The sequence below is a fragment of the Ipomoea nil genome, unplaced genomic scaffold (genome assembly GCF_001879475.1).
Source record: "Ipomoea nil cultivar Tokyo-kokei standard unplaced genomic scaffold, Asagao_1.1 scaffold0268, whole genome shotgun sequence".
NCBI classification, from domain to species: domain Eukaryota; kingdom Viridiplantae; phylum Streptophyta; class Magnoliopsida; order Solanales; family Convolvulaceae; genus Ipomoea; species Ipomoea nil.
This window is the reverse complement of record NW_017616696.1, coordinates 2,894,764-2,966,852: the sequence shown is the minus strand read 5'-3', so window position 1 is coordinate 2,966,852 and position 72,089 is coordinate 2,894,764. Positions and strand designations below refer to the sequence as shown.

Here is a 72,089-nt window from a genome sequence, read left to right as displayed (position 1 = left end):
TGCAAATATAAAAAATCTTAATCGATCGTGGAACTGAGTTCGTGAACAGCGTGATACAATCGTTTTGTAATGCATAAGGAATTTCTCATCAACTATCTGCCGCGCGAACACCGCAACAAAACGGTGTTGCCAAAAGAAGAAATCAGACGGTTAAAGAAGCCGCACGAGTGATTATAAGTGCAGCCGGTCTCCCGAAAAGATATTGGGCGGAAGCTATAAATACTGCTTGCTACACTCAAAATCGAAGCATGATCCACAAGCACTATAGCAAGACGCCATATGAGCCATGGAAAGGGAGAAAACCAAATATTGGTTATTTTTATATTTTTGGATGCAAATGTTTATTCATATTAATGATAAATTGCATCTAAAAGCTTTTGATGAGCGTGTAGATGAAGGAATTTTTCTAGGATATTCGACTACCAGTAAGGCATTCAGAGTTCTGAATAAAAGAACAATGGTGCATGGTTGAATAATCCATACACCTATTTGATGAAAAGTCACCTAAAAAATATTGATGCTTTGGATGAAAATGACGAGGATGTTGTGAAAAATGATAACAAGTGTCATATTTATTTTTGTGATACTGATGATACGTGTGAAGATGATATTTTGCAGGGAATGGATGAGATGGAAATTAATTCTCTAGAAAATCTCATCCCTCATCCAATAAGAAATGAACATATAATTAATTCCAATTCAATGGATGAAGTCAGGGATGCAGTTGGAGCTGAAATTGCAAATCAACCCAGGGATGCAATTACAGGAGAAGTTGGAGATCAATTTTAAGGTGAATTAAATGGAGAAATTCGAACCAATACTACCAGCTCACAACCAATGGATCCACCCAGTACCGTGCACCCATTTGAACCAGATTTGAGATGACTCAAAAATCATCCTCCAGAATGAAGTATTGGAAATAAGATCATCATCTACCATGGAAGCATTGTTCACATGTTATCTATCTCAAGTTGAACCAAAGGAAGTAGATAAAGCTTTAAGTGATCCAAGTTGGATTGACGCCATGCAAGAGGAGCTCGATCAATTCAAGCGGAATGACGTTTGAGAACTTGTTCCAAGACCAACGAATCACAATGTTGTAGGAACTAAATGGGTCTTTCGGAACAAAGCAAACGAAGACGGCGTGATTGTTAGGAATAAAGCAAGGCTCGTTGCAAAGGGATATTCTCAAGAAGAAGGAATAGATTTTGATGAAACCTTTACACCCGTAGCAAGACTCGAAGCAATAAGGATTTTCCTAGCCTACGCCACACAAAAAGATTTTATCGTTTACCAAATGGACATGAAAAGCGCATTCTTGAACGGACTACTCGTCGAAGAAGTTTATGTCGAACAACCTACTGGTTTTGAGGTAAAAGGCGAAGGTGATAAAGTCTACAAACTTAAAAAGGCATTGTATGGGTTAAAACAAGCAACTAGAGCTTGGTATGATACCTTGTCAATGTTCTTGATAAGCTGTGGATGCACCAAAGGCCAAGTCAACAAAACTCTATTTAGAATTCAAGTTGGTGAACATATTCTATTAGTGCAAATCTATGTTGATGATATTATTTTTGGAAGCACTAACAATTCTCTGTGTGAGAAGTTTTCAAAGCTTATGCAGAATAAGTTCGAAATGAGCATGATGGGTGAATTAAATTACTTCTTGGGCTTACAAGTCAAGCAATTGAAAGAATGAATATTCATCAATCAAGCAAAGTACACCCGCGACTTGATAAAGAAGTTTGACCTTGATGGAAAATCATCAATCAAAATTCCAATGAAATCCTTGCCAAATTAAAAGGACGTCAATCATGCCTGCTCAGAATCCAACTGTCGATTAAAACCTTGAGCCAAATCCTAGCAATTGTTGTACTTGCGAAAATGGTTTAAAAGTCTATTCACCCCACCCCCCCCCCCCCTAGACTTTTACCATACTTTTTTTGGGACCAATTGTGTACGCCTAAATCCTTTGGAGGTTTGGGTTTCAAGGATCTTTGTGCGTTTAATTTGGCAATGTTGGGTAAGCAGGGTTTGCGGTTTCTCACGAAACCCCATTCGTTAGCTGCTCGTGTATACAAGGCAAGGTACTTTCCTAAATCCTCTTTTATTGATGCTACGGTTGGTAATAATCCCAGATTTTGCTGTAGGAGTATTATGGCTGCCCATAGCTTGATTTGTGGTGGAGTGAGACGTATGATCAGGGATGGCGCATCAACTTTGGTCTGGGGACAACCCTGGCTTTTAGATGGTTCTAACCCTATGATACATACGGTTATGCCCCAATATTTGGAAGGAGCCAAAGTCTCATGCTTGATAGACCCGAACACACATTCTTGGGATCTAGATATTCTTAGGGATATTTTCTCCCCTATTGATGTGAGTCGCATTGTGCGGGTACCTGTGTGCCTATCATACGAAGATTCGTGGTATTGGTCTAGGGATATGAATGGTTGTTATTCTATAAAGAGTGGTTACAGGAGCGTTATAGGTGAAGTGGATGTACCAACTAACAGTTTTGATAAATGGAACTCATTGTAGAAAATTAAAGCCCCCCCCCCCCCCCCCCTAAGTCGAAGACCTTCTTATGGAGAGCTATTAGTGGTATTCTCCCCACCACCACTAGCCTCCTTATAAGGAGAGTAGAAGTGAGCCCCTCATGCCCAATGTGTGCCTCTTTTCATGAGGATGTTATGCATGCATTTGTGGAATGTGAATTTGCATTGCGAGTTTGGCATGAGTCTCATCTCCTTATTGATTGTGTGGTTGTGAGTTCTTTTCCTATGTGGTTCCAGAATGCTATGAGTGTGTTAACACCTTCCGTTCTTGTCAAAGTAGTTGCAGTCTTGTATCACATCTGGAATGCGAGAAACGGTGCTGTTTGGAATGCATACATGCAGCGTCCAGTGCAAGGCTGGAGGAGTGCCAACGCTGCTCTTATCGCCTGTGAGGCTGTTGCTGGACGCCATCTCTTGGAACCGGCTTCGATACTGCAATAGCAGCACTAGGGGGGACTACGGCCATTTCAACAGCAGGCTTCCTCGGATGCTCCATGTTGTTACTTCGACGCGGGGTTTTCACTGACAGCAGGAACGGCGTCGTATGGGATGGTGTTGCTCTCGGCACATGGCGTGTTTTTTGCAGCAGCAAATGGTTTCTTTCCATCCTATGCAAATGCTTTCACGGTAGATTTTTAGCTTGCAAGGAAGCCCTCTCGTGGCTAATGGATCGTGGAGTCACATCGGCAGTATTATACACTGATTGTTCGGAGCTTCATCGATATGTTACTACCTCTATTGCCAAGCCAAGATCGTATGTTAGAGTGGTGATCGAAGAATGTTTACATGCTATGTCTCTTTTCACTTCTTGATATTTGCATTTAATTTCTAGACAATTTAATTTGATTGCTCATACTTTAGCATCGAAAGCCTCTACTCAGGCTTGTTCTATGTACTGGGACTCTGTCACTCATAACTTTGTTTCAGCTCTTTTGCAGTAATACAATCTGGTTGCTTTTGCTTTCAAAATACACACACACACACACACACACACACACACACACACACACACACACACACATATATATATATATATATATATATATATATATATATATATATATATATATATATATATATATATATATATATATATATATATATATATATTGAGAGAGAGAGAGAGAGAGAGAGAGAGAGTTAGTTAGTTAGATTTAAAGATTTCATACTTAACATGCATGTAATTGGTCATCTGTATTGCATTTAAGAGAGACTTTTTTTTTTTTTAATATTTCTGTTGCGAAAGTTAAATTTATTTGTTTTCTCAATAATCCATATTAGGACTCTATGTATTTGAGCCAGTTTATAACTCTTTATTCCAGTCATTCTGTGACTCTTCCTTGTATATATTCCATTGTATGTACTCTTTGTAATTATCTCATTCAATACAATTCATTCAGTTTTCATCTAGTATCAGTTAGCTAGGATTTTTGTCTTTTGAAACTTTTTCAAAAAAAAAAAAAAAAAAAAAAAAAAAAAGACTCTAGCCAGTGCTGTTCGTCGACCGTCGTAGAGTCGTGAAGGTAGTGTTGTTCGTCGTGGAGCACCTACATCATCAGCAAAGGATCAAAGCTCTTTCTTGGGAGTTTCACAATTTAAGTGAACATAGTTCTTATTCACTGTAATTGAAGTGTTCACGTGCTGCAAATCCAAAGCGAAAAAAAAAAAGGTTATGTTTAGTGTCAAATTTGTGATGGTTTCATTCACAACATCACGGAAATCACGGGCCACAAATTTTGGACTTGATCACGCAAATGTTGCAGCGTGGTAAACGTGGCTTTAATGTTTAGTGTCAAATTTGTGATGGTTTCATTCACACGGGAGCTAATTGTTTTCGACGCTATGATGAACATTGTCAAATTTGTAATGGTTTCGGTCACACTGGAGCCAATTGTTTTCGACGCTATGATGAACAGTGTCAAATTTGTAAAGGTTTCGGTCACACGAGAGCCAATTATTTTCCGCGTTATTCAGGGGCTCCGGGTTCTTAGGCTATTTTAGTGTTTCAGGATGGTTTGGGTGCTAAAACCTCGTCAAATTTTCATACTTGGGTTCCGGACACTGGAGCCACAAATCATGCAACTCCAGACATAGCTGCCCTTTCTGCATCGGAGAAGTACACTGGTAATGACACTTTACCTGTCGGTGATGGTATGGGCCTGTCTATTAGTTATGTTGGTCATGCTACTTTTCATACCTCTTCTAAGTCTTTTACGATTTTGATATATTGCATGTTCCTGGTCTGTCTACCTCTTTATTATCTGTTCAACGTTTTGCTACTGATAACAATGTGTTTTTTTAGTTTCACCCATATTTTTTCCTTGTGAAAGATATTACCACCAAGGAAATCTTCCTACGGTGCAGTAGTTCAGGTGGTCTATACACTTTGCATGTTCCATGTTCGTCTCCCTCTGCGTTCCTCTCCGCTCGTGCTTCCGCTTCAATTTGGCATAACCGTCTAGGTCATCCTCATCAGCTTGTCCTAAGTCAAATTCTTCCGTCATGTTCGATTAGTGGTTCTAGTCGTAGTATTCGTTGCAATTCTAATTTATGTTTAGCATGTCAATTGGGTAAATTTGCACGTTTCCCTTTGGCATGTGTTGAGTCTAGTACTTCGGACATTCTTGATTTGATATACACCGATATTTGGGGACCAGCTCCGTTGCTATCTTCTCACGGTTGTCATTATTTTGTCATCTTTGTTGATGATTATTCTCGTTACACTTGGTACTTTCCTATGAAGTAGAAATCTGATCTTTATGCCATATTTAATCAATTTCATGCTTTGGTTGAGCGTTCATTTAATCGTAAAATCAAGTCCATTCAGTCTGATCTAGGAGCTGAATATAAGAAATTAGATTCCTCATATGTGCAACTAGGCATTAATCATAGACAGTCATTTGTATATACTCATGAACAAAATGGACGTGTTGAACAGAAACACAGGCACATTGTTGAAACTGGTCGGGCTCACTCTTATGGCTCATGCATCTATTCTGTATTGTTTTTGAGATTTTGCTTTTGAGGTTGCAGTTTATTTGATTCATAAAATGCCTTCTAGAGTCTTAAACAATTCCAGTCCTCATCATATGTTGCACAAGTTTCCTCCTTCCTATTCTTTTCTTCGTGTTTTTGGTTGTCTATCATCACGTAAGACCATACAATCGTCATAAAATGTCATACAAGTCTTCTCATTGTGTCTTCCTAGGTTATCATGAATCCTTTAGGGGGTATAGGTGCATGAACTTACAGACTAATAAGATTTACACATGCAGGCATGTCAGATTTGATGAAGAAGTATTTCCTTTTGCTACTAAATCTTCCTTGCAGGCTACACCACCTACTCAGACTGCTCTCTGGGCGGAATCTATTCTCCACCATGATGTCTGTAATGCTGTATCGGATTCCGTGCATCCAGATTCGACGCCAGAGCCCGTATTGTTGGACGAGCCCATGCAAGCTGATTCCGTGTAGCCTATGTCATCCTCGGCCGAATCTGTAAAGGCTGCACGGCGTCCGCGTGGCCGTCTGCGTGGCAAGTCGACAAGGCCAACCGTCCGCACCCACTCCATGGCGACACGTAATAAGTCTCAGGCTCCTCCTACGGCTTTGGCTGCTAAGGTTTGTCCTACGGAACCAACGTGTTACACTCAGACTGTTAAATATCCAAAGTGGCGTGAAGCTATAGACCAAGAATTTAATGCTCTACTACAGAATCAGACTTGGTCCCTAGTTCCTTCCACCACAGGTATGAATATTATTGGGTGTAAATGGGTGTTTCGCACGAAAAGGAAGGTTGATGGCATTATTGAGAGACATAAAGCCAAGTTAGTAGCAAAAGGTTTCAATCAGGTTCCAGGTCAGGATTTCTTTGATACATTCAGTCCAGTGGTGAAACTCACAACTGTAAGGCTTCTATTATCCTTAGCTTTATCATCTGGATGGGTTATCAGGCAACTAGATGTTCATAATGCTTTTTTAAATGGAAATTTGGATGAAACTGTTTATATGAAGCAACCCCTTGGTTATATTGATGCTAGCTTTCCACACCATGTCTGCTTATTAAAATGTTCCCTGTATAGATGAAGCTTGTTTTAATCGTTTACACACATTTTTAATATCCGTTGGTTTTCAAGCATCAAAGAATAATGTCTCCCTATTCTCTTTCTCTCAAGATTCTGCACTGGTTTATTTGTTGGTCTATGTGGATGATATTCTTGTAATGGGAAGTGATCAAGCCCTAATTACTCACTTACTCTCAAAATTGTATGCTACTTTCAAGATTAAGGATCTTGGTGAACCAAATTTTTTCCTTGGCATTGAAACTGTTAAATGTGATGATGGAATCCTATTGTCTCAACAGCGATATATGAATGATATTTTGAAACGTGCTGGAATGGCGGAATGCAACCTCTTTCTACTCCTATATCTGTTTCGAAAATTATTCCGTTTAGTGCAGACTTATATGATGATCCTACGCAGTACAAGAGCCTGGCTGGAGCACTACAATATCTCACTATTTTACGATCGGATTTATCCTTTGCGGTTAATCAGCTTTGTTAGCACATGCATGCTCCTACCACATTACATTGGGAGCAACTGAAACGTGTCTTGAGGTATTTTAAGGGAACAATTGGGATTGGGTTGCTTATACGGAAATCAATGTCAAAGGAAATTCATGCTTTTTCTGATTATGATTGGGCTGGTTGTCTTGAAGATCGTAAGTCCACTAGTGGTTTTGCTATTTTTTTAGGGACTAATCTTATATCTTGTGTCTGTAAGAGGCAAAGAATTGTTGCTAGGTATTCCACTGATGCAGAATACAAAGCCCTAGCAAATGTTTGTGCAGAGGTATTATGAATTATTTCGTTGCTACGTGAAATAAAGGTGCCAGGTATTTCTGTTCCAAAGCCATGGTGTGACAATCTAGGTGCTACCTATATCTGTGACAATCCAATCTTTCATGCACGCACCAAGCACGTAGAAATTGATTATCACTTTGTACGAGATAGAATGGCTTCTAGAGATATTCAAGTCAACTTCATCTCAACCAAAGATCAACTTGTAGATATATTTACTAAAGCTCTACCTGGCCCTAGATTTTTTTTTCCTTGGAGATAAGCTACAGGTTACTAGTATAAAATGTGCTTGAGGGGAAGTATTTAAATACACAATCGTAATATATGTATTTTTTAAAAGAAAAAAATTACCAACTGATCATCCTAGAATGACAGAAGAAGATCAGATTGGAAATTAGTTTGCCCGTTCTCACAATTCTACTAATTCTCATTATATATATATATATATATATATATATATATATATATATATATATATATATATATATGAATGATCATCGTATGAAAACAATGCCCAAGTAAAAAGTGCGTATTAATCTCATCCATTTATCTGTGTTGATCAATGGCTGAAATTTAAGGAAAAAAAATGCAATGATATTTTCATAATTATGGCGGTGCATTATATTTGAAAATGTTTAATAGTACATATATAAATAACTAACAATTTACCCACTACGAGGAGTTGGGGTTGGGTGGAGATCGAAGGTATAAAGATGGGTCAGGTGGTGAATGTAGTTATCCTGACACATTGCCATTCTTAATTTTTACGGAGGAAATTTTTGAGTTCTAAAATACTAAAGTAAACCTTATTATATCATCAAAATCTAATTTAGACTTTAGTTCTAACAATAATAAATGCGTAACTTAGTTATTTATTTGTACTTTTAATTGAAATGAAATATCTCATCCCCTATTCTTCAAATACTATACAAGGAATAAAAATCAACACCAAAACCTCTCTCATATGAGATTTAATTTCACCTAACTTTTGCAACTATAAAAGGCTTCTCTTACTCTAATCTCCTTAACAACATAGACTAATTAAGCTCTCCTCCCCCAAAAATCTGCCTAGCTACCTGCAGATGACATATATAGCTTCGTTCTAGTCAGACATTATGCATCAAATTGGATGGCCAGAAAAATCATTTTCCCACAATATTAATGCAGCAGATGATGATGAGTACATAGATATAGAAGTGAGTTATAGTGAGGAAGAAGATTTCATCATCATGGATTTTGGTAAGCATAACCCAGCTGAAGATAAGCTCAGACCGATGAAGAAATGTGTGGTTATCAGCAAGAGGCTACAGGCTTCCATGGCTTATCTCAGGTCACTCTTTAGAAAGTCTGCTTGTAAAGATTTATTGTCTTCTGCAAAGGCTCAAGAATACAGTCCAGAGACTGGTAAACAAGCTGGCAATAAGGGTTTCCACCTGAAGTCCATGGCAGTAGATGAACACAAGAAAGTTAACAAAAAGGGGATTGAGGCAAAAGTGATAAGTAGTGACAGGTCACTTTCATTCTCATCCGCAGAAACCAAATGGCGTCCGCCAAAAAGAAATTGTCTGCCCCCCTCTTCAAATTCCTCTTTTCCCGTTTCATTTAGCTCATCGGGTGATTTTGATGGGCATAAATTCCACAGCAGAAGCTACAGTAGTTTCACTTCAGACATTGAAGCTCCCATTGAGGCAGCAATTGCCCATTGCAGAAAGTCTCAGAAAAACATGGAATGAATTGAAGCTGGGCATGCATTTTGAATTGATTAGCTAAGTTCATCAAAACTACCTATGTTACCCCACTTGAGTTCGAATTTTACTTCCATATACTCATTAATTAGATGTAAATATAAATAAATAAATATAAATATAAATATATACTCCGTATATATCACTTATGGTTTCGTGATTATTAAGTCACTTTTAAATTTAGTCATCAGCAAGTGATTTTTTTTTTTTTTTTTTTTTTTACATTTGATGTAAGACTTTTATTTTTGTCACATTAATTTCGTCCTTCTAATAAAATTTTTCAAAGAAAACATTCAGGATGTGTTTCATTTTCAGATTGAAATCATACATTTCTACAATTCTAATATGAGCCAATACTGTTAAGCCCGGGAACCAAAAAAAACGTTAGTAATATTATTTCTTAAAATGAATGGTTCATATTATTTTGATTTTAATATTTTTTTAATGATTTTTTTTATTTACCCTCTATTATATTATTTTCTTCCCTTAAATAACCTAAATTCCGTGAGTATAAACTTTAGTAACGGTATATTCCGTTAACTATTTATTATTTTTAACTTACTCATTAGTTTCTATAAGAAAAGTCTTAGGTTCGAACCTCATCCCAATTAGAGTTGGCATAATTGTTAAACATAAACTACGAATATGTTAAAATATATTTAAAATATATATAATATAAAATTTAACATAAACTTTGTTCAAATAATTAGTCCGGCTAAATACATAACATTCAAAGTTAAGCATTAAAGATTATAAAACAAGAACTTTAAAAATCATTTGACTTTTATGCATTAAAAAAAAAAAAAAAAAAAAACAAATTTAGGTTATGTTTTTTTTTTTTTCCGTTTAATTAATCTTCTTTTGATTATTTCGATCAGAACAAAACTTAATATTTCAATTATACTTTTACATTATTGGTATGATTTAGGCCGGTCGTTATGATATTAATATTTTTTGTATGTATTTTTATAATGGTACAATTGTACATTACTTTACAAATATTATACTATTATTTTTTTTATCGGACAAAATTGTTCTGACATCATTGTTAAGGCATGCGCGACATAACTACAAAGTTGTTGATCATAAATACAATTACATCTGGACTCTAAAACGGTAGAACCATTTTCTAACGAATTGACAATGTTGACATCTCACTGGCTCCAATTGAACAAGTTTACATATCAGAATTTTATCAATGCATGAAAACTTCTAAAGAAATTTGTAAGTTAATTTGTACTATATCATTATAACAATATCTATTGTAACTATATATTTTGAATTATTTATTATCATCCTCTATTGACAGGAATTGTAACAATTGTCATTAACAAACTCTCAAAATAATTTGTCTCAACAATAAATGTAAATTTTTTTTTAAAAAAAAAAATCAATGATTTCATTACTGTAGATGAAAAGTATTTACGCCACTTTATTACTCTTATTAAATTATAAATAAAGTAGTAGCTACAACAAAAAATAATACATATGCATTTAATTAATTTAGAATTAGATGTCTATAATGACTTTATTTAAAAAAAAAATTATTCGTTATAAAAAATTTAAAAAGAGATATAATTTCATTAGTTATATTATCCTTATTTTCTACAATTCAAAGATTCATTACCTTCAAATTTATTAATTTATTATATTCACTACATCGTCCATTGTCTTCTTTTTACACTATCTTGTAATTAAATATCAAAGTTATAATACAAAATATGTTATATATATTTATTTACCAAGTATTTTATACAAATATAATAAATATTAATATTTTGTTCAATACTTTCACATGATAACCTATGACACGCATCTCACAACGCATGAAACATGTAGGGAAACCCGCATGGGCAGCTCAATTGGTCACAGAGGTGAAACTTTGGAAGAATGACCAGGGATCGAGTCTCACCAGCGACAGTGTGGGAACAACCTCTCAAAGTGAGGGAGGTTCCTTGTGCGCAGTGAGCACAGTCTAGCCTTTGTGGTTCATGTTCAGTTGAGTTACCATGATTTACAAAGGCTCTGTCGGGTTGGGGTTCAACCTTTTGGAAGAATGAAACATGTAGGGAAAAACTATCACATCCCATCATATACACAACTAGTAACCCAAGGACATGTACTAAAGATGAAGAAAATGACAATGCTACCAAAAGAGAATTAAGAAGAATTAGAGAAATTTAAATCAAAAGTAATATTTATTTAGACTATCGTTTTTAGCCTAAGTATTTAGACTAACGTTATTACAAAGTTGCAAACAGTTATTTTAGTGACAATAAAATCAATCTCTCATATATTATCTTGCATTTATATATATATATATATACTTTAAATTACCGATTTAAATAAACAAATTCAATATTATTTATTCACATATGCATGAACATCCCCGATATAATGTTGTATTGATATACTTTGAAATACTTCTTTAAAAATATTCATTGGGCATTATTTCATTCGCGCAAAGCGCGTAAAAGAACTAGTTTAACTCAAAAACACCAAAATAGTCAAACTATCAAACGGGCGGGCTTGGTCCGCATAGTCCGGCCTGCCATTGGTTCGTTTATTTTTTAGACCGGGTCGGCCCAGTCCAATTAAAGTTCGGACCGAACTTGACCCGGTCCAAAAATAAAAATTAAAGTTCGGTCCAGTTCATAGCCATAAAAATAAAAAATAAAAAATAATTTAAAAATTATAAATCGACTAATTTAAGTTATGTATATGGTATAAATTAGTTTTACAAGTTCACATATTTATTTTCAACTATTTAACTTAAGAATTATTACAAGAAAATAAAGAAACCAATAATCAATAATGCAATACCATTAATAAGAATAAGTTTACGAAATGCAACTACTAACTACCAAGTAATAAGGGTAATTTTTCCAATTTGAAGCAAATAAAATTTTACAATTTTAAAATATTTTAAGGTAGTAATTAATAATTAGTATGCTAGTTACATAGTTAACTAGCTAAATAGTAAATACGTAAGAATTTAATAGGCATATAACCAATATCACAGTTTCTAATGTGAAAATTTCATAAGCTATTACTTTATTAGAGTATATATGTACAATATAATTTTTTTAAAATATACGGGCCAACTGATCGAACCAATCTATGAGTCAAAAATCAAGTCTGACTCTGTCCATAATATAAAATGGGCTAGCCCTAGTCCGCCCATTGTAGCAAATAGACCGGACTAGGGACAGCCCAAACGGGGCGTGCCTAGATTGAACTTCGGACTTACACATCCGTTTGACACCTATATTTTAAGCTAAAATATGATGAAATTCAAATGGTTGTTACTTAAATTTGGTTAGAGTGACTAAGGGTCTGTTTGGAAACCCAAAAATGACTTTTTGAAAATGTTTTCCGGATTTTCAGTGTTTGGATGCAATAGAAAAATTCAGTCAACGAAAAATGTGTTTTCCGAACCAAAACGTGGTTTCCTCCGGTTTTCGGCGGAAACCATAAGTCTGGTTTTCGATAGAAATCAGTGGTTTTTTTTTTTAAGGTTTCCGGCGGAAACCAGTGATATTTTTTTTATTAAGGTTTCCACCGGAAATCATAGCTCTTGTTTCTACCAGAAACTACAGCTGTGCTCTGGTTTCAGGCGGAAACCAGTGATGTTTTTATTTATTTATTTATTTATTTATAATTTTTAATAAATAAAATTATATTAATATTATTAGAAATATTTTATGTTCTAAATAAAATAATTAAAATGTTTAATTATACAGTTCTACTCATTTTACAGAAAATTAACCAAACACACCAAAGACAGTTTTTTCAGAATACAACCAAACACTGGAAATGAAAATATTTTCTGAAAAATAACTCATTTTCCAGAAAATATTTTCCTGCTTTCTGATCTAAACGGACCCTAAATGTGGAATAAGTTGTGCATTAAATGTTACAAAAATAATATGTGAGTATCAAATATGAAAGTGACCTATTAACTATGAGACAAAAATGAACAATTTTTTAATTTTTTTTTGAAATACTCATGATTCTTTATCAAATGAACATATATAGTTCAATGTGAATAATAATAATAACAACAACAACAACAATTTATTATTATTATTATTATTATTATTATTATTATTATTATTATTATTATTATTATTATTATTATTATTATTATTATATTCTACCTGCCGTATGGATTGTTTTAGTATGTATTATATTAATCAAAGTAAAGTCGAGCTAGCTTTTCCTAAAATTTCTTTGTTTGCCAATGCCTTTTCCCCACTTGTGATTGGTTAACCTATCTCTCTTACCCAAAAAAAAAAATAATAAAAAAAATAAAAAATAAAAAAATAAAAAAGGTTCAATGTATATTTGAGTTTAATTTGATATGACAAGCCTAATTCCCTTTGATTAAATCACTATTTGTCTGGCATAAGTTTGAATGTAAAAATAAAAAATAAAAATAACAACAAATATAACATTATATAATCATAAAATTTGAAATATAAATATAAATTAAATTAAATTCTACATGTAGCAATATTAAATATGAAATTTTTAACAATACTAAAAAGTATATTACTATTTACAAAAATATTTTATATTTATAGTATGTAGTAAACGCATTTTTTTCAATATTTTAATGTTTCCTTTTATATGTCTGTATATAATCATCACGATGAGCTCATAATGAGTTAAGCCAAAAAAAAAAAAAAAAAAAAAAAAAAAGTTTAGGATGAAAACATTGGCCCTGTTTGGTAAAATGGCTGTTAGCTGATTGTGTTAATTAGAGGATATAAATAGTTGATAACATTAGTTAATTGTAGAAAAGTGTTTGGTAAATTAGCTGTTAGCTGATAGCTGTTTGGTATAATTTTTTTTCTCAAAAAGTTAATTGAAAAAGTTGTTTGGAGTAACTTTTTTAATTTTAACCTTTTGGAGTTGCAAAAAGCTAATTAACCAAACATTTATATTGATATTTTAACTAAATCAAACAATTAATAATTGTCAAATAAGTCAAAATTGGCCTATAGACCAAGTTTTTACCAAACTGGGCCATTATGTTTATGGATACATGATGCATCCTAAAGTTGACACACCAATTGTACTAAAAAGGGGTAACCATGTCAGTGAAGCATGATTATCATACTAGACTAGAAGATTAAGAGTTCGATTCTTGATAACACTTTCTTTAGTTGAACCCGTCGCATAGAGTATTCCCAGTACGCTTTATCTCTTATATATAATTTGTAGGTTACTATATAAGAGTGTGATTTACATAGTACTATACACATCATTGAGTCTACGAATTTTACTGTCAATATATATGTTTTATGAAAAGTTTTGATTTAAGGAAAATGTTACTTCTACTCCAACTTTTACTTCCTCCCTCAAAATTTGTATGTAGACATATTCTTTGGAACTCACGTGGTGAAGATAACTTATCATTCTTTGTTACATCAGTAAGTAAAAGTGACCGAATAGAAATAGAAAGTATATGTAGTAGAACTTTTTGATTAATGTTGAAGAAAAAAAAAAAAGTGGGCCACCAACATTATTGATTTTCCTTTTTGGTTCACTAAATCATGATATGCGCCTATGTGGTGTAAGTTTTAATCCCTAAAATAGACTTATTAGTTACCAAATAATAAAGAAGCAAACGGGGGGGGGGGGGGGGGGGGGGGTGGTGGGCTCTTCCCAGAAAAGGAAAGGCCAAGTATGGAGGAGGGCTTGAATGGCCTGAGGCATACCAAAATAGAGATTCGACGTGTGCAGAGTGGACAAATAAATCTGGTTAGATGGATATGCAGTAGTTATATTGTGCACCAGGGTCCCCTAATAAGGTGGACCCTAGTCCAAAAAGATTTTATTAGGGGGACCCAGTACAAAGATTTTACTTTATTATTTTTTTTTTCTCTTTTTCATTTTTTATATAAATAAAATTAATGTACCAAAAATATAGAGAAAATGGTTAAATATGTTATACAACTATATAACAAAATGCAATTAGACTATAAAAAAAAAAAAAAAATCAACTAAACCCACAAACTTGGTAAAATGGTACAATTAATGTTTTTAATAAGTAATTAAAAGGTAACCAGTTAATTTTGCTCGTATGATGTCCATTTTGGCGTCTTCCAAATGGCCTTTGTTTGTTTCTCTTTTTTTTTTTTCTTCTTTTTAATATAATCATTTTGATTTGTCTTTTTTTTTTTTTAATAATTTAAAGAAAATAATAATATATGTGACATTTTACGTGACAGATGATTTCGTGGTAAAAAATTATTACAAGTCAAAATATGTTATTTGCATCATTTTAACAAGTTTAAGGATTGAATTGATATATAATCAGAGGGCCTATTTCACCCTTTCAAAAACATATATATCATTAAGAAACTCGAAATGATATTTTTTAAATGATACTAATATTAATATCTTTTTAAATAAACCTATAGGTATATAAAGTTATTACTTTAGGTAATAAAATTATGAATGTAAATATATAAGGAATAAGGTTCAAATTGGCCACTGAACGTAACCTGAAAGTGCAATTAGGCCACTGAACACTCCAAAAATGTGCAATTTCACCTGATAGCAGGTTAGCCTCAATTTTAGCAGGTTATCTGCTTACGTGGCAGCTGAGTTGGCATTTTTAATAAATTTTAATTAATTTTTAATAAAATTTAATAATAACTTTTTATTAAAAAAAAATTTTAAAAAAATAAAAACGACTTTATTTTATTTTTTTATTTAATTTTTTCTAATTTTTTATAAAATTTATTATTAAAATTAATTATTAAAAATTATTTAAAAATTATTAAAAATGCCAACTAAGCTGCCACGTAAGCAGGTAACCTGCTATCCGGTAAAATTGCATACGTTTGGAGAGTTCAGTGGCCTAATTGCACATTTTTTGAGTGTTCAATGGCCTAATTGCACTTTTTTTTCGTTCAGTGGCCTAATTGCATTTTCAGGTTACGTTCAATGGCCAATTTGAACCTTATTCCAATATATAATACAATATTATATGTACATAAATTTACAACAATATATATATATATATATATATATATATATATATATATATATATATATATATATATATATATATATAATCGCGTTCAGGTGTGAACTGTCCGTCCAAGAGAGAATTGAGAATCATCCAGCGCGCGTCACGTGTCCAGATCAACGAATCAAATGTAATTTTAAAAAAACGAGCGGTAGCATTTTCGTAAATATATGACTCGAACATTGGTGCATGTAAATGTATTATAAGTGCAAGTAGTTGGTGCACATTTGCAAATAAAAAATGCAGGTAAAATCACTTACAAGTGCACCTACTTTCACCTACAAGTGCATGTAATTTTGCCTTGTTAACATTCATGCACCTAGGTACAACTACTTATAATTATAGGTGCACATAGTTATAACGTCAGATGCACTTAGTTTTGATGCTCAGTATAAATTTTACTTACACCTGTAATACATTTTACCTGCACTTGTAATACAATTTACATGCACTGATGTGCATTACATGAAACTGTTACTTGCACTTGTAATACATTTTACTTGCACTTTGATGTTCAATTATTTACGAAAATCCCACCGCATTTTTTTTTTATAAAATCAGTGTTTCTAAATCCCTTAGATCTGGACACGTGGTGCGCGTGGGATGATTCTCAATTCTCTCCTGGGCGGTCGTTCGTATGAGAGTGCGTCCCTATATATATAGGATCGCGTTCTGGTGCGAACTGCCCGCCCATGAGAGAACTGAGAACCATCCAGCGCGCTTCACGTGTCCAGATCTAGGTGCACCTATATGCATGAATGTTTGGGGGTGGTTTTCACGGGTACTAACTACCCACTAAATTCCTCCGCAAGAACAAAAGTGATGCCAAACAGAACGAACTCAGATCAATGAATCTTAACAAGGCAAAGTTATATGCACTTATAGGTGAAAGTAGGTGCACTAGTAAGTGATTTTACATGCACTTTTTACTTACAAAAGTGCATCAACTACTTGCACATATAACACATTTACATCCACCAAATGACACGTGGCGATCGCGGGATGGTTCTCAGTTCTTTCCTGGGCAGCCGTTTGCATGAGAGTGCGCCCATACATACATATATATATATATATATATATATATATATATATATATATATATATAATTTTATATATTTACAGTATTTTTATGTGCATGGACCTATCCATGATATAATTTGCCATGAACATGCATACTTTTCGTTGATTTCGACACAACATCTGGCTAGGACACCATTTCATCCACATTGTTGAATGAGTTCTATTAGTCGGCAGATACGTGTTGCTTCTGTTAATTTGATTTACGAAAAAGTTAGAAGCAATTATTTGAAGGTACTCAACAATATGATATGCCAACATTGGGATGATGAGACTTAACCTCTAACAATATTTCATTTAAAAATGTCACAGTAATGTCATCAAACCACAAGTTACATGGCTTTGAAGGTACACTTTAAAAGTTGCTTTTTAAATTTATGAGAAAACTTGTACTCCGTAACTAATACGTGAAGGTGTAGGAGTTGCTTCTTGATATTAAGTAATATTTATTGGACCAATTAATATTATTATTGTTTCAGAAAGGATTGATTAAAAATTATATATCCAGGACAACCTCAACTAATTAAGTTGGTCAGACTATTGACTTAATTAATTAGTAATCACAAAGTTATAAGTTTGACTTTCAGTGGGAGCGGCTTATTGATCTTTTTGATTTGATCCGATCAGCTATGAACAACATAAGCTGGTTTACCTTGGTCCTTTGCAAGTTCAGGTCTAAGGCGATATTTATCCAATGCATACCTTTGGATAATGACTGCAAATTATCCTTGTTACTCAAAAAAAAAATTATATATATACAAGTTACGTTCTTGTCAACTGAACTTGAACTTGTCTCTAAGAGTGCTATAGCCATATGCTGTATGTGCACACCTGGGAGCAAGAGACTGTTCTTATCTTACGAATTATTTTGTACCTTAGCATGATGAATCCAAATCAAACACTGCTGCTTGTCAATATATTATTGTCAATTAATTTTCATTCTTTTATTATATCGTTTCTCACATTAAATTTTTTGATCAAATTTACTTCACAATTATAATGAAATCTTCGCAATACGTTGTCCTCATATTACATTTTCAATTAAAGTAAAATCTTTATTGATATCTTCTCATAGATCCTTATTCGTAAGATCCATAAGGCAAGTTTAGTTCCTCGTAAGCATTTGCCTTATAAGTATTATAATTTCTTTCATAAATAAATCTTCAAAGATGACTCGAGTTTGTAAAGTGGAGCTATCATTCTCGCTACCCATGTCATTAACTTAGAACTTCATACATGTTTTTAGATCGATATGCATAATGCATCTATCTCATAATATAAGCTAATAGTGAGTTTGATTTGTATAGTATAATCGTGAATGTAGTAAAAGGGGAGTGACTAACATATTATGTGCAGTAGCATTGCAATGTACATAGAAACAATTTACAGTAATTGTTTTGGCACAACTCAGTATAATAAACCATATTATATTTCATACAAGTTCTGTCTTCTTGGTCTCTCTACCGAAACACTATTCTATGCCACTGGTGATTTAATTCTTCTACCTCCTTTGGCTAAAAAAGGAAGAGATAAAAACTAGAGAACTTGAGCACAAAGGCCAATTCATTCGGTTTCCATGTATATTTTGTTCCACATTACTTTTGGGGGAAAAAAGCCTTTGTTGTGCATATACTGGGGTGCCAAAAAGCCTTTGTTGTTGTGCATATACTGGGGTGCCTTTAGGGAGGGAGGCAAGGGCTGTGTACAAAGGCAAAAAGTGGTTGGAAGCTACTCTATCAGAGCCAGGTTTCGATCCTGGGACCTGTGGGTTATGGGCCCACCACGCTTCCGCTGCGCCACTCTGATTATTGAGTATTTTTACGATTTTTTTTGCATATATTAGGGTTCCTTTAGGGATGAAATGGCTTTCACAAAAAGGCAGGGCAAAAAGTGATTGGAAGCCTCTCTATCAGAACCAGGTTTCGATCCTGGGACCTGTGGGTTATGGGCCCACCACGCTTCCGCTGCGCCACTCTGATTGTTGAGGTTTGGAAGTGTTTAGTTATTTATAATTACAAGAGGATACTCCCAAAATGCATTTTGTCCCTAATTGTAGCAGAGGATTAGTTATGATTCATGGCAAGTTAATGACTTGTGCATTGAAAATCAGCGGATAATTATTATTATTATTATAAGAAAATTAAAAATAATAAAAAGTGTAATAATTAAGGGAGAAAATTTCACTTTTGGTCCCTTAACTATTATACATGAATCATATTTGGTTTTTGACTATTAAAATTAAAATTTTCTAATTAAGTGCATTACTATGTAATTTGTATCACATTTGGTCCTATTGTTCAAGAGTAAATACTCAAAATGGTCCCTCGACTATAGCTAAATACGAAAATTGGTCCTTGACTTTTAATTTCAACCAATTAAGTCCTTAACTTTACAATTTTAACATGATTTGGTCATCTGTTACCCTCCCCGTTTAATTGCCGTGAAGTCGAAGGATAAACTGGTAATTTCACAGCTGGCTTGCATTCTCCCTTCGCTAGTACGACCTTGCGCTCCTAGCCACGCCATGAACACCTCGACTTCCTATTCCAACGAAGATATACAATTAACAGGTTAGGTTTTGTTAATATAATTTGGGAATTTTTACATAGAGAATTGCAGTGATTAGGTTTTGTTATTTGGGGAGGCATCAGACCGTCAAGCCAGGACCATGATGGGTTGTCTCAATAGGCTGAGTGGAGCATCGGGGTTAAAGGTAAATCTTTCTAAATCTCAGATCTTTTGTTCTCCTAATACCAGTGCAGTTATGAAGCGGATCATCCGGGAACAAATGGGCATCCCTGTCACTTCCAACATCGGGACGTATCTTGGAATTCCTTTGCTCCACAAAAGGGTTTCTAAAGAAACCTTCACGTCGGTCATTGATAAAATGAGACGGAAGCTGGCATCCTGGAAAGCAAGTTCTCTTAGCATGGCTGGAAGAAGAGTGCTTGTACAAGCTTCCTTGGCTACAACACCAACTTATGCCATGCAATCCATGGCCATTCCGGTAAGCTCTTGTAATGTTATTGATAAGATTTGCAGGAACTTCCTGTGGGGGCACTCGGAAGATACTAGGAAGATTCACACGATAAGTTGGTCCAATATTTGCACGCCGCGTGACTTAGGGGGGCTGGGCCTGCGTAGGGCACATGATTTTAATATGGCCTTTCTAGCAAAAATGGCTTGGCAAGTGGCTACCAATCAGAATAAACTCTGGGTTCAGATCCTTAAGGAAAAATATGTCAAAAATTCTGATTTTTTATCCACTATTGCTCCAAGTAATTGTTCTTGGGGGTGGAGAAGCCTCCTCAAAGGTAGGAATATCATACGGGATGGTATTCAGTGGAAAATTGGCAAAGGTGACTCTGTTAGTTTCTGGCATGACCATTAGCTAAGTAAGGGCATTCTCAGCCACTTCCCTGAAGTTACAGTCCCCCCGAACCTGGAGCATGTCAAAGTTAAATTCTTCATCTCGCAGAATAAAGACTGGGATATCACGACTCTCAGCAGCTTGCTTCCCGAGGACATCATCAACACTATTCGGGCAGTTCCAATCAGCAAGATAACGGAACAAGAAGACTCTCTTTCTTGGCCTCTATCAGGTACGGGTTCTTTCTCTGTAAAATCGGCATATTCCTTGTTTGCAGGTTTCCAGGAGAACGATCACAACCTTGGCTGGATGTGGAGGCTCAAATGTAAAGAAAAAATCAAGCTATTTCTCTGGAAGCTGTTAAACAATGGCCTCCTAGTTAATCATGAGAGAGTGCGAAGAGGTCTCACAGATGATGGGACCTGCCCGGTATGCATGGACAGAGAAGAAACCTTGGACCACATCTTCAGGCGCTGCATTTTGGTTTCTGACTGCTGGGCTTTTTGCGGCACGCCGGCGAACTTCAATCCGCTTGCGGTCCGCCACTTGAAGATTAGGTACAACTCAATACAGGGGGCAGCAATCCGGTGGCTGTAAACTCTTATTGGAATCTCCTCTTTCCACACGTCCTTTGGAATGTTTGGCGAGCCAGAAATGACTTGGTCTTCAATCGTTTGGATACACCAGTGTCCGACATTTGCAGACGAGCGCACCATGACGCGGAGGATGCTAGACTTTATTTGTTCAGAAATTCTGGGGTGTTGGGAGGCAGGCAAGGCTGGGTCCACTGGTCTCCACCGCGCCATGACTGGTTTAAATTGAATACCGACGGTGCTAGAAAAGCCTCAACGGACATGGGAAGCGCTGGTGGTCTCATCCGAGGCCCTCATGGTAATTGGATTGTAGGCTTTACCACTAAAATTGGCTCAACAAATAGCTTTCTTGCTGAGCTTTGGGGTCTCCGGGAAGGCCTCATTCTAGCTAAAATGAGAGGTTTCATGAATTAGTTGCAGAGTCCGACTCGGATGCCTTAGTTCAAACTCTCAATAATAATAACTTTGGATCAAAGCCTGAAGCTGACACCTTGATTACAGATTGCAAACAGTTGATGACGGCCTTCCAAGACTTTGAGCTGGTGCATGTCTTACGTGAAGGGAACCCATGGGCTGATTTCTTGACCAACTTGGGACAATTTTCTGACTGGGGGACCACGGTTTTAGAGGATCCACCTGCTGTGATAAGCTCTCTTCATGATCGGGATGCGAACATGGTGGCTACTAGCAGAGTTACTTAGTTTTTCTTTTTGGAGTTCTTCAACTCCTCTTTCATCACAAAAAAAAAAAAAAAAAATTGAAGATGTCCATGATTTTCCCTTTTTTTTTTTTCATTTCTTATATATATATATATATATATATATATATATATATATATATATATATATATATATATATATATATATATGAAAAAACAGTTTAATATTGTTTTCCTTTGATTGGAAAAACATTTAATATTTATAATGGAAAATGACAATTTCTGTCATTTAATTATACAAATATTGTAGATTCCATTATTCAAACAGTGAATTATTACAATATTCATTTGTTTCTTTAATTATTTATAAATTGGCAGTTTTAACCAAGCTATTAATAGAATCCATTCTATTCATCGAAAAAATTTATATTACAAAAATTGTCAAGGGTAATTAATAATTTCACAAAATTGTTTCCTTTTACCCAAATACGCAATGAATGCCACATATATGACCCATTACAGTATAATTGTATGAACTCTTGGGTCAGTCGTTATATCATAAACCGCGGTGCAAAAACAACGCCGTTTCTTTAAGTAAAGAAACGGCCCGCCATTATAGTTAACGGAGTCCGCTTGTTTGGTGTATTAAACATCAACTGACATTACAGTATATCTAAACCGACACTGCAGTTATATCAAAATGATACTGCAGTTATAGTGAAATGAAACTACAGTGTATATATAAAATGAAACTGAATAACATTTCACATTTGAGTGTATATTGTACAATGAAGCTGTAATTATATCAAAATGATCATGTAGTTGTATTTTAATAAAACTATAGTGTATATAAAATAAAATTAAATAACATTTTCACATATTTGAATCTATAAATATCGAATGAAACTATAGTTATATCGAAATAAAACTGTAGTTGTGTTGAACTGACACTGCAGTGTATACAAAATGACACTGAAGAACAAGGTTACTTTTTGCAGAAGGGTGCGAAACGGCGGAAAACAAACACTGTTTATTTTCATTTAAAAAAAAATACGCGCGATGCATGATTGATCATGCACCGTGGTGCATGATATAAGAGGGTGATCACGATTCGGTTTGAATCAAAAATTCAAACTGTAATCGATACTGTACTAATCGAACCAGAATCGAAACTCTAAAGTTTCAGTTCCGATTCCGATTATAGAAATTTTGGAACCGGAACCAGACGATTCCGGTTTGGAACCGTGAATTTTTAAAAATTAAAAATTAAAAATATAATATAATAAAATGGCCAGTAGGCCACTGGCCACTTTTGCCACGTCCAACAAACAACATAACATATAATTTTATTTTTTTATTTTTATTTAAAAAAAAATTCTGGTTAGAACCAGCGGTTCTAATCGGAACCGGCAGTTCCGAACCGAAATTGAACCGGAATCGAAACCGTGGTCATATCTATTCTTGTGGTAGCATTTTAAAAAGTTATTATTTTAAACTCTTCGTTCTATATACATTAATGTTTAAGTTTATAAATATATAGAACGGATATTCTAAACATAGTACAAGATAATATTATTAAATATGATGCATTGTTGATACTTAATATAAAACGGTATTATTTTGAACCAGGATCCACCATACAAGATGGACTTTGAATGATATAATTTGTGATATATTTGAAGATGGACCATACAAGATGGACTTTGGTATTATTTGTTGAGTGCTTGATATTAGCAATGTTTAATTAAACTTAGTAATAGATTTTAAAACATTGTAGCAATTATAGTCGACTAACAACTTTCTATATTTAGGCACAGGCAAAAGGAGAAATACATGGCTGTAGGGTCGCAAGAGGAGCACCTTCTATTACCCACCTTTTCTTTGCCGATGATAGTTTACTTTTTTTCAAGGCAAATGTGTAGGAGGCAGAAGTAATTAAACGATGTTTATCAGAGTATGAAAAGATGTCTGGACAGGCAGTCAATTATCATAAGTCAAATATTTGTTACAGCAAGAATACACGTGGAGAGATAAGGGATGAGGTTGCCAATATATTGGGGGTGGTGCAGGCTCAGAATTTTGGGAAGTATTTAGGACTTCCATCGTTTGTGGGCAGAAATAGGAGGGCAGCATTTTCTTATATTGAAGATAAGATAAGACAGAGGATTAGCTCATGGAATAAAAAATTGTTGTCACAAGCAGGAAAGGAAGTTTTATTGAAAAGTATAGTCCAATCTATGCCTACCTTTTCAATGTGTGTTTTTTTACTGCCTATGACTTTATGCACTGCTATTGAGCAAACCATGAATCGATATTGGTGGAGATCCAAGAATGACCAAGGTATACATTGGAAGGCATGTGATAAACTATGTATTCCAAAGAAGTATGGAGGTTTGGGATTTAAGGACTTACATGCCTTTAATCTTGCTATGCTAGGGAAGCAAGGGTGGCGTTTTCTGACACAGCCGCAATCATTAGTTTCGAGAGTTTATAAGGCCAGGTACTATCCCACTAATTCTTTCTATGATGCATGTTTGGGTAATAACCCAAGTTTTTGTTGGCGGAGTATTTTGGCGGCTCAGGAGTTAATTTGTGGGGGTGTGAGGAGGAGGATTGGGAATGGTAAAACAACGTTGATTTGGGACCACCCATGGTTACATGATGGAAACCACCCGAGAATACAAACAGAAAAACCACCCCAATTGGCGCAGGCAAAGGTGATGGGTTTAATGGATCAACAAACTGGAACCTGGGATCCGGATATTCTCACGGATATTTTCATATCGGAGGATGTGGAACGAATTAAAAAAATACCTGTGTCACCTGATTATGATGATTTGTGGTACTGGTATGGAGATCCAAATGGTGAATATTCTGTCAAGAATGGGTATAGGAAACTAGTGAGCAATTACTCCCAACCTCTAGGGACCTTTGATAAATGGAAGATTTTATGGAAACTCAAAATCCCACCAAAGTGGAAGACATTTATATGGAGAGCTCGGAGTAATATTTTGCCCACCACAAACAATCTACTTATAAAGAGGGTGGATATTGATCCAACATGTGCTATGTGTGGGGCTTCGCATGAGGATATTGTGCATTCTTTGATCACATGTGGCTATACAACAAACATTTGGACACAATCTCACCTCCCAATCCCCAATAGTGTCACAAATGTTTTCAGTGATTGGTTTAATGGTTTGATGAATATTTTAGATGATAATGTGATTATTTATGCAGTGGCAATTCTATACTACATTTGGCGTGCGAGGAATGGGGCTGTGTGGGACGCATGTTTGCCCAGGCCTCAGAAGGTAATTGCGATGGCGTCTTCAGCTGTACACTCTTGGAAAATTGCGCACCCGACACATACCCAGCCGCAGCCCAATGCGGCCGTGATGGATCAAGATGGAGCCCCAAACACACGGCTGCTAGTTGCCACAGGCATCACTGCCGAACCGGCAGAGAGTGGGCTGCCTTTGAGCAGCACTGTAATGCAGCCACACGGGCAGCAGCAGCCACTACCGAATGTGCCACATGCGGATCCCCTCAAGTGCTACTTCGACGCGGCATACGACCCACAAACGAACAAGGCAGCAGCGGGTGCAGTTATTCTAGATGTGCAAGGAGGATATATTTCCGCAATGACCACCCCTATGTCAGATTGTTTTACACCTTTAATGGCGGAGGCTCTAGCGTGCAAAGAAGTTTTGTCATGGTTGAGAGATCGCGGTATAGACTCTATCCAGCTCTTCACGGATTGTTTAGTATTACAACAATATCTATCATCTACGACTCGATCACCACGGTCTTACTTGGGCTATGCCATTGATAGCTGCAGGACTGGTATATTGGTTTTTGAGTGCTGTTTAATTCGATATGTTCCTAGATTAGATAATTATTTAGCTCATACTCTAGCATCTATTGCCTTTACTCAGACGACTATTATGTATTCGGACTCAAGTCCACCAGCTGCTATTTCTACATATTTTGAATAAATGCCACACAGGCTCCTTTCAAAAAAACAACTTTCTATATTTTATATGTCTTATTTACTATTGATTGGTCAAATTAATTTTTTATTTGTTATTTTCTTTAGTATTTTCTAATTAGTTTAAATTTGATTTGTTGTATTTTATAATACTTTTATATACTAATATTAAACTTTATATTATGAAAATTTAAATTTAAAATAACTTCAATCAAGTTAACCGAACTATATACACAAAATGAGATGGATGGAGTATGATTTAATATTGGGCTTCAAAATTACAAGTATTTATGGTGTATCCAAACAATTATTATTCTATGGATTATTGTCCACACAGCTGTGTGGACCGAAAATAAAAAGTACATTGTGTGGTAATAAAAGTATTTTATTTTGTATACTATCAAATAATGTACATTCAGTATACAAATAATGTACTTTTAGTATATTAAAAAAGTACTTTCTATTCATGGAGCGTACTTTATTTTGTATAATGTACATTTAGTATACAAATAATGTACTTTTAGTATATTAAAAAAAATATTTTTTATGATTCATACAGCATTGTGTGGATCATGGTTCACATCAAATTTTGTTGCATCCAAATTGCTAGATTTTATTATCATATAAACACTCCCATGTTCTGTAGGCAAATTATTGTGTAAAACGTGATCTATATAACTGTGTGGACTATGGTCCAAAACGACATCATTTTTATGTTAATAAAATAAAATTATTCCTTGCTCCACATGCTTGTTAGAACAATCAACATTTTGGGGTCAGATAATGTATTGTTGGTCCCGGTAGGTAGGGGTTCAAGTCTAGAGGAGGGGGTGAATAGACTTGAATAGGTTTTGAAAATTTTAACTATTCAGTTAAGTAGATCCAAAGGGTTACTTCTTCACAGTTTAACCTTTAGTTGAGTTTGCATAACGGAAATTTGTTTTTACCCCTTAGAGTTAGTTTGCACGTATTTTTGATATTGTAAAATTTAAGTTTGTTCGTGATGAGTATATGATGTGAATAATAAATAAAGTAGAGAGAAAGTTTTTTATAGTGGTTTGACAAACACGCCTACTCTACTCTTTTCCTACTCCTAAAATCTAATGAGGTTTGCACTATCCCAATACTACAAAAGACGACTCTTCTCCTAAAATTTAAGGAGATTTGCACTATCCCAATACTACGAAGGACGTTCAAGCCTTGCACTATCAAGGCGTTCCCTTAGCTTCTTCTCGGCTAGCTTCAGCAGCATCGGTCTTTTTTATATTATTCTCACACTCATTTTCTTGATTAATTTTACATCATTAATATTATTTTATACTTTTTATTTACAATTCACACAAATGTGTAACTCATGATCCATGAAATAATGATTGCCCAATCGTTGGCCACCTCTACTTGGTACATGACTTAGCAGTTACAACATAAAAGAAAAATAAAAAAATCAAATCACATAACCTTTCACATCATCTTGCAAAGGGCAACCTTAACCGCCACGCAGCGGCAATAATCCACAACGTGCACATGACACCTATTCTAGCACTTTTGGACCACTGACCACCAGCCACATCATACATTAAGAAGTCTAACCAATAACGAGCTTCCTTTCCGTAGTCCCGCCTACATTGTAAAACCCCGCTATAATTTAATAGAATTTCGAGTACCAAAATGCAAAAAACGCATTATATTTTTAGTTCTAAAAATCAGATATCCCGCTGCTTTGTACACAGTCGACAGATTAAGGAAAGTGCCGTAGTGCTTCACTGGACACGTATTCTCTCCGTAGCTCTCTTTCAGGAGAGTTTTTCTGAGGATTTTGTGCGAGAATTTGAAGGTTTTAATCACATCATGAATCGGCGAAACGATCCCAACCCTTTCGATGATGAAGAGCAAGAAGTCAATCCATTTTCGGTAACCGACTAACCGCCTCTTCGTTTGCCGCTTCTTCCTCTTTCGCTGCGGATTCTTAGCTTTTTCTTTTTCCTGGTTAATTTTCGTGCGATTTGTTCGTGTTTCGGGGAGCATTGCGTCGGTTTTGTGATCTAGATCTGAGAAGTTGAGCTTTAGAAGAATGTTTTAGTGCATTTCTGAATTAAAAAGTCAAGTTTGAGGGAGCTTTTGTGTCTATATTGCTATTATGGTGTGAAGTCCATGTTGGATTTTATAAAATAAAATGAAAGCTACAGAAATGTGAATTTTCCGAAAATTTATGTGAAGACGTTGTGATCTGAATAGTGCCTTGCTGTGGATGACAATGTTTTGCTCGATCTCTGTTTGCAAAACGTTATTGCTTGTGACTCAAAAAAAAAAGAGTATTGAAATTAAAACTGAAACAATGAAGAATTACTAAGTTTTCAAAAAATGAAGAATTACTAAGAAACAAAAAATGAAGTTAGAACATATAATTGAACTGTGAAGTGAAGCTTTCAGTGTTGTTAAATGCTGTTAGATGTTGGTAATGTGGCCAGTGGATTGAGCAAGTCAACAAGATATGTTACATTCGTAACCTATTTAAGTGAAGGGTGGAACATATATACTTAAGAGATATTTTTATTTTATAAAGGAATAAGATAAGATTATAGTTTCTTTCTTCCCATCATCCCATGCCTTTAGGGGGGACAGAGGCTTCACCTAAATCCTTGTAGTTCAAATGCAAAGAATAATTATTTTCATCGACCAACAAATTTTATGAATGCGGTAGAGCATTTAGATAGGTCATATACTTGATTGAAAACTGCTTCACTAAATTTTGAAATGGGTGAAATGTTTAAGATCATTATAACTAGTCATCAAGTTTTTATTTAATTTGTTATTTTTATTTTGTGGTAGATGGAAATCTGGCCTATGGATCTTATCATTGCTTGTGTTTGACTTGGGAGGATTTTTTTTTTTTCTTGGTGACTTGCACCATAATTTCTGAATGCAAGATATCCTTATCTTCTATGTCTTTCATTTGCAGAATGGTGGTAATGCTCCAGGATCAAAATCACGCATTCCTCAAATGGTTGCTAATACTCTTGGTTTTGGTCAGAAACATGATGCCACTGTTGATATACCACTTGATTCACTGAATGTAATGTAATTAATAATACAGCAGAGTTTTTTTTTTTTTTAAACAAATGATGCCACTGTTGATATACCAGTTGAGTCTGATGTCGTATAATTGTGTATTAGGACCCCAAGAAAAAACAGAAGGAACTGGCAGCTTGGGAAGCAGATTTGAAAAGGAGAGAAAGGGTCAGTTCCAAAGTTGTGTTTGAATGCTCATATTATGAGATCTGTTACATGTTAAATTTATTGAGAATCAATATCAGTTTCCTAGTGATCAAAAGAATTTTGAAAGACTGTTATACAGTTTTTTTTATTTTTTTATTTTTTTATTTTTATTACTTATGAGTAAAATCAAATATGGTTTTTGGTATCCCTTCTCGATGATCTGCTTAGATTTTTGAAGTACTGCTTGATTGAGTTTGGAGTGATATTGTGCAAGGTTACAAGTAGCTTCTAATTTTACAGGACATCAAGCGCCGAGAAGATGCTGTTTCTGGAGGTATACACAATATTAGTAATGATTCTACAGACCATTTTTCTTCTGTGGATTGATTTGTTCTGCTGCTTCATTTTAGCTGGTGTCCCCGTCAGTGATAAGAACTGGCCTCCTTTTTTCCCAATTATACACCATGATATAGTCAATGAAATACCAGTTGAATCTCAGAAAATGCAGTACTTGGCTTTTGCCAGTTGGTTAGGTATGTTCGTTTTTCCTTGTTTGTTTTGTTTTTGTTTTTGTTTGTAGCATTTTACCAGTTTGAGAATAGCCTTTTTCCAACTGTTTTTCTGTTCAATGTGATTAGTTAGGCTTCTTGTTGTCATGTTTGGGATTTGGTCTACCAAATGAACCACTGCTGTGCCATATGGAAGCCTCTGGATGAACCTTCCTCAAATGTATATAAAATTTCTTGCTGGCTTTAGTCAAGTTTAACTTATGTGAAAAATACTTCTCAAAAGTTTCCCAAGTATGAAACTAATTATTGCTAAAGCAACTATAACAAGTAGTCAAGTACTTTTCACTCTTGTCCATAACTTCACTTTTCTCAACAAGGACTTTGGTTTGACCAAAAAGAATGGATCAAGGCAAGAGAAGAAAAAAGTTTAATAACCTACTGGAGGTTGTAAGGATGTGGTTGAAAATTATTTGACTTATTAATTATTATTATTGAAGAGGAGAAAATAATTAAAATAATTATGCCTAGAATTGGGAGGGTAAAGAATAAAGTCCATGTTTGCTCTTGTGCTTGAACACCCTTTAGTGATTCAAACAGCCAAAACTGCATTCTTATTTTACTCATTATATCTTGTGAAACACCATATTATATGCTCTGCACACTTTATTAATCTTACCCTATCAATTTACATTAAGTTCACGTTTGAGCTTATCTTTGGTTAGGTTTGTTTGTTTGTTTGTTTGTTTTTTGTTTTGTTTTGTTTTTGTTTTTGTTTTTTTGTTTTTTTTGTCTTACACCGTCTTCTCCCACTCCAAAGGAAATGTGTTCATTTTAACTTTCCAATAAATGTCTGCACAGGTATTGTTCTTTGCCTTGTATATAATATTGTCGCAGTGACTGTTTGTTGGATAAAGGGTGACGGTGAGTTTTTTCTTCATTCCCACATTTCTTATGGCATTTTTTGGGTTGGGGCATTGGTTTTTATGGGAAACAGGTTGAAATGACTTCAGTAAATTGCTGACATCGCGTCTTCTACAGGTGTCAAGATCTTTCTACTTGCAATAATATATGCATTAATGGGGTGCCCCCTATCCTATGTTTTGTGGTACAGGCCCCTTTATAATGCAATGAGGTATCCAACATTGTCTTACCATCAATCCTAAAATTCGCAGCCCCCTGTATCCCAGATAGGTTCTACTTATTGTTATGAAAATGACTATTTTGCTACTTGTCTCAATTTCCAGGACGAACAGTGCACTCAAATTTGGTTGGTTTTTCATGTTCTACTTGGTATGCGTTGCTGACAAGCATTAAACTTATTTTTAACTTTACATATGGTTGTTACATAAGTTCTTAAATTTTCTGTTGCAGCTCCATATTGGATTTTGCATATTTGCTGCTATAGCTCCTCCAATTATCTTTCATGGAAAATCATTGACGTAAGTTTGTTTATGCTTTCTAAATTGACTTTGCAATACTGGAAGTAATGTTTTAAGAATGGTTTAGGCTTAACTAATTATGACATCTATGGGGACAATAAATATGAGCAACTTGTCCTCTTAGAATTGATTGTTGAGATGTGATGGTTACTGGTTAGTTGATACAACCACCCCTATGACACAACTTTAGTTTCAGTTCCTAGTGGGTATATCGATGCAAGCTCTCCTTTTAGAAGGGAGGTGCACAGGAAAAATTTTATTGTCTGAAATGCTATAAAATTGGTTTCTGTTCTTGAAACTTCATTTGCTAACGGTTGCTCAATCTGTTCCAGGGGCATCCTTGCTGCAATTGACGTCTTCTCTGATCACGTATTGGTTGGGGTAAGTTGCTGCAATTGACATCTTCCGAGTAGCATATATATCTTCGATATCCATATTGTTTATTTGCAGATATTCTATCTGGTTGGATTTGGCTTGTTTTGCTTAGAGGCATTGCTAAGCTTGTGGGTGCTTCAGGTTTGTGACTATAAAAATGGACATTCACACACCGTTATGTTCAGTACATAGTGCATTTGACTGCATTCTTGTGAGAATGGGTGCTTGGATTGTGTGCAAAGTTTTCTTTCCTTCTCTTCTATAACTTATTTGCAAACCCTATGTTTCAGAAGATGAAAGTCACGTGCATTTACATTACACTTTCATATCTGGCTTGCTTAAACCTTTCACATTACCTTTTCCCTTGTGCAGAAAGTTTACATGTATTTCCGAGGGCATAACCACAGGTAATCCAAGCTTTCGGTTCCTGATAATGATATTGTGTGGATATGTGAAGAAACAATATATCAAGGTGCCTCAGTATAGTCTGGTCTTATCTGATGTATTTGATTGAGTTATACCTACAGTCTTGTGTTTGTTGGCAGCATATTTTGTATAAAAGTTGTCAATGGTTTTAATGTTATGACCAGTACAATATATAGTTCAACCCTTCTTCCTTACTAATGCAATTTTGTGGCTATGAAGAAGAAAAAAATTGAAGAAGAAAGAAAAGAAGAGTAAAAAGACAAAAAAATTACACTAACATTACACCAACATTTTTTTTAGTAAATTTGTATCTAAACTCGACTTGTCTCACGAAAAATATCCGTGGTCTTATAGAAAAATCATCTTGTTTTGGGTTGACTTTTAAAGTAAATATTAATATTAAATTTGGTTTCGTTTATTATTATAAAAATTAAAACAAATATTTGGTTTGGCATTAATTTGATATCAAGCTAAATCTTTGAATGCGTGTAACCATGACGTTTTAGTAGATATTGTATCATATTTGAAATAAACAAAATTAATAATAAATATGAAGAATTATTATCTTTTTGATAAAGTTTGTTTTAAAAAATATTAATTTTTTTTGGTCAAACTGTTGTAACAAACCCTTTAGCATTTTTTTTTGAAAGCTACTGACTCTATTATATTATAGTATATGTTTATACATACTTTTTCAATTTGTTGAAACACACACTGCCTCTATTGAGGCTCAATCTCATGATCTCTCATATGAGAAAGTTACTACATGTCATCTGAGCACAAGATGCTTGACAACTCTTTAGCAATTAATTACTCTATAAGAGCAACTCCAACGTGTCTTCAAAACGGCAAAAATCATCGCCATTCCACAATCGCAGCAAATTTCACTTCTCCAAGGTGTGCCGTAAACGCGACAAATCGCCAAATTATTTGGCGTTGATGAAATGGACCATTTTCTCCTCTTTTTTTTTTTTTTTTTTTTTTTTTAATTCTAAATTTATCCGTTATATGTTTTAACATTGAATATATATTAATTAAAATTTCAAATGCATCAAACATAACTAGAACAGAATAAAATTATATATAATTTTATTATTTTGTTAAATACTTACGTAGAATGTTTAAAGTTTTTATTATTAAATATAAATTATATCATTTTAAAGATCGTATTGAGACAATCAAAACAAAATTAATATTGAATATATATTAATTAAATTTTAAATACATCAAACACAATTAGAACATAATAAAATTTAAAATACATACATTATAATTAAATGTACTGAATGTTTTATGCTACATTAATATTGGGAAATAAATTAGATTTTCAAAATCATTGTTAAATTCAATTTTTTTAATAATTAATGTTATAAAAATTAATGTTAATAAAAATTATTATTTACATCACAAGTTATATTTTATATTAAACTAATTAAATTCGAACTAATAATTGAAAAATCAAATTATTTTAGTGTAAAAATTTAGTATTTTGGTGTAAATGGGTGGAAGATGAATAAAATTTGGTATAAGAATAAGCTGAGAATATTCCTTCTATGTGATATTTGGTGGAGAAGTTTGATGTTTTGGTGTGAATTGAGTTGGAGTTGCTCTAATATTCCGATTTAAAGAAGGAGAAGTGCCAAAACTTAAATTTGGAAGGGAAGGGGAGAGAGACTTGACAATATAATATATAATATAAGGGAGGTGTATTCAATCATGACTTCCATAGAGTTTTAAAGACTTTTATGAACTTTAAAAGTTGGGAGGTATTCAATTCAAACTTATAGATAGTCTTTAAAAGTCAGGTGGTATTCAATCAAGATTTTTAAAGAGTCTTTAAAAGTCGTGTGGTATTCGATTAAGACTTTTAAAGAGTCTTTAAAAGTCATGTGGTGTTCAAAAAGTTATGAACTTTTATAGACTTTTTAATTTTAGGACTTTTGTAGACTTTTCCTTCTCAAATATAAATAGTTGAAATCCAACCATCAAGGCATCAACCCCAAGATTTCAACATTTTCTTTCTAAACTTTGAATATTTTCTCTATCTCTCTATTTAAACTCAATTTTTTTCCGTATTTAAACTTTATAAACCTATCTAAATTCAATAAAATTATTTTTTCCTTCATTTATCCTATATTTTCCTCATACCTAAACTCTACCAATTTTTCTCTCTCCTAAACTTTACAATCTTCTCTAAAACTTCGAAATACTATTATTTTTATTTCATTATTACTTGTTTATATTGATTTTTATTTTTTCTATGAATTTTTTATCTTAACTTTCTCTAATTCTCCCTAAATACATAAACAAAGCAAATTTTTTATCGTCAAGTTTTAGTATATGTTTCATAGTATTCATATAAATACTTATATAATTTATGTTTATATTCGTAATATATATTTTTCTTTTTTTTTTTAACAATAGGTTACTACAAATAGCGAACTAATGTTCGCAACAACAATTTGGGGTTGCAAACAATAGTACCTTGTTGTTGTTCGCACTCTCAAATTGCTATTGCAAATAATAGTTATTTGCGTGATGTCTAGCAATATATCAAGTATATATATTTTATATATATTATTAATATTAGATTTTTATTTTTTTTATTTTATGCAACTTGTAATTATATTTTTAAATATTTTATTTGATCAATTCTTTTATGTGGGTGAAGAACTATATAATTAGAATAATTTTATGATATATTATAAATGTTTTGTAAGAAAATTATAAATGATAAGAATCAAAATCATTGAAAGTTTGTAAGGATGTATTCAATTTAGAATTTCAATGACTTTTGTAGACTTTTTAAAATAAAAAGTTGATAAAAGTCCATAAATGTTTTTTATATAGACTTTTATAGAGTCTTATAAAGTTTTGAACAACTCTATGAAAGTCAATCAAAATTTATTAAAATCTATCATTTTAAAAGTCTTTAAAACTCTACTAAAGTCATGATCGAATACACCCCATAAGAATAGGATTCTTATACGAAAGACAACCTCGTAAAACAGAGACTAACCTTGTGGTTGCCATGGCCGAGACATCAACTCCAACTCAAACTCAAGAGAAAGCTAGGAAGCTGTGTTATAAGAGGAGGGCTGCTTGCATCATCAAGAAAGCTATAGAGTTGCAAATACTGTGCGGTCTCAAAATAGGTGTTGTTGCAAGCTAGAGAGTTGGCCCCCTAAACTCAACGATGCAAAGGCTTTACTCGATGCCTGCAAGGAAAAGTCTGGGGTTAAGAGACCGAAAAGAAAAGAAGATCCCGAGAGTAGTCGGGAAATCTTGGTTTCACTCCAGCTTTTGAACCAGGGGGAGGAGGAGTTCTTTAAGGGCAAAGAGATTGCAACAACCTCCCAAGGGGGAGAAACTCTGGTGAGAAGCAAGAAAAGGAAAGATTTTCATGAACAAGGGTGCCTGGAAATCTTGAATTCAAAACTGCAGCTTTTGACCACAATCGCGTTTCCCAAACTCGATTTTCCTAATATTGTCAAAAAAAAAAAAATTCCTAATATTGTCCATAACCCAATGCCACTTCCCATTTCAGTCAAAACCCCTCTGCCAATTCACCACCATCTGCTGAGGGCAAAAAATTCGTTGACTAAATGGATTAAATCATATTGTACAAAGACTTTATAATAAAATTATAATTATTATTATTGTTATTATTATTATCTTTGTTGTAGAAATGTACATTATATATTGGAATTATATGTTAGTTATTTTTTAAAATATAAATATCAAATTTATAAAAATATTTTACATTATTATTATTATTATCATTATTATTATTATTATTATTATTATTTACAATAATTTAAATATATAAAATTTAAATAATTTTAAGATTTTAATATAAAGTACTAATATTGGACACACCTATTTTTTACGCATCACGCATAAAAAATACTAGTAATAAAATAAAATTAGAGAAATTAAAAACTGGAGGAATGAAATTGGAAAACTGAAAGATTGGAGAAAGAAAACTGGAGAGTAGAAAAAGGGAAATGGAAAAACTGAGAAATGAAGTAAACGACCCCTAAAATTTTATCCACTAGAGTCGAGATTAAAAAAATAAACCTTTGATCATGAAACTGAAGTTGTTTGTCTTAAATCGTTTGAGGTATTATGAATAGGAATGAAGATATACCAGGTCTTTTCATAGGGCTTATGGTCTGGCCTATTCAGGTCTTCAAACTAACCCTTAACGTATTTTTCAACACTGATAAATAGTACTCCGTAATTTCTATCTAAACCCGACATGTCTCACGAAAAGTATCCACTATACGATCTTACAAAAAATCATCCTTTCCGGGGTTGACTTTTAAAATAAATATAAATATTAATTATTAAATTTGATTTCTTTTATCATAAAATTAAAACAAATATTTGGTTTGGTATTAATTTGATATCAAACAAAATCTTTGAATGTCTGTGTAACTATAGCTTTTTAGTAGGTAATGTATGATATTTGGAATAAACAAAATTAATAATAACTGAACAATGATTAGCTTTGAAGAGTTTGTTAATGCAATTTAAAAACAACTGCCAAATACCCTATAGACCGTTAGCAAATTAAATAAGGGAGAGTTGCCAAATCTTAGGAATCCTACCTGGAGGGTTCTGATTCGAAATTAAGTCATTAAAACCCCAGAGAGTAAAGACAACATCGTAAAACTTCTACACCAAGAAACAGACTAACCAAGAAACAGAGTGCCATGGCCGTGACATCAACACAAGAGAAAGTTAAGAAATTGTGTTTTGAAAGGAGGGCTGCTTGCATCATCAAGAAAGCAATAGAGTTGCAAATACTGTGCGATCTAAAAATTGGTGTTGTTATTCTTAGCCTGACGGCAAGCTGGAGACTTGGCCTCCAGAACTCAAAGACGCGAAGGCTATACTCGACGCCGGCAAGGAAATGCCTAGGGTTAAGAGCGAGAAAAGAAAAGGAGATAATCCTGAGAGTTCTCACTGGGAGATTTTGGTTTCAAAACTGCAGCTTTTGAACCAGAGGGTGGAGTTCCTTAAGGGTAAAGAGATTGCAACAACCTCCCAAGGGGGAGAAACTCTGGTGAGAAGCAAGAAAAGGAAAGACTTTTGTGAAGAAGGGTACCCGGAAATCTTGAATTCAAAACTCCAGCTTTTGAAGAAGAGGGAGATGATGTTCTTAAATCCTTCTGCCAATTCACCACCATCTGCATCTGCATCTACATCTGCTGAGGGCAAAGAGATTGACCTTTTTGATGATCTCGGGGGTGAATGTGATGACTTCTTCTTAAACTTAGAAGAAGAAGAAGAAGAAGAAGAAGACAAGAATCCACAAAACAATGGTGGTAATGCTGCAACATTCAAGGGCAAAGAGATTGACCTTTTTGATGATCTCGGGGGTGAATGTGATGACTTCTTCTTAAACTTTGAAGAAGAAGAAGAAGAAGACAAGGATCCACACCAAAATTCCTTTACTGCTTTAGGCAACGGTTTACTACCCACACCCACAGCCGCTGAAGAGTGTGGGGAAGTTCAGGTGAGGAAGAAAGCCAGGCTGCAATACCCCACTGCTCCTTTGAACAACAATCTGCCCCAATTTACCCATCACCCTGCTGCAGACTATTGGGAAGCTCTGTTCACTGATGCAGGATGGGTAAATTCTACTGATGCTATGCTGTCACTTCTACAAGACCTTTAATTTGCAAACCTTAATGTTTTTCTTTTCTTAATTTGAAATTTCAATGTTATCCATTCACCACAAACACCCCTTTCTTTTCAGTTGTTTTATTTTGCTAAAACTAGCATGGAAGGGCATTATGTAATAGATAGGGCATTATCATCTCATTATAGAGCTATCATACTTCAGCAATTAGCATCATATAGGGCATTATGTAATAGATAGGCCAAACAAGTAACTGACCTTTTATCTGTTCCAACATTGAGAAACCAAAAGAAACAGATGATTACCAATTGTAGAAATCCTAACCATATCTGATTAAATAAACAAAAAAGATTATGCATTTCCTGTTTTTATACATAGAAGGCATTCATTTGATATATATATTTGATGTTGAAGATGATTTCTATATAACTCTTAACTCTAAGTTTCAAATCTCAGATCACTCAAACACAGTTTATGTACATTTGTGATGAACGACAATATAGAAATCCACTCTAAAATAGCTTTTAATTGTCAGACACATGAGCCAGCTAGGTTTTGTAATTTCTAGAAAATAAACGTAATAAGAAAAACTCAATTCCCCTGTTTATGCATAAAAGATCAAAGAAGCAGAAGGAGACAAATACAAACTTTTGTTCACTAAACTCAATCTGAAACTTGAACATTGTTATCAAAGTCTACTATAAACTGCTCGAAGAAATGCGCCAGTAAGGAATAATTGCAACTGCTCACATAAATAATGCGCCAGTAACGATTGATAAAGCAAAACGGAAAGAAGTGTTGTATACGTACCTTGAATAAAAATGTCAAAAGCCTGCGAATTGAAGACGATGTGAGCTCAAGTCCATTGTCGAACTCTCGAAGACGACGTGAGCTCTGAGCTTCGTGGCTGCGCAATGGAGAGAGTGGAGACGTGAGGAGAGAGAGGCGCGAAGATGTTGGACATAAATAAAATATATTAATATATTGATACTTTTCAAAAGGTGCTAAAAGCGTTGTATTTTTAAATTTTTCAAGATAAAATGAATTCAAAATGATATAGTATCGTAACCATCAAATAAGAACAATGGTAGAACAGTTTGAAGTTTTAGAAGGGTGAGCAAAAGTTTTCAAGAGTAGAAAGACATCTCTATTTCTATCTCTCTCTCTCTCTATATATATATATATATATAAAAGTCAAACTTACAAAAAAAAAAAAAATGGTGAAAAAGTTTCTGCATGTGAAAAACGACGGCGTTTTGTATGCCAAGGGGATTTTATCAATTTTGTTAAAAATCCCGTCGTTTAAGAAGTATAAACATTCTAACTTTTGAAATTTCGATCATCCAACCTTTGATTATCTGAGTTGATTACCATTAATTCGTTTACTTATTTACAGTCCAGTTTCGTATCCACCGGATATTACAAAGATTGTTTGCAGTATAACTATAGGTCAAAAAGTAATTAAACTTTACTCTTTAATTATAAAAAGTTCTAATTAGACACCTCAATTCCTCACTTTGATGCAATTTAACTGATAACTTCTTAAAGTGATCCAATTAGATCAATTCATAAGTAAAGTTAAGGTAATAACAATTATGTGTTGATCTAATATTTCTTTCAAAATAAAATTAATTTTTTTTTTAAAAAAAAAACATAAATTGTCGGCTTCTCCGTCAATGGAGAAAGAATGAGGCTTCTCTGTAATTTTTTTTATTTATAAAATTATTTATTTATTTGAATTTTAAAAATATTTTAAAGTTTTTATTTTTTATTTTTCATTTATAAATTATTTTTTTAATTAAAAAACTATTTTTACCAGTTACTTGAAGGTAAGTGGTTAATTAGCTCAATTACATTAAAATGGAGAGATAATATGTCTAATTAAAGATTTTTATAGTTTAGACATTTATTTACTTTTTGCCTTATAGTTGAAGATTCTATTCGACCTTTTCCCATTTTCCATTTCTTATAGTATTTAAATCATAAAAAAATTACTTCCTGTGATAGAAAATCGAAAGCAAATTATGAAGGGGAGAATTTAAGCAAATTATGTTGTGCATCCGTATGCACCATGCATGGTGCATAAGGATGCAAAAACGACGTCGTTTTATTAAAAACGCGCGTCTCCCCTTTTAAAAAAAAAATCAGGTTCGATTCCCAGCAACAACATATGAACTAAAATTCCAGAATCGATGAACTATAATTCCAGAATCTATGAACTAAAATTTCAGAATTTAATCTATGAACTAAAAATTCCAAAATGAATGAACTAAAATTCCAGAATCTATTAACTAAAATTTCAGAATCGATGAACTACAATTCCAGAATCGATGAACTATAATTCCAGAATCAATGAACTAAAATTCCATAACCTATGAACTAAAATTCCATAATGAATGAACAACATAATGTTGTTGCTGAGAATCGAACCTGATTTTTTTTAAGGAGAAACGCGCGTTTTTAATAAAACGACGTCGTTTTTGCATCCATATGCACCATGCATGGTACATACGGATGCACTGCATAACTACTCGAGAATTTAACTTTGGTAACTTAATAGTAGTTTAACACTTTGAACTAAAACTATACTGAAATCTGTTAATTGCCACTGAAGGCGAAGGAATAATGCCTATAATGGCATGTGCAAGTCACTTTCCTTTTCAAACAAATTGTTGTTCATATGTGGGAATAAAATAAAAAATAAAATAAAAAACAGAATAAACGTCAATGTCAAATATTATAATTATAATTTTAACTTAATGCTAGTAACAAAATTAAGTTGGCCTTAATTTGTTGCGTGTTACATTTATTTTGATTCCCACATATAAGCAATATAATAATTTGTTGGAGAAAGAAAGAGATTTAAAATACCTATAACAATCCGAATGCTCATTTAACATAAATAAGAAAAAATTGTCACTTTTGAAATAATTGAGTAGATTGATGGGGATATGGGATCCGGGGGGTTCATTTTATTGGCATAGTATTGACCCAAGTGGGGGTGGTGATGATAGGAGATTGACCCAAGTCCTATTGGGCTAAGAAGACAAGGGGGCGTGGTGGCCCAAAAAGAAGAGAGAAGACGTTTCCGGGCAAGAAACACCGCCGGCGGCCGGCAACCGACCGGCCGGGTTCCCGGCGGCGAGGCGTGGCCGGCAGCGCCCAGGGAATGGGGCAGGTAGCATGGCACTTAACTACAGTAAAAGGGGCAACCGACCGGCCGGGTTCCCGGCAGCGCCCAGGGAATGGGGCAGGTAGCATGGCACTTAACTAGAGTAAAAGGCATAGACGCTATCAACAGGGTTTAAACCCACACCCTCCAGCTCAGCAGGCGCGCACCATACCACCAACCCACGTCAACTATTGTTTATTGAGACGCGGCAATTATATATAACCTATATATGCGGGTAGGGCAGCCTCCACCACCGGCCATGGCCGGCCGGCGACTGGTCGGCGGCGGGTCCCGCCGGCCACCTCAAGCCGAGGCGCGGCCAGTGGGGGCAGTGCGCCCCCCAGATTGTCAACGGCACCCCCCCCCCCCCTTTCCCGAGGGGGTGCTGGGCGGGTGCGCCGAGCATGGTGGACCAGGGTGGCATGCGCGGGAGTTTTAGAAGTATGGCGAACGTGCCCGCTTGCGTAGCGATAAATGGGGAAGTGGGGATGGATTGCATGGGACACGTGGACGCCAGAGGAGGAGGGGGGCTTGCTATAAATAGGGGCCCTGGATCTCTGGCTAGAAAAAAAGCAGGACACGACAGGCACACTAGTCCAGTGGTCTTGATCCCATACTCTCAATCCAGTCACCCGAGTTCAATTCCAAGTAGTAGCATAGTTAGCAATAGCCCATCCTGTGGGCCTTATTCTTTGTATTGGGGCCATCATTCTGGGCTTGTACCTCGGGCTTTGTACGTATTGTTTAGGGCCTAGCGCCCCGGGTAATAAAGTCAATACTTTCATACCCCCGTCCTATGTTCCTATACCTGGTTTATGGTGGACCCGGTCCCAATAAAACCATCATTAGCACCGTCTGTGGGGCTCGCTACGATTAGCCCGTGTTTGTAGTCTCTACCATCCTAGCAAGGTTCCGAGGTACGCCCAAATGGTTGATTCGCAAGAGGAGCTACCCTATAAGGTAACACACTTAGCACATCGTGACGCTACTCTGGTGAGTACACTTGAACACTTAGTTAGGTAAAGATTGTGTTTATTTTCCCGAACTATGTGCCCCTATGTGCTCCTATGTGCTCTGCATGCTTGGCCCACAGCTACCTCAACTATATGTTCATATGTGGTCTGCATGCTTGGCCCGCGGCCACCTCAACTATATGCTCATATGTGCTCTGCATGCTTGGCCCGCGGCCACCTCAACTATGTGCTCTGCATGCTTGGCCCACGGCCACCTCAACTATGTGCTCCTATGTGCTCTGCATGCTTGGCCCACGGCCACCTCAACTATGTGCTCTTACGTGCTATGCATGCTGGCTCTACGGCCATGGCGGATGGGGCATGTGGGTTATCGCAACCCACATGCGCGAACTTGCTCCCGGCAAGCCGCATGGTTTTGGCGGATGGGGCATGTGGGTTATCGCAACCCACATGCGCGGACTTGCCCCCGGTAAGCCGCATGGTTTTTGGCGGATGGGGCGTGTGGGTTATCGCAACCCACATGCGCGGACTTGCCCCCGGCAAGCCGCATGGTTTTGGCGGATGGGGCATGTGGGTTATCGCAACCCACATGCGCGGACTTGCCCCCGATAAGCCGCATGGTTTTTGGCGGATGGGGCGTGTGGGTTATCGCAACCCACATGCGCGGACTTGCCCTCGGCAAGCCGCATGGTTTTTGGCGGATGGGGCATGTGGGTTATCGCAACCCACATGCGCGGACTTGCCCCCGGCAAGCCGCATGGCGTTGGCGGATGGGGCGTGTGGGTTATCGCAACCCACATGCGCGGACTTGCCCTCGGCAAGCCGCATGGCGTTGGCGGAGGGGGCGTGTGGGTTATCGCAACCCACACTACCCCATCCTACAATCTTCAGTTACCTTCATCCTTAAAAAAAAAAAAAAAAAAAAAAAAAAAAAAAAAAAAAAAGGTTGCATGCAGGTGTAGCATGGAGAAGGAGCAAAGACATACATTGAATATTTAAAAGAAGCATGCAGGTGCATCATGGAGAAATCGACAAAGCATACTAAATAAATGCAACAAAAGAGATGTACAGTGCAAGAGCATCCAAGAAGTGACAATAGAGGAGTCACCTTGACCTCTCGACACTAGGTGATGAAGCGAAGGCCAGGGCAATGTGCGGTGTGTGGTAGAGGTACGGAGTAATGGCGTGACGCACAACAATGGTGATAATGGAAGGTGGCGGCGAGAGATTGAGAAAGGGAAAAAAAAAAAGGAGGTGGTGATACCGAATTCTACTTCCTTTAGGCATCAAGATACCTAAAAGAACTGGGGGACTTGTGATGGGGATATGGGACCCGGGGGTCCATTTTATTGGCATAGTATTGACCCAAGTGGGGGTGGTGATGATAGGAGATTGGCCCAAGTCCTATTGGGCTAAGAAGACAAGGGGGCGTGGTGGCCCAAAAAGAAAAGAGAAGACGTTTCCGGGCAAGAAACACCGCCGGCGGCCGGCAACCGACCGGCCAGGTTCCCGGCGGCGAGGCGTGGCCGGCGGGGGCGGTGCACCACCAGTCGTGCCGGCAGCGCCCTGGGGCAAGTAGCATGGCACTTAACTAGAGTAAAAGGCATGGACGCTGTCAGCAGGGTTCAAACCCATGCCCTCTAACTCAGCAGGCGCGCACCATACCACCAACCCACATCAACTACTGTTGTTTAAGGCGCGGCAATTATATATAACCTATATATGCGGGCAAGGCAGCCTCCACCACCGGCCATTGGCCGGCCGGCGACTGGCCGGCGGGATCACCTCAGGCCGAGGCGCGGCCAGCGGGGGCAGTGCGCCCCCCAGATTGTCAACGGCACCCCCCCTTTCCCGAGGGGGTGCTGCGCGGGTGCGCCGAGCATGGTGGACCAGGGTGGTATGCGCGGGAGTTTTAGAAGTATGGCGAACGTGCCCGCTTGCGTAGCGATAAATGGGGAAGTGGGGATGGATTGCATGGGACACGTGGACGCTAGAGGAGGAGGGGGCTTGCTATAAATAGGGGCCCTGGATCTCTGGCTAGAAAAAAAGGAGGACACGACAGGCACACTAGTCCAGTGGTCTTGATCCCATACTCTCAATCCAGTCACCCGAGTTCAATTCCAAGTAGTAGCATAGTTAGCAATAGCCCATCCTGTGGGCCTTATTCTTTGTATTGGGGCCATCATTCTGGGCTTGTACCTCGGGCTTTGTGCGTATTGTTTAGGGCCTAGCGCCCCGGGTAATAAAGTCAATACTTTCATACCCCCGTCCTATGTTCCTATACCCGGTTTATGGTGAACCCGGTCCCAATAAAACCATCATGGATAATATAGATATATGAATAATTAATGAAGAAAAAACGTTATAAACATACCATTCAGGGGGAGGAGGGTAATTTTATAACATATTTTTCAAAATTTGAGTAGTTTGAAAACTAAAACGACAAATTTAAATAAACATTTATTCAATTAAATTCAACTCCTTTACATTTTGAGTTGAAGCAAGTATATTGGAAATGTGCTCAAGTTTGAACTTTAGGGATGTAGAGAACAAAGTTAATGAATAGCAAATGTGATTATATGACAGTATAACCCATTTTCAAAGTAAAAGGGTATTGCAGAAATAAACAAATCTTAACTCTAACGAATAGTATAATTAAGTCTCTTAACTTTCTCTTACATGCTCTGTCGAGTCGGGGGAGCCTTTAGGATTGTGAATTTAACCTTTTGGGATAAGTCTCTTAACTTTAAAAAAAAAAAATCAATAAAACTCTCCAAATTAGTGAAATATTGCAATTATGTTATATTATTACTTATTTAGCGTGTTATTATTGATGTGACATTAACTAGTGTTAGGAATAATTGTTGTATAGATTTTGATGATATTATTGATTGTATTTTAGAAATTTAGACTCCCCATTTGTTTTCTTTGTAACAACGAATATTTTGTCAGCAAAGGTCATGCCTTCAACAGAAGTATGTATATCCATGTAGTTGTAAAAGGATGCCTAAAGATAGTTGACTGCGTTCACTATCGGCAGACCTTATTCGACAAATCTCAAGTAGGAGGTGGTGAACCCAAGTCAAGGGAAAACATTTGAAAACTGCTAATTGAGGCAGGATACTTGTTTAGGAAGGTCAAGTGACAGACCTGGCCTCAATCAATTGTTGTAAAGGCCTCCCGATAGATGTGTTATCATGCATCTAACCGCATCTAAGTCAGAAGCACAAAGTCAAGACCCGACACACCTTGTCAGGTTTATCTAGTAGAGAAGTACAATACCTACAAGAAATGTCTTTTGTTCTTTTGTGATAAGAGTTGTTAGACAAGCTCTTCAAGGTCATTTGACAACAAGCAAACATACTTTTTGGCTCCTACACCCATAAGATAATTCCTTGTTCAAAAAAAGAATTTATGTTTTTAAAATTATCTTTAAACTTTTAATGTGTAGGTTCCAATTTAATTAATTAATTTTTTTTAATAATCTCATTTGTTTCATAAATTAACATAAATTCTGCTGCAATAGCCATAGTCAAGGTATTAATTATTCACAAAATTCTTTGGAATGCAGGTCCCATGAATCTTCTATCAATGAAAATGTAAAAAAAAAAAAAAAAAAATGTACACTTCATATGAAAAGTTATATAAATCTATTCCTTCTGTAGTAATAATAAATGCTCCCTATTCTGGTTACAAATAATAAATATAATCAGTCAATCCTAGAGTCAACTCAGTTAAAATGAGAAGGGTAACACTTTTTCATGTGATTCGATGTTGGAGCAAGTTGAAGAACTAGCTAAGAAATTGTTTCCTACTTTCCTATGAGAAAGACACCTTTTTTTTTTTTTTTTTTTTTTTTTTTTTTTTTTTTTTTGTTAATTTAGCTAAGAGTGTTGGGTAAAAAGGTTGAAAAATCCCAAAAACAATAATCCTACGAAAAGATTAATATTATATGGGAAAAAGAAAATCTGGGAAGGAAAAGGTTGAGTGTTTGGGTATAGGTTTAGCACGAGTTCGAACACAAAGCTCTTTTCCTTAAAACCTTATTTGCTACCTCCCACAAGTGCTAGGAGCGTTGTAGCCTAGGTTTCCCAAGATAAAACGTGCCACGATTCCTTGTTTAAGCACCTAAACAAGGAACCCGGCAAACAAAGCAAAGCTTAGAACACTGGTTGGCTAAAAGAAGAGAGTAGAAGCAGAGTTTTGAGATGAAAAGCTACTGGAATTCCTTTGTTTCTCACTGTGTAAAATGCTACTGCTTCTACCTCTCTTTATATAGGGATGTTGGAGTGATAGCATTCAACATGACCATTAAATTGGTGTTAAAACCAATTGTGTAACACCTGTAACGGTCACCACTAAGTAGGATTAAACTCAGAATTTAAAAATTAGGATTAAACTCAGAATGTAAAAATTGGAATTAAAACAGTATTAATTCCGTAACAGATGAGTTTAATCTTCTGCACTTTCGGGTTTCAGACCGTTGGGTACTCTCGTGTAGTGCTGTGGTACACGAGCTCGGGCTTGAATCAAGCCTTTTTGATGTCCTCTGGTTAGATCTTGATTTGCACACCCCCCCCCCCCCCCCCCCCTTCCGCGCGAGAGAGTATGCTATACAATTCTACAAGCTTGAAAAGAGCTCATGTATATAAGGGGGCAAATCTTGTTTCCAAACCAATGTGGGACAAAGTCCTACATTTTCCCTTCATTTCCCAACTTAAATGGGTCTACTTTGAGAATCAATATCTCATTCACCCATTATCCATTTTGAGCGTACAATATATCAATCTCTTCGTCTTACTACGAAGAACCCGAATCCACTTTGACCTGACCCAAATCGGAAGTGAACCCCACTGATAATTGTACCACAAAATAGCCACTTAATATGACATTTTATGCCATTTTAAGCTAATTTTTCCAACAAAGAGTTCATGATACTTTTAAAGTCGGTCATAAAATGAGTTAGATTTTTTTTTTTTCTCCATAGATTACTCTGCAAGCTCAAATATTGGTTGCATTTGATAGAACTTCTCAAATAATCCTACTCTGCATAATCTAAATTAATGGGTACTTGTAAAGTTATAGGGAAAGGTTTCAGTTACTCCCGTATATTAATACCAGACAATTCAGCCTAGAAATATTTCTCTAAGATTATAGTCTTGGAATGAATATTGTATGATTCTTTTTCTGCTAGAAGTCAATTGTTTTCCTCTATACCGCTCTCCAAAAGTGAGCTCTTCCTATGGTTTGGATTATTTATGTGTTGGAATATAGACACATCAATGGGAACTCAAATGACTTGAGTATCAAGGAAGTCAAATGACTAGACATAATCCCCTTAAATATTTATCTTGCTTTTCAAGGATAGTTTTCGCTTATATAAGTTGCTTAACAAGCTGAAGCCCCTGTAAATTTTGCTGCTGCTGTTCTTAGGCTTATTTTTCTATTTTTTAAAAAAAGTTATTGTTGGTATAGTATACAATGTATCCATCACTACATGTCCACATGTTTAGCAGTTGGCTTTTGTGCGGAGAATGGTGTTGAGTTGATAACCATGCTTGTAACGTAACAGGTTTGAGACACTTAGGCAAATAATCTTTTTTTTTTTCTTTTTTTTTTTTTTGGGTATGTCGGTGGGGAATGAAGATTGAATTTGAGATCTAATTAGCGGGGTGAATGTATGATGTGATTATAAGCTCATAATTTTGAAAGGTGTTCGAGATGAATATCGTGTCAATATTCATTACTATTATGAAGGGATGAAGGGAAATTTTTATTATTTTATGTGTTGTAGTTTGATTAACAAAATTTGATTGAAATTATTTTTAATTAACTTTTTTTTTTATAATATTAAGTTTAGTATCAATATACAGAATTTATAGGGATAAAGTACAAATAAGTCACTGACTTGTTTGGGAAATAACAATTAAGTCATTGATAAAAATTGATAAAAAATTGAATAGTTAAGGTACTCAATTGTTAGTTTTGAAAGTCGTGGATTACAATTAACAAAATCACAATACTCACATGACCAAAATTGAAATTTACTTATTTATATATTACCCATTTTGTCTTCACCTTTTTCTAGATACATAAATCATGGCTTTGCATTCCAGGTGTGTTTCATCAGATAAAGATTTTTTCTTATTGTCCCGCTCTAAATATATATATATATATATATATATATATATATATATATATATTTTGCACGGTGAACAAGCAAATTCTTGTCTAATAACCATTTGATTCTTTCTAGACTTTATGCAAATTTTGCAAATTCCAAATCCTTCATGTTTTGCATAATTAGTATAACACATTAGAGCATCATCTAGTGATTGAAACTCCATTCCAATACATAACTTTATTATTGTCTCATTATTCACATCACTCTTGCATTCTCACTGACATTTTGTTCAATCTCACTTATGTTAAATTAACCATTATTCAAAAAATAAAAAAAATAAAAAAATCATCATTATTCACCAATTCATCATGATTGCTTTCACTCAATTGTGTATTAATTTTAAAATCGTGATCTTTTTCAATTTCAACTATATTATGGTTTTTATGATGAAAAGTAGTCATATTAATCTGTAAAGAAATACTCACTCTGTCACATTTTATCTGTCATACTTACTATTCATTGGTCAAACAAATTCTTTTTTCTTGGTTTATTTTCTTTAGTATTTTTTAAAACTATTTTTAAGTTTGATTTTTTGTGTTTAATAGTACTTTTAGTGTAGTTTCTAAATATATAAATTTTGTATACTAATACTAAACTTAATATTATGAAAAATTGGATTAAAATTAACTTTAGTCAAGTTTCGTTAACCGAACCAAACACATAAAATGGGACGAGAGAGTATCAAATATATAATGAGATTATAACACAAGTAAAAGCCATGAAAAAGGGGCATATTTCAGGTTGTTAAAGACTATTGTCACCAACTCACCAAGTACCAAAATAGTAAAAGGAGAAAACATATGAAAAATGAAAAACAATAGTCATTATAATGTTCATAATTCTTAGCCACTTACAAAATTATACATATTATTCTCTTAAAATTTAAGACCCAAAAATCCATAAATCAAGTTACAAACTCAATTTAACATTTTTGTTATAAACAAAACATTATTGTGGACATTATTATCCATTTTGTAATAGTTGTAACTGATATACTTTTTACCGTTTATATGTATTTATTATTTATTATTACCTTTTATATATATATATATATATATATATATATATATATATATATATATATATATATATTGAATTAGGTGCACACCCCCTAGTCAGCCGAGCCCGTGAGCACACTCCCTGAACATCCATCTTAATTTTTGAACGGTTGTGATTTAAAGTTTGTTTTTATTGTAAATGACTACTCTGGAATATAATTGGGGTACGGCTGTAATTTCCCGTGTGTATTTATTCTCTTTCCTTTTTATATGCGATATAGCCTTTTTGTTTTCCTTTTGCATGTGTTTTAATTGAAGCTACTCCACTTTCCTCGGAAGCAAAGCAGAAGAGAAGTCGACCACAGTCTATCTCGCTTCTTCCTCGGCGATCTCCTGTGGTCTGCATTCTCCATGGCTCGCTCCTCCTCCAAGCGGTCAAAGTGACGACGGGGTAATTCGTTGGGTGTTGCTGGCTCCTCCTCCAGGTGATCAAAGCGACGAGGGGGTAATCTTCGGGTGTTACTCAAGGTATTCTCTACACCATTGCTTAGATATTCTTAGTTTTAAGTGGGTTTTTGCTGTTAGGGGTTTTCTGGCGAGGGGAGGGGGGTTGCTGTGGCAGGGAGGTGGCTTTCCGGCGGGCTTTTGGGTTTTTGTATGCTCGGCGGTTTGGGACTGTAGCGTCGGCATTGGCCGGCGGTAAATGAGGCTTGGGGTGGGGGGAGGGGGGGGGGGTGCTTTGTAATTAAAAACTAGCTTCCATTTTTGCTTTGCCAAGCTTTTACTTATTCATTGAGGTCAATTAGGGACTTCGTTTCCATACTGTTTCTCCATTTTATTGTTGTGCATTCGGCTGCTTTTAGTTTCACTTCTATTCTGGATAACCTGGCATGATCAAGTTTAGAAACCAGGTTTCATAAATTTCCATTAAGTGCATACATGGATAAAGCAAATGCCAATATTCATATTCTACTTTTCTAAATCTTTCATTCAAAATTCATCATGATTGGTTGATTGATTGATTGACATGATATATATTTGCTAGTTAATTTCCGTCTGGATAATTTTTCGGTGCTCGCTCATCCGTCTTTGTCGAGCTAGTGGATTTTCAGATGTCGCTTCTGCCTGTAGTGGCGTGATAATCTCAATGGCTGGCTCTTTCGTCAGGCATTCAAAGAGACAAAAGAGGAATTCTTCCGGGTGTCAACAAGGTATTCCGATTTCATGTTTTCTTTTCGTTTTCTATTGGGTTTTATTGTGTATTTGTTTTCATGATTTTTCCGGCATGGTGGGAGCTATGGGTAGTGTCGGTGATTTTTTATGTTTTCTTGAGATGTGCTTGTGCATCGGATTGGGGGGTTTTGGTAGCTTTGTGCACTATGGGTATTTGGTCTGTGCTTCGGATGGATTTGAGTGGGATTTTCACCCTCTACTGGCAATGGATTTGAGTGGGATTTTCACATCCACACCCAATCCTCACCCACCACCCTTGAAAAAACCTTACTTGTGCGTATTGGGTGAGAGTGGGTGCCTGCAGATTGGTTTTTAATTGTCATCCCTCCATCATAATTATACTCCACTTTGATGTGGAAAATTTGAATTATTTATGATGCTAAATGTTTTTGCAAACCCCTATTAATGTTTGCTCTTGCAATCTTCTCAATGACAATTGAATATTGTTAACTTATTTTCATGCATGTTGGTCTTTGCTAATGTCTATAATCATATTTATTTCTTTTGTAGCCTTTGCGTTATATTCCCACGATCACAAATTATACTCAACTATGGGCGTGGGTTCCTAATGTTGTTGTTGGTCACGAAAAGGAAGGGATTGAAGCTGTTCATCTGGCATCTAGAAGTTTAAAGAGCCTTATTTGCTGCTAATCTACATTAAATGTGTTATTCCCTATATCCTATATAATTGATATTGCTATTTTTATTCCATGAGCCTTAGATTGTATCTTGATTTGTTTCATTTTGTTTTCATTTCCTAAAGTTTTTATTAGTAAATGGCTATGCTGGGTTAATGATCAATTTATGTTTTGTTGGGACTACATTTTCTCTTTTTCGTTTTGTATTTTAGGTGTGTGCAAACCACATTGTAGTTTGTGCGCATCACATTTCTGGTATGTGGGAATCTGTTGCACGATATACACTGTCACATTTTCCTATGTGCATGATAATAATGACGTCTGTGCAATAATAGAATTTCAGCATAACGCATGCGCCTTATACCTCGAATGCACATTGTCACCAGCATTACGCACACACTGTCACCCGTGTGCGCACAGGCCATAGATTGTGAAATAAAACCTAATTAGCAAATATCTACGTGCTCTTTCCTACGCATCCACCTACTTCATTACGCACACACACCAGTTTAATGCACACGCCTTTATTACCGTTTTATTTTAAAATGCAATCTTACAGCAGTGTGTGCATTGTTATAGTATGGTGTGTGCGTTAGTTCTTGTTGGTTTTTTTTTCCAAATGTATATAAAGCATGATTTTTTTTTTTATGTTATTGCTTGTAGAATATAAAAGCGCATGACCTTTGCATTTCTTCATATGCTTTTGTTTTTTTTGTATTTTGTGTGTGCATTGGAGTGTTATGACGTGTACAATAGACCACATAATGCAAAGTTCCATTGCCAAAATTTACACACCAGTGTAAAAACAAAACTAAAAAAATGACATGATACTAAGTTCATTTTTCAAAAATTTGCAAATGCCAAATCATACAAATGCACACACCACCGTAAAATAAATTAAAAAGAAAATCTATTAATTTTTACAATATATTCCTTGTAAAACAAGCCAACCACAAGAAATCACGCACAAGAAAAGGCCTGTGCATATAGTGGTTGCATATTATAAGGATTGTGGTTGTGATTATTTTTTTTTTTTCACAATCTTTCACAGGCGAAATACACTCATGGTTGTATATGCATCCTCCCGTCAACCTATCGGTTTCACAAACAGACCTGTATGCAACCACCTGAACACGCACACCATACGCACATAACAGATATTCTAGTTCGTCCACCACCCCCCACCCCCCTCCCACCATCCCAGCGGAAAAAACCCCAATATTCAGCGTATGCACAGACGATGGCACGTAAATGCACTTAGCCCTTCGTTTTCTTCTCAAGCCTTGTTCACGCCAAGTTCACCTCATCAGCCTTTGTAGTAATTCAAAGTATTAATTTCCATCCATAAACTCCCTAATTTAATGCTGCAGATTCCAATAGTATTATGTCCATAAATAAATTAGAATTACAATTACTAATATATCCTTTACATTGAAAAATATCCTTAATTACTACCATAATCTCTTATAATCTCAACCATTCATGGAAAATGAATCAATGGATATAAAGAGGTTTATGGTCTCATCTATTAGAGGGGTGCACCAGATTCGAAGCCTATATATATATATATATATATATATATATATATATATATATATATATATATATATATATATATACACCTTTGTAGAAGAATGGTTGTTGATGAATAAGATGATCCTCCTTTTCTCTATAATCTCTCTGTATTTTCTTATTCTTGGTTACTTATAATTTTTCTTCATTTCACAATACGTTATCAGCATGATGCTCTACCTAATGGAGTTTTGCAATCAATCCCTCCACCCTAGCTATCCTCTCTATACCATAGACGATTTTATCGATCCTTCCGTTCGGTGTCGGTGATGCCGCTGTGAGTATCGAATATACCGAACAAGTTGAAGTCGGGAGGAGAAGGAGATGAGATCGAATGTGTTTAGTTGTACTCTTTGCGGAGCCATGGATCGGTTTTAATTTCTTCCACCGTGATGCGAGTCTCTGGATTGGTGTCGAGAAGGCGATCGAGTAGGTGTTTCAGCTCCATCATTTGATCAAAGAAGGTGTTTACGGTGGATTTGTAGGTGGCGGATCTTTGAGTTTTTCGGCGATCCGCAAATTCCTATGGCGATTGCGTGAAAGAGACGATGAAATGCTCGTTCCAGACGGGTTTGGTCGAGCCAGAACCATAAGTTTTAGTTGCAAAAAAAATAAAAAAAAATTGATTGCCAAGTACCTTGTTATTTGATGGTATCATTGTGCGTGGCTATTTCAAACGGAAGATCATAAGTTTAAGTCCTATTTCAGTCAATAATGTTAGCATAATCATGTTGAACTTATAAATTATAATACAAATATGTTAACAAAATTTTTTTTTTTTTTGGTTTGGTATTAATTTGATATCAAACCAAATCTTTGAATGCCTTTAACTATGGGGTTTTAGTAGGTAATATATGATATTTGGAATAAGTTTGCATGTGCAGCTCAGTTTTTCACATGGGTGAAGTTTGGGAAGAATGATATTTGGAATAAACAAAATTAATAATAAATGAACAATGATTAGCTTTGAAGAGTTTCTTAAAAAATTACTCCGTATTTAACCAATAGTTATGCTGTGCAACCGTGTGCACCATGCATGGTGCACACGGTTGCAAAACAACGTCGTTTTGACTAAAAACGTGCGTCCCATTTAAAAAAAAAATTCAATTTCGATTCCCCTTAATAGCATTATGTTGTTAATTTATTGTGGATTTTTAGTTCATTCATTGTGGATATTTAGTTCATTCATTGTTGATATTTAGTTCATTCATTGTGGATATTTAGTTCATCCATTGTGGATATTTAGTTCAATCATTGCGGATATTTAGTTCATTCATTGTGGATATTTAGTTCATTCATTCTGGATTTTGTGTTATTCATTCACTGTGGATATATAGTTATGAATTTGTGGATATATAATTCAAATTATGCACAAAAAATGCTATTGCCGGGAATCGAACCTGATTTTTTTTTTTTAAAGTGGGACGCACGTTTTTAGTCAAAACGACGTCAACCGTGTGTACCAGTATAATTTGCGATATTTAACTAACTAAAAAGGCTTTTTAATGCAATTTAAAGAAAACTTCCAAATATCGTTTAGGCCGTTAGCAACTAATTAGTATTAAAATTAAATAAGGGAAACTTCTACCTGGTGGGTTGTGATTCGCGACATTTAAGACATTATAAAACCCCATATTCCAGACAATTCTTCGTAAAACCTTGGGAGTTTGTCAGGTGTTTTGGGGGTTGTGTAGGGATTTTGTCAGTTTTTTATTTTGTTTTTTTTTTTTCCCTTTTCACTCATTTCTCTTTCCTAATCACACCTCCAAAAACTACACTAAGATCCTCACTATTGAGGATGTCCGTAGGATGCAAATCTTGGACATAAGAAATATAATTGGTTCCGCTCTGATACAAAGTTGGTATCAGAGCAGTAAGAATGTTTGGGAGCCTAGGTTAATAACTTTGGTATCTTTCTATATAATAAAACCATATAACCATGACCAATCAAATGACTGCATTTTCCCGCCCATCTAAAACGATGTAATTTTAATTATTAGGTGATTTTTTTATTTTTTTTGTTTCGATCATTTAATTGATCTTTTGAGATTTGTTTTCTCCAAGAAATCCTTTCGTATATCAATAGTGGGTTAGGTACATAACGTACATAAATTTAACTTTTCAAATCTAATCATTAGAAATTGATCCCAAGCAGTTAATATTCTGATAAGGACTAACGAATATAAACACAAAATATTTATTACAAATTTCTAAATTTATTATTTAAATAAAATAATAAAATAATTAAATTAAAATAATAATAATAAAATATAAAATATAAATATAAAATAAAATAATAAAATAATAACAGAATACTTAATACACTACAATTTGAACTCTAGCATCAGCCGCAGCCACCTACTGAGAATAATAACCGGCGCAACATAATTATTTTGATTCATTACTGTTTGATCCTTTTTTGAACTCCCTTTTAGGCCTCATCATTCTATAAATATATAGTCCAGCCTCAACTCATCTTACATTCTTCTTTTGCGTAAAAAATAGCGTTACACTATCTCCTTCAAAAAGAAGCACATCGCAGATTCTGTAAAAATGGCACATTTGTTCATCTTGGCAAAAGATTTCAAACCTGATTATACGAAAAAAGTGATAAAGATCAGGCTGAGATTAGTAGTCTGATTAAAAGTCAGGAGATCTGATTAAAAGTCAGGAGATGCTCTCCCACGATTCTGAGGTAAGCTTTATTTGTAAAACACATGCATGCTAATACTTTTTACTTTGCCTATCTTTTTAGTCTATGTGCTCAGCAGACTCCATTAAGGGGTATCACATCATTTTCAAGCTTGAGTTACAGTAACACAAGGGAAGATCTAACTTTTGGCAGAATGGTGATCAGTACCATTACTGATTTGTATGAAAGGAAGGAGGTAAACAATTATCTAACTCATTTACATGATGAATGTTTAAAACTAAACCTAACACAATTGTCTATTACCTATTGTAGTTTGGTGATTATTGGATCCCTGCAAAGATTGCTGACATAGAAGGCTATCATGTGCTTACAAATCATGCAAGTCAAAAGGTTGTAACAAAAAACTTGTGCCTAAGAATGACCTATTTTCATGTGACAAATGTAGCAGAATATGGGCAGATGGTATCTGGAGGTATAGGTTGAAAGTGAGAGTGGTAAATGTTAATGGGAATGCCCAATGTTGCAAAATACGTTAGGCGCTGATTTTTAATTTTAATTTTATTTTTTATTTTTTAAAAAATAATTAAAAAAATTTAAACTAAAAATTGTAAAATTTACTAATAAAACATAAGGTTCCCCTAGTTTTTTCTTACAAATTATTTACGTAAGTGGTTGTAAAATCGTTCAAAATATTGTTGAAACCATCTAAATACATAAAAAAAATTAAAATTAAGAGCAAAATAAGCATTTTTGAAGAAATTAGAGGGTCAAACCGGACAACTGAGTCAAAAGTTATGCCTTGCAGAATTAAAAAAAAAAAAAAAAAAAAAAAAAAAAAAAAAAAAAAAAAAAAAAAAAAAACTAAAAATGGTAAAATTCACTAATAAAACATAAGGTTCCCCTAGTTTTTTCTTACAAATTATTTACATAAGTGGTTGTAAAATCGTTCAAAATACTGTTGAAACCATCTAAATACATAAAAAATTAAAATTAAGAGCAAAATAAGCATTTTTTGAAGAAATTAGAGGGTCAAACCAGACAACTGAGTAAAAAATTATGCCTTACCGAACTTTTTAACACTTTACAACTAAAAAAAAATAAAATAAAATAAAACGGCAGGTTCAGCCAGCTAACCGCCCGGCCGTGGAGTAGGCCGATTCCGGCCTTCCTCGCCACGGCCAGACGGACCTAGTGCCTAGGCGCGATTTTTGCAATACTGGGAATGCCCCATTCTTGCTGTACGAAAGATTTATATCCTATGGTAGGTTATGTCTAAATTAGTTTCATTCAAATGACCATAATTCATTAAATTTAAAGTATAACTGTGACTCTATTATATATTTAGGAAAATGGGAAGATGCCTAAGGAATTAAAAGCTTTGGTTGGCCAATCATTTGTGTTCAAGATTGCTGCTAGAAAAGATCAGTTTGACAGCACCCTAATGGCCCGTTTGGTTCACGGAATAGGCCGGGAATGGCATAGCATTCACAGTAATAGGCCTATTCCGTTGTTTGGTAACCATTTCTATTACCAGGAATAATATTCCTGGTAATAGCCTATTACCTCAAATAAGGTAATAGCTATTACTAGGGCCCCCCCTGGTATTAGCCTATTACTGAACGCTCAGGAATAGATTTTAGAATCTATTTCCTTTTTTACCCCTTTCTTTAACCTAATTTTATTATCCTATATATAAATTTATCATATTTCACCACCGTCGTCGTCGACGCCACCACCAACACCACCATCGCCGCCCCCACCACTGCCACCACCACCATCACCACTACCACCGCCACCACCACCATCACCGCCACCACCACCACCACCACCACCGCCGCTGCCGCCACCACCACCACCGCCACCAGAACCACCACCCAGCAGCACCACCGCCACCACCACCACCGCCACATCCGTCACCGCCCCCACCACCACTGCCACAACCGTCATCGTCAACTGTCACCATCACCACCACCACCACCACTACCACCCAGCACCACCACCGCCACCGCCACCACCACCGCCGCCACCGCCACCAGAACCACCACCCAGCAGCACCACCGCCACCACCATCACCACCACCGCCACAACCGTCGCCGCCCCCACCACCACTGCCACAACCGTCACCGTCACCACCACCACCGTCGCCCCCACCACTGCTACCGTCGCCCCCACCACTACCACCCCAGCACCACCGCCACCACCACCATCACCACCACCGTCACCACCGCCGCCGCCGCCACCACCGCCACCACCCCCGCCGCCACCCCCGCCACCATCGCCACCGCCACCACCGCCACCATCACATATTTTTATAAGGGTATTTATGTCTTTTAAAACATATTTTAGTTCTATTCCTTAAATCAACCAAACACTGTAATATAATTCATAAAGTCTATTCCTTCCGCGAACCAAACAATAGAATACAATTCCTATTCTATTCCTTGTCTATTCCATTCCTTATGGAATAGCATTCCTATTACCTCAAAATTCATTCCGTGAACCAAACGTGCTGTAAATGTTTTTCCCGTTCTGAAACTAGAGAAGGACAGTGCATTACTTGTAATCCACTGTCCTGAATCACTTGACACCCCAAAGCAAGGATTTAAGTTCAAAGATATTGCTACCAAGTGATGATTGTGACGATGATGAGGTTTGGTTCTAAACTAAATTGAAATACTTAGTCAATATAACATAAAGGATCTAATTGACTTAGAATTAACTAAAGTGTTGATTCCAGTGGTACAATAAAAAGATGTCTTCTGGATGAATTATCATCCACACAGAGCTAAAAAAAAAAAAAAAGAACAAACCAGTGGTGGTGAAAGTGGAAAAGGAGAAGATTGCATAGAATTCTAATTTTTTATGTCAAAAAATATTTTGATCCTGTTATCATTTGAAACAACTGTCAGGCTTGTGTTTTTGGCCCTGTGTGGCATCTGAACATTTCTGTTGGACTTTGGTTTGCCATGATGGCAGTATTCTTAGACTTTTCTATTATCTATTTCTATGTGATAATTTACAATATCTATCTGGCAGTTTGTTTACATGTTATTTCAGGTAATTCAATCACAAACTTGGACAGGCATTGACTGGGCAAGGAATGAAGGCACACTACCAACACACTTAGTGGAGCTAAGTGTACTCTAGAAAGTTGAAAACCATAGTCAATGTACATTGTTTGCTGTTGTCAATGTAAACATATTTAAACTATTTAATAGTATAGTTGCATTATACCATTGTCAACACTGTGACAATATAGCTTCATAGACAAGTTAAGAATGGCAATAACACATGATCTTATTAATTTATCAATACTTAAGTAGCAAGGTTTCAACATTCACTTGCTAAGTGAAAAGGCCATGTTGTTGTTATTAACTTTGAGCCTGATAATGCTCTCCAGACTAATAAGTATTTAACTTGATTTACAAAGAATTGGATCGGAGTTTGATGATGTGGTATGCACATACTTAGACTAACGGAGGTCAAAGCTCTAAACAACAAGCAATATAAAATGTTCTTTTTACCTTTCATTTTAACACCAAATGTAACGGAGAACTATTTTGGATTAAAATTCAATAGTCAGAGGACCACTTTGGCTGCAATTAAAAGTCAAGGAATCAATTTGAGAAAAAGCCATAGTCAGATGATCATTTTGGGAATTAACTCTATTAAAAATGTACTTTTTGTTATGGTCCACACAGTAATTTGACTGTTAAAATAAATATAAATATTATATTTGGTTTCTTTTATTATAAAAAAAATATTTAGTTGCCAAGTACCTTGTGGTTTGATGACATCACCGTGGCTATTTTAAACAGAAGGTCATAAGTTTAAGTCCTATCTCAATCAAGAATGTTAGCATAATCATGTTGAACTTGTAATACAAATAAGTTAACACTTTTTTTTTTGGCGTTTTAGTAGGTAATATATGAAATTTGAAATAAGCTCGTATGGCCAGCCCAGTTAGGCACAAGAATAAAGTTTGAGAAGAATGATATTTGGAATAAACAAAAACAAAATTAATAATAAATGAACAATGATTAGCTTTGAAGAGTTTCTTTAAAACATTATTTAAGTAACTAAAAAGGCTTTTTAATGCCATTTAGAGGTCGTTTGGTTCACGGAATGTCAGATTACCTTAGGGAATGTTAGATTGCTGGGAATGTTAGATTACTGAGAATGTTAAATTCCTGTATTTGGTTAAAATTGAGGTATGCAATATAATGATGTTTGGTTTAGGGTTATCTTTTATACACATTATAATATCCTTAACATATTTTCATATATTTTAATAAATTTAAAATTTAAAATAAATAAATAAGATAACGGTATCATATATAATTACATGATTTTAAAATATTAACTAAAATCTTGAACTTGAGAAACAAAATTATTTTATATACTAACATAACATAATAAAAATAAAAAATATATATAATTACAAAAATAATTTTAGCCCGACTAAAAATGAAGAATTTTTTTTTTCGGTGAAATTTTGACGGAAAAGTGGCCGGAAGGACCATTTTTGCAAAAAAAAATTAATAGTCGTGGACTAAAATTGCAAGGCTCAAAAGTCGTTGATCAATTATGCTAGTGCCACTATAGTCGTGGGACCAGAAGTGCAAAAAAACTCTTTGCTGTTGTCAATGTAAACATATTTAAACTATTTAGTAGTACTAGTAATCTACCCGTGCGATGCACGGGCAAAATATATATATATAAGATTTAATGAATGGATATGAGTTTTATTTTTTCATATAATAATTATGTTGATTTGATATAAATAATTTTTAATTGACTTTGTAATTATTAATATATATAATATATAATTAAATATGCATTCATTAATTATTAATGTCCATTTTGTAAATAATACGAAGAAATCAAAGAAAATAAGTAAATTACAAACATATATATATATATATATATATATATATATATATATATATATATATATATATTTATATATATTAGCTTATTTATTTGTATTATTAAGGTCATGATACAAATAAGACGAATAAATATATACTTTCCAACCTATTTACAATTTATATTATGATCTAACCTGACAACATAGGCAAATTATTGTATGGACCATGGTCCACACAATGTTATGTGGACTATAACAAAAAGTACATTTTTAATGTACTAAATGTACATTATTTTTGTACTGAATGTACATTATACAATATAATGTACACTCAGAACAAAAATAATGTACATCCCCTGTATACAATGTACATTATCTTTGTACTAAATGTACATTACTTTTGTACTGAATGTACATTATTTTACAGAAGACAAAATATGGTCCACACAACTTGTGTGAACCATGGTCCACACAATAATGATTGGACAACATATTCATAATCCAAATTTTATATTAGCCCAACATATGTCTAAGCCCAATTTAAAGAGAGTAAAGCCCAACCCATATATCTGACCCTAACCCAAAGTATAAATGGAGCTAAACGTTTGGCCTTTTTCATTTTGCAATCCACGTTACAGCTCCGCTCTCTGTCTCTTGTCTCTTCTTCTTCCGTAGATTATTAGGGTTTTCATCATTCCATCGATCCAGTGAATATTTGTTTCACTAAGATGCATGAATATGATGAACATAACTCAGTAACTAAGAGACAACAATAGAAGATAACTATTTAATATATGAGCACATTATTATTGAGAATGTAAGAATATGCATACTTACTTGGGTTTGAGATATATTGCTACTATGATCATACTTTGCTCTTAATAATTTCAGGTGTCAATTGCAGTAAGAACACTTGGAAATTAATGCAGTGGTGTGCTTGGTATGCTATTGAAATCCTTAAAAAGGGTTTCAATTAGCTTTTCTTAGCATATGTGTTCATGCTGACCGTTGCCTCCCCGTGTCTCCCTTTTCTGCAAAACAAAGGAGGAACAAAAACTCAGTCCTTCAAATGTGCATAAATATCAAAAATGGAGAAAGTGAATACTCCTTCAGAGTAGATGTGGGTTTCACCATATCACCATCTATTTATAGGCTGTATCTTTGCACCAACAAAGACGAAGAGGTGCTTAGGAAATAGGAATGAAATTTAAAAAGAAAAATTAAATTAAGCTGTCAGTAAAAGGTTTCGTATACGCAAAGGCTGATTGGACGTCTATTTATAGGCTGTTTGTTTGCACCAGGGAATAGGAGTGGAATGAAATTTTTTAAAAATAAAATTTTAAATTGAAGTTGTCAGGAAAAGGTTTCGAATACGCAAAAGCTGATTGGACAACATTCAAATAAAACTTTCTGATTGACCACCAATCTAAGAAAATAATAATAACGACGTCGTTAAGGCTTGCACACGCAAAACAAAAAATAAAAACATAAAATGCTGTCGTTTAAGCTAGGCGGGAAAATGGAGCTGAAATCTGTTTGGCTTTTTTATATATAGGATAGTTGCATTGTACCATATTGTCAATACTGTGACAATATAGCTTCATAGACAAGTTAAGAATGACAATAACACATGATCTTATTAATTTATCAATACCTGGGTAGCAAGATTTCAACATTCACTTGCTAAGCGCAAAAGTGCAACCGAATGCACCTTACAATGTACATACGGTTGCAAAACGGCGCCGTTTTGGTTAAAAAAAACGCGCGTCACACTTAAAGAAGAAATCAGGTTCGATTTCCGGCAATAACATTTTTATATATCCAGAAATTCATAACTATATATCCACAAATTCATAACTATATATCCACAGTAAATGAATGAAGTAAAAATCAACAATGAATGAATGAATGAAGTAAAAATCCACAATGAATGAATGAATGAAGTAAAAATCCACAATGAATGAACTAAATATCCACAATGATTGAACTAAATATCCACAATGAATGAACTAAATATCCATAAATTCATAACTATATATCCACAATAATGCTATTGCCGAGAATCGAACCTAATTTTTTTTTTTTTTTTTAAAGTGAGATGCACGTTTTTAGTCAAAATAACGTCGTTTTGCATCGTATGCACTTCGGTTGCACAGCATAATTATTGCTTGCTAAGTGAAAAGGCTATGTTGTTGTTATTAACTTTTTTTAATGCAATTTAAAGACAGCTTCTAAATATCCTTTAGGCCCGTTAGTATTCACATTAAATAAGGAATCTTAGGAACCTAGAGGTTGTGATTCGAAAGTCATTAAAACCCGAGTCTTACAACCTCGTAAAACCACCTTGTTCTCCAAGAAAGAGTAGCGTTGCCATGGGCGAGAAAGCTCAGAAATTGTGCTATGAGAGGAGGGCAGCGTCCATCATCAAGAAAAGCAAGGAGCTGGGAATATTGTGCGATTTGAAAATAGGTGTTGTTATCCTCAGCCCTGACGGCAAACTGGAGAGTTGGCCCCCGGAACTCAACGACGTCAAGGTTTTGCTCGACGCCGGCAAGGAAAGGACTAGGGTTAAGAGCGAGAAAAGGAAAGGAGATAATCCCGAGACTTCTCACCGGGAGATTTTGGTTTCAAAACTGCAGCTTTTGAACAAGAGGGTTGAGTTCTTTAAGGGCAAAGAGATTGCATCAACCTCTCAAGGGGGCGAAACTCTGGTGAGAAGCAAGAAAAGGAAAGAGTTTGGTGAAGAAGGGTGCTTGGAAGTCTTGAATTCAAAACTCCAGCTTTTGAAGAAGAGGGAGATGATGTTCTTAAACCCTTCTCCCAATTCATCTGCATCTGCTGAGGGCAAAGAGATTGACCTTTTTGATGATCTTGATCTTGATCTTGGGGGTGAAGATGATGATTTCTTCTTTAACTTAGTAGCTGATCCACAAAACAATGCTGGTAAGGACAAAGAAATTGAACAACAAAATTCCTTTACTGCTGCTGAAGAGTGTGGGGAAGAAGTTCAGGTGAGGAAGAAAGCCAGGCTGCAGCAATACCCCATTGCTCCTTTGAACAACAATCTGCCCCTACTTACCCCTCACCCTGCTGCAGACTATTGGGAAACTCTGTTTACTAATGTGGTAAATTCTACTGATGCTATGCTCTCACTTCTACAAGACTTGTAATTTGCAAACCTTAATGTTTTCCTTTTCTTAATTTCAAATTTCAATGTTTTCCATTCACCCCTTTCTTTTTCAGTTGTTTTATTTTACTAAAGCTTGCTTGCATGGGATATTATATAGCTATCATACTTCAAGGCATTATGTAATAGATAGGCCAAACAAGTAAGCAACTGACCTTTATCTGTTCCAACATTGAGAAAGCAAAATAGATGATTATCAATCCCAGAAATCCTATTAGAATGTCACCATCTATCTCTGATTAAATAGACAAATTTTATTCATAGATGAAGGCATTCGTTTAACAATTATGCAAAACTTGAGATATTTGAAGTTGGAGATCAGATGATTTCTATATAAATTCACTGGAAGTTTCAAATCTCAGATTACTCAAACACAGCTTATGTACATCTGTGATAAACGAGAATATATATAGAAATCCACTCTAAAAAAGAAAAAAATATACAGTAGACGCCCACTTTCTATGTGTTTCGTTTGCAGAATGGTGGTAATGTTCCAGGATCAAAATCTCGCATTCCTCAAATGGTTGTTAACACTCTTGGTTTTGGTAAGAAACATGATGCCACTGTTGATATACCACTTGATACAATGAATGTAATGTAATTAATAATACAGCACTACAGCAGAGGATTTAAAAAAAAAAAAAAAAAAAAAAAATCTTAAAAGAAACTCTGCTATCAGTTTTTCAACCTCATTCTTTGATGATTTCTGCTAATGAAATTCTCCACTAATAAGGAATAAATGGTATTTTTGATCATGTCTACTTTAATATTGCAACCTGACTAAACTGATTGATGATGTGTGAAGTGTATTCAACCACCATCCAATATAATTTAATGTCCTCTTTCACTTTGTGTGTTGTAATAACTAATTTTACACCTCTGGCGCTTTCATAATTTTGATTCAATTGATGTGTTTTAAGAAAACTCGTGGCTTGACTTCATATATTATACTCGTTACCTGCTGAATGGATAATGTGTGTGATTTTGATACATGCTTGGGACCAGGATTTTAGAAAATCTTATTTTATTATATTACATAGTTTAGATATTAATAAATTACTAAATAGTTATTTAGAAACTAATAAATAGTTATTTAGAAATTACTAAATAGTTACTTAACTTATTATTCTTAGTCTTCGAATTAATTTAGGTAGTTTAATTATTTAGAAATAAACTAGAAGATTTCAGCAGATTACTTAGCTTATTTAGCCATTCTATGAGTTGTATTTTACCCTATAAAAAGGGAGATTATTGAGAATAATGCAAGCAGAAATTGAATCCCAAAAAGGGTCTAAGGGAGTTTTGGGTCTCAAGCAAACTCAATGTTTTCTTCTCTTTATTTTCCAATTGTTATTCTCTATTCAATTTTCCTTATGTTTTCTTGCCCGTGACGTGAGAACACAACAGATTTTCAAGTACTTAAACTCTGTTATCTAAGAGAAGAGCATGGCAGCATGCATGCATGCATGCTCGTGTGTAGTTTTACCAATCTACAGGTTAAAGCTGTATATGTAAAGAACTTGCCCAGAAATATTACTGAAGATGAGTTGAAAAATTTATTTGAACATCATGGGAAGATTACTAAAGTTGTTCTGATCTAACACCAGCTAAAGCTGGGCATGAAAAGATCAGAGTAGATATGGTTTTGTTCACTTTGCTGAAAGATGGAGTGCCATGAAGAAGAACACTGAGAAATATGAAATTGATGGTGATAATGGCTTTCTGGTCTTCTCATTTGATTTAATATTTTGATATTATAATTTTAAAGTGTAATTGGTCTGATGTCCAATCTCATTCTGATAGGTAAAGTTCTGGACTGCGCACTTGCAAAGCCACAGGCAGATGAGAAATCTTCTGGACAATCAATTGCGCAGAAAGGAGGAGTTACACTTCCAATGTGATGATTGGATCGGAGCTCCTTATGTTGCAGGAATTGCCCAGGTACATATGGTTGTTACATAAGTTCTTTAATTTTGTGTTGAAGCTCCATATTGGATTTTTGCATATTTGCTGCTTTAGCTCCTCCAATTGTCTTTCATGGAAAATCATTGATGTAAGTCTGTTTATGCTTTCAAGAATGGTGTAGGCTTAACTAATTATAGCTATCATACTTTAGCAATTAGCAATTTAGCATCATATATGGTATTATGTAATAGATAGGCCAAACAAGTAAGCAACTGACCTTTATCTGTTCCAACATTGAGAAAGCAAAATAGATGATTATCAATCCCAGAAATCCTATTAGAATGTCACCATCTCTGATTAAATAGACAAAGTTTATTCATAGATGAAGGCATTCGTTTAACTATTATGCAAAACTTGAGATATTTGAAGTTGGAGATCAGATGATTTCTATATAAATTCACTGGAAGTTTCAAATCTCAGATCACTCAAACACAGCTTATGTACATCTGTGATAAACGAGAATATAGAAATCCACTCCCAAAAAGAAAAAAAATAATAAAAAATACAGTAGACAGCCACTTTCTATGTCTTTCATTTGCAGAATGGTGGTAATGCTCCAGGATCAAAATCTCGCATTCCTCAATTGGTTGCTAACACTCTTGGTTTTGGTAAGAAACATGATGCCATTGTTGATATACCACTTGATACAATGAATGTAATGTGATTAATAATACAGCAGAGGATTTTTTTTTTTTTTTCACAAACGATGTGTGGTTCTGAGTTGTGAGTTGAGTCTGAGACGTGTGACCTCTTGTTATCATTCAGCATTCTATCTTACTTGTCTTTGTTTGTATATGTGTAGTATTTTTCAACCCTTTATTGAATTGATCACATTGAAACTTGAGCTATATCGATCTCATGGAGCAAATTCATTTGAGATTCTTATTCTGGAAATATAATCCACTTGGCCTTTATTTTTGTTTCCACCTTTCCACAATTTTCTTCATTTTATTGCAAATGTTTCTGGCTTCTGTGCTTCCATCTATCAGAGTTTCTTCACAAACTTATCTTTCTAGTTATATAAGATGCGGAGGGCCAGATGAAGGGAAAGGAACCAAATCAGAATAAAGGGTATGTTTTTGTCACTTTGAGAACAAAAGAATTGGCTTCCTTCCAAAGCCATTAAGGAGCTAAACAATTAATACTGAACTAAAGGTGAGATTTTGTTGTAGTTTTAAGAAAACTCGTGGCTTGACTTGATATATATTAGCTGCTGAATGGCTAATGCGTGTGATTTTCAAGTACTTAAACTCTGTTATTTAAGAGAAGAGCATGGCTGCATTCATGCATGCTGGTGTGTAGTTTGACCAGAGGATTACTATTTTGCCAATCTACAGGTTAAAAAGCTGGTTAGTTGATAAAACTTTAGTTTCGGTTCCTAGTGGGTATATAGATGCAAGCTCTCCTTTTAGAAGGGAGGTGCACTGGAAAGATTTTATTGTCTGAAATGCTATAAAATTGGTTTTCTTTCTTGAAACTTCATTTGCATTTACTTTCCATCTTTTCCAGGGGCATCCTTGCTGCAATTCACATCTTCTCTGATCACGAATTGGTTGGGGTAAGTTGTGCGGTTATAATGTTTTTTTTTTCCCTTCCAAGTAGCATATCTTTGATATCCATATTGTTTATTTTTTTTTCCTTTTGAGTAGCATATATATCTTTGATATCCATATTGTTTATTTGCAGATATTCTATCTGGTTGGATTTGGCTTGTTTTGCTTAGAAGCATTGCTAAGCTTGTGGGTGCTTCAGGTTTAATTTGTGACTATAAAAATGGACATTATTATGTTCAGTACATAGTGCATTTGACTGCATTCTTGTGAGAATGGGTGCTTGGAATGTATGATTAGAATTAGGTGCATGATTTTGCATCTAAGCATGATCAACGCATTATAGTTTTAAAGTGAAATATTAGATGTATTATTTTTGAAATTTTATGTTTATATATATATATATATATATATATATAGTCGAGTTCAAGTGTGGTCGTGCCTTCCCGTGCAGTCGGTGTGGCTGCACCAATAGTTATACAAATATACACCATTCATGTTAAGAAATGCACAACAACAAAATGCACAAATTAGTACGCATCACCAAAAATACACTATTATGTAGGAATAAAAGCACCACACGGTGTTTGAAAAATACACCATTAGGGGGAGAGTTATATGGTGCATTTTTTTTTTGGTGTGTTGTGTGTTTTTTGATGTATTTGTGCATTTCATTGTTCTATATTTTCCTAATACTATTGGTGCCTTTTATTAACACTGTTGGTGTATTTTGTCAAGCGGCCACATTTGAACAAAAGTCTATATATATATATATATATATATATTGAAAAGGCTCATGCTCTCCAAAGGAAGCACATGCTATGGCCATCCGTACCGTGAAGCACTCAGCTCGGCTGGCAGAAATCTCAAAACTTTGATAAATCCATGTTGAAACTCATGCTCTACTCGTCATTCAAGGCTTAAATAATATATGTTGTTGAAAAGTCTTCATTTCATAATCTAATTCTAATTCTATCTGTTTGATATTAAAAAATATGTTGAGTAGTCATTTTGCTCATATATATTTGTATCTCGTTTGTCAAGTGTACGTACAATCAAACACTACCTTACTACTCCTTTCTACAATTTTTGTTTGCATTACTTTTCTTTCTAATATATCTCAAAATAATATCAACTTTAAAAAAAAAATGAGGGAATTTCAATTTTGGTCATATGACTATAGGGGTCTTGTTAATTTTAGCCTCTGACTTTTAAAAGTGTCAATTTAGTACCTTAACTATACAATTTTTGTCAATTTTAGTCTCTTCGGCCAAATTGACGGCCAAATTCCGTCGAAAAATTTTAATAGTTAAAATAATGAGGGTATTTTGGCCGTTTCACGTCTCTTTTCTTCTTTTCTGGCGAGTCCATCTCTTTCTCTCCCGTTTCCGACGTTCTTTCTCCCTCTAAACCCTATCTTTAATATCATCAAGCCTCCTTCCTCCATCATCTTAGTTCATTGCATATTTGCATTCACCGGAAACAGGAGAGGAAGGGATGGACTCGCCAGGGAAGAAGAAAAGAAATGTGAAATTATCAAAATACGCTCATTATTTTAACAATTAAAATCATGGTTGAAAAAATCGCTAGGCGCTCATCGGGTGCTCGGGGAGCGCCTCTCGCCTAGGGCGCCTAAGCGGGGATTAATCGGCGCTTATGCGCCAATGTATTTTTTATTTTTAAAAAATTTGTTTAAAATTTTTAAATTTTTTAAGACTTGATAATTATAAACTATTTAATACTTTAATAGTTAATACTATAATATTAAATATTAACCTAAAAACATCTAGAGTTTGAACAATATAATTTAGGTTTATTTCGCTCAAAACGATGTTGTTTTGAGTGAAATAACTCATTTAAAAAAGAATGGAATAATAGTTAATTGGCCGACTAGGCGGCCTAGTCAGTGCCTTTGCGGCCTAGTCGGTGCCTAGGAGACCTAGTTGGCGCCTAGGAGGCCTAGACGGTCAGTGCCTAGGCGGCCTAGTCGGTCGCCTAGTCAGCCAGGCGCCTAGACCACCGATTATGGTGATACGCTAGGCGGCCGACCAGCGCCTAGCGCCTAGGCGCCAATTAATCGGTGCCTAGGCGGGATTTTTGCAACATTGATTAAAATTTTTCGGGAAATTTGGCCGGCAATTTGACTAGAGTGATCAAAATTGACAAAAATTGCATAGTTAAGGTACTAAATTGACACTTTTAAAAGTCAAGGACTTAAATTAACAAGACTTCTATAGTCATATGACCAAAATTGAAATTTCCTCAAAAAGAAATTATGTTTTTTAAAATTATCTTTAAACTTTTAACTTGTAGGTTCCAATTTAATTAATTAATTTTTTTTAATAATCTCATTTGTTTCATAAATTACTTCCTGTGATAGAAAATCGAAAGCAAATTATGAAGGGAAGAATTTAACTTTGGTAACTTAATAGTTTAACACTTTGAACTGAAACTTAGTTGGTTTTGTCTGCAACTAGTGTGAAACGCCGACTATTGTTTACATTACTAGTTAATCTAAGAGATTAAGAACTGGATAGAATTTAAATGATTCTTTGAAGTGTATCTTGAATGTTTTTTGAAGTTATATGTGTATCAACTATATAAGTACACATGCGTATTCTCGTTAATCCTTCACACTTAAGGAGTAGTTCTTTATAAAAAAATTTATATTTGAATTCCACATGTTAATCTAGTTGTTGGTCCTAAGGCAAAGAATATATATATATATTTTTATTTTTGTTAAAACCTTTTTAAAATAATTAATAAGAGTTTGAGTGCGTTTCGGAAGTCTTAAAATTAAATTTGCCTTTAGAAGATTATTTGTAGTGTTTTGTGTGTATAAGCTCAGCTAATAAACAAGTACGGAGTATAAGATTTTTTTATTTTGTATTTTTTTTTTTAAAAAAAAAAAAAAAGAGAGAAAGAAAGAAAGTCAAGAATTTTTGTCTTCAGGCAATTCATATACACTCCACTTTTCTCCTTAACATAGGAGGTTTAATTTCACTAGTATTATATTCTCAATTCAAGTGATGAAAACAATAGTCGGCGTTTCACACTAGTTGTAGACAAAACTAACTAAGTTACTACTATCCACCAAAGATAATTCTTTGAATGACTTTTTTTACGTACCAAGCTGCTTGTTCTGAAATTATAATATTGCTTATATGTGGTTCTGTAAATTCATAATCTCATAACAGAAAATTCATAATTTCATAACAGAAAATTCATAATCTCATAAATGAAAATTCATAATTTCATAACTGCACATTCATAAATCCATGCCTGCACATTCATAATTTATGAGTGTTGAAGAAGCTTGCGCGAAAAGGAAGTGAAACCACGAAATGTGAAATGAAGAAGAAAAGTCGCGCTGTTAATTAAAAAAAAAAAAAAGATTGGTGAAAGATAACAGTACCACTTACTGGCACCGTTACCGTTTGGGACCGTGTTCACCATGGATGGTGAACACGGTTCCATGGCATAACGATTGGCGAATGTGTTAGAAGATTATCCTATCACATACAAAAAGATTGTCGGGGCTCACATTATCATGAACAATAACAATTCCTCTTTAACACTCTAATTACCACTTGTCCGCATGGGCAACTCAGTTGGTCACATGTGTGAAGTTTATGAACAATAATTTGGGATCGAGTCTCACCAACGACAGTGTGAGAGCAATTAACCTCTCAAAGTGAAGGGACTCATTGTGTCCAAGTCTAGCTTCTGTGTTCAGTTGAGATGCTATGTTGGCGTGGAGTCTTTGAAATTAGGAATTAAACATTTTGGGAACAACTCTAACTACAACTTCTTAAGACATTTAATGCAATTATAACTCAACAATATATTCTAAATTTTTGAAGACAAATTTAGATATTAAAGTGTCTTCTCAAAGCTTTCAAAAAAAAAAAAAAAAAGTGTCTTCTCAAAACTATTCGAAATATAACCATATACCTTTAACTTTATTTGTTAGTTTATAAAATATAAATCATTGGTAAAATCAAATGACAATCATACCGTTATTAGTTCAATTTAATTTAATTTAATTACTATCATTCATGTGTGACACAAATTGAAGATATATCCATGCTCCAATAATTTTGCATAAAATATCTTGAAAAAATCTAGCAAAAACTACTTTTTTCTAATTAACTACTTGCACTTTAGGCATTCGCTTTTGGCCTTTTATACGAGATACTAACATAAAGTGAAAACATTTTGAAAACAAGTGAGATGGGGGGTTTATGAATTATGATTTGCGTATTGTTGCCTTTGTAATCTAAAGTATTGCACTTTTCCAAGAACACCAACCCCACCCAAGAAGGATTTTTTTTTTTTTTTTTTTTTCAATTGGGATTTGGGACCATCTAAACATTTAGAACCATGGTGGGGTGTGTTATTATGCACTTTATATTATATAGAGTAGAATAAATTTGATTTATTTTAAAATATTCAAAAATTAAATATGATCAAATTATTAGTTTTGAAAATTAAATATTAAAATGTTCATGTAATTATACAATTAAAAATACAATTATTTTTAAAGATAATGTCATCAAAATCAATTGGAAAAAGAATTAGGACTACTCTTCTATTTAACCTCAAAGCACTAAGGCAATGTTAAGCTTTAAAAATAAGAGTTAATTTCATTTTTGTCCTAGATTTATAGGTGACAATCCACTTGTAGTCCTTTTTATCAGAATATCCCTTTTTGATTTTAGTATTCTTGTGACATGATCATTTTTGGTCATCTATCAACAAAATCGTTAAAATGCTATTAAATACAAGGACATTTTGATCTTTTTAATATAAAGTACATTGACCCGTTATATTTTTTATATTTATCTTTTTGAAAAAAAAATCATAATTGAAGATCGAAATGACAAAAAATGATCATACCACAATAATACTAGGACCAAAAGTGAATGTTTTGAAAGAAAAGGACTAAAAATGGATTGTCACCTATAAATCTAGGACCAAAAATGGAATTAACTCTAAAAATAATATAAAATGTTAAAAGCATAATATTACTATCAATTTAACTTTTTATCTTCAATTTCATATCATAGCATATGTTCGAAAATGAAATATATCAAATAAGAATCAATTTACATTATGAATAACAACTAAATTTACATCACAATACATAACAAATATTATTTTTCTCTTTTTGTTACTTCTGCAGTTCTGCTAGGTCAATAGACAAATTATATCGGAGACTCAGGGATCCATTTGTATGGTGGATCTTGATATATATTCATTTTTAGTGTATTATATATTATTTTTTGTGTATTAAATATTCATTTTTAATAAGTGCATTATATTTTGATAAATATTCATTTTAAATATGCTGTAAGTTTACTTTTTATATGCTGCAAAACAAAATAAAGCTACAATACACTAAAAATGAACCTATGTCAGTGTCTATCTTGCAAGTTGCAATATGAACTATTATAAGTTGATGCAAGATATAAGGCAATAGTTATTGTGTGGACCGTGGTCCACACAATTTTGGACCACGGTCCAAGAACGACGTCGCTTCACATAATTTTTTTCACACGATCCACAATAACATACATTTT

At 34.7% G+C, this 72,089-nt stretch overlaps 3 protein-coding genes and 2 non-coding genes across 7 annotated transcripts; 3 read left to right on the top strand and 2 right to left on the bottom strand.

The window, feature by feature from the left end:
• The first annotated feature begins 8,532 nt into the window (after positions 1 to 8,532).
• Positions 8,533 to 9,150, top strand: LOC109152758 (probable membrane-associated kinase regulator 4). Its single transcript, XM_019300409.1, has one exon. The coding sequence runs from the start codon at positions 8,533 to 8,535 to the stop codon at positions 9,148 to 9,150; it is 618 nt and encodes a 205-aa protein (XP_019155954.1).
• A 9,868-nt stretch (positions 9,151 to 19,018) lies between these two features.
• Positions 19,019 to 19,090, bottom strand: TRNAM-CAU. The gene has a single exon. It is a non-coding gene; the product is annotated as a tRNA-Met (tRNA).
• Positions 19,091 to 19,191: 101 nt separating this feature from the next.
• On the bottom strand, positions 19,192 to 19,263 carry TRNAM-CAU. The gene has a single exon. It is a non-coding gene; the product is annotated as a tRNA-Met (tRNA).
• An 8,358-nt stretch (positions 19,264 to 27,621) lies between these two features.
• LOC109148591 (secretory carrier-associated membrane protein 4-like) lies at positions 27,622 to 32,076 on the top strand. Its single transcript, XM_019296328.1, has 12 exons — positions 27,622 to 27,807; positions 28,856 to 28,969; positions 29,071 to 29,133; positions 29,413 to 29,446; positions 29,523 to 29,645; positions 30,480 to 30,542; positions 30,660 to 30,753; positions 30,866 to 30,911; positions 30,993 to 31,060; positions 31,393 to 31,441; positions 31,511 to 31,576; positions 31,808 to 32,076. Exons 1-12 carry the CDS (start codon positions 27,745 to 27,747, stop codon positions 31,844 to 31,846), a joined length of 822 nt encoding a protein of 273 aa, XP_019151873.1. The 5' UTR covers positions 27,622 to 27,744; the 3' UTR covers positions 31,847 to 32,076.
• A 2,809-nt stretch (positions 32,077 to 34,885) lies between these two features.
• LOC109148578 lies at positions 34,886 to 63,024 on the top strand. Of its 3 annotated transcripts, XM_019296323.1 has the most exons (4): positions 36,574 to 37,141; positions 37,187 to 37,203; positions 56,260 to 56,265; positions 62,566 to 63,024. In XM_019296323.1, exons 1-4 carry the CDS (start codon positions 36,780 to 36,782, stop codon positions 62,973 to 62,975), a joined length of 795 nt encoding a protein of 264 aa, XP_019151868.1. In that variant the 5' UTR covers positions 36,574 to 36,779; the 3' UTR covers positions 62,976 to 63,024. The 3 variants fall into 3 exon arrangements, with proteins under 3 accessions (XP_019151865.1, XP_019151868.1, XP_019151860.1); XM_019296315.1 differs by having other exon boundaries at positions 36,574 to 37,203; XM_019296320.1 differs by lacking the exons at positions 36,574 to 37,141; positions 37,187 to 37,203; positions 56,260 to 56,265 and adding an exon at positions 34,886 to 35,016 and having other exon boundaries at positions 62,275 to 63,024.
• The last annotated feature ends 9,065 nt before the right edge of the window (positions 63,025 to 72,089 follow it).

Bases quoted from the DNA above. Each gene is read 5' to 3' on its own strand.
- LOC109148591 (XM_019296328.1), top strand. From the start codon at position 27,745: ATGAATCGGCGAAACGATCCCAACCCTTTCGATGATGAAGAGCAAGAA. The intron at 28,970-29,070 runs GTAATGTAATTA...ATTGTGTATTAG, and splicing joins TACCACTTGATTCACTGAAT to GACCCCAAGAAAAAACAGAA. The intron at 29,134-29,412 runs GTCAGTTCCAAA...CTAATTTTACAG, and splicing joins ATTTGAAAAGGAGAGAAAGG to GACATCAAGCGCCGAGAAGA.
- LOC109148578 (XM_019296315.1), top strand. From the start codon at position 36,780: ATGCCTAGGGTTAAGAGCGAGAAAAGAAAAGGAGATAATCCTGAGAGT.
- LOC109152758 (XM_019300409.1), top strand. From the start codon at position 8,533: ATGCATCAAATTGGATGGCCAGAAAAATCATTTTCCCACAATATTAAT.